The following is a 72,089-nucleotide window of genomic DNA, read 5'->3' on the forward strand; positions in this document are numbered from 1 at the left end:
ACTCAAAGTTGTCTCCTTCTCACTTAAGACCGCAAACAGTGGAGCTGTTAAGCAATCTCAGGTTTTCATAAGGACAGTAGCAACTTATTTACCTCAACGTTAAAATCATGTTATCCTCCTAGAACACTTACATGATACGAGTCAGTAATGTTGAGTTGTAAGCCACCCCAGAGTCATTTGCTGAGGTGGGAAGTTAAATAAATAAATAAATAAATAAACAAACAAACAAACAAATAAATAAATAAATCAGTTTTATCTTAACTCCAAAGAACAGGTCCACCCCATATAATGTTGTTTCCTAAGGTGTGGATTTAGAGCAATCATTTAAGTAACATTGAAAACATGACACATTTTTTTTCTGCTCATTTCAGTGGGATATAAATTGTTCTTAATTGCACCTGTTTTACATAATTTACATGGATGTTCCAGTTTATCTCATGACACTAAGTCACAATGTTAATGTAAACAAGACTCTGTTTTTGCCTTTTCCAACACACACACACACACACACACACACACACACACAAACAGGTTGGATCAAAGAAGGTTGATGATAATAGGCAAGGTATATACAGGCAACGTGTATACACATGCATTCAGTGGTCCATATTTAAAGCATGGTTGCTTTCCAGATGTTTGATCCTAAGGCAGAATAGCATTGTCTTATTTCTTAGCTATGTGACTTTGCCTCACACCTATTATAAATTCATGAAAGGCTTTAGGAGTATTCGTCCGCTGATGTATATGGAGAATTGATGTAACTTGACACTGCTGAACTAGCTTTGGAACTCCTGCATGAACACCCATTTGCGTTGGCTTCTTGTGCTCCTTTCTTGCGCATAGACTTGCTGTTTTCACCATCACCGGATTCAAACACTACTGACATGCTGGATTCCATTCTGGTAACTGTGTATAGGCTGCTTTGCCTGGTAGGATGGAATCTAGTTGTCTTAAGCTCCAGTTCATCGTAACTAGATACTTCAATGAAAGGACACCATTGAAAAGCTCTCTTGAAACCAGCTCGGAACCTGAAAAACACATGCATGTACCATAGCGTATGTACTTGATATTTGACACATCTCATAGAAAACATTTTTTAAAGAAAAGAGTTAATCAAATATACATTTCTAGATATCTGAGTTTAGTTCTGGGCTTCACATTTTCAGAACTGTATACATACTGAAGTATGTCCAGAATAAGAAATAAATATTATAGAGATTGTCAATTCCAGTTCTACTAGGAATGGTTTAGAGATATTAAGCCTAGAGAAGAAAAAATAAATAAAAGAGGAACATGTTAGCGACCTTTAAACATCAGAAGTCCTACAGGAGATGGAAGCAACTCGCTCTTGATTACTCCAGAGGGTAGAATTAGAGCTAATGGATAAAAATTGTAATGAATTTGGCTCAACGATAGAAGATACTTTCTAATTGTAACAGATGCGTAGAGACTTCTTAATAGCAGGGTTGGAAAAAGGACTGGATTTCCATCTGTTGAGACTAGAAAAACCTAATAAAACAGAATGCAAATTCAGCTGCATCTCTGCATCTAATTTCAAAGAGAGTGTCAGACTGTGCTGCCCAGCTATCAGGGACCGATTCACAATTTCTTTAATGCACAATGCACGTCATCAGAAGAGTGGAATTAATCGTCTGAAAAGTTATGGATTAAATGTTTTAGCAGCCCCCTCCTCCCTTTCAGCTGGTTAATTTAGAGCTGGTTTACATACACAGTATATTAGATGTGATCTAAGAATAATATTGTTCTTAGATGATGCTTCGCAGGTGGTCCTAATGATTACATTTGTAAGAGGCAACCTGGTTGTGAGTGACAGGGTCACTAAATGAAACCACAACTGTGCTTACGATCTTCAGTTTTTCCTTGCTTTACATACCTGTCAAGTTTGTAAATATAAGGACTGATTGAAACATTTTTAAAATCATCATTGTCACTGTAAACAGTTGCTAAACGTGGCAGTCTCTAAACAAGGACCACCTGTATTTTCTGTGGGTTAGGATTAAACTCCTTTCATATAGAAAAAATGGGTCAAGACTACTTGGAATTGTACAGACATGTACTTTCTTATACTTTTGTATGTGTGCAGAATTCCAAAAGGCCATTGCTCCATCCAAAAAAAGCAGTACAGTTGAAGAAAACATGTTTATAACTTGTAGCATTGCCATCATTATAAAAAAAACTACCACTTATTTAAAATATGATAAAGCATCCCTGATAAACTGGATCCCTCCTGTCCTTTCTTTTAGCAGGGCTAATTTGTGCCCTAAATATCTACCTTGAAATACCAAGTGAGAGACTGCATAATTCTGACTACAATTTGTTTTTAAAAAAACATAATTTGCAGTTCCCGACTAATATGTGGATCAGGTGGGTGTTATATAAGATTAATAAATAAATAAAAAGTGTGGATGAGAAGGCATTTCAAACTGAATGCTTTGTCGAATTTTGCTGTGGTAATTATAAAAGTGCCTATCTTGAAGAGGAATATGTAGAACATGTAATGTTTTAGCAGTAATTGTAAAAAAAAAAGATACTTATATAAGGAAGTATTTAAAATACATGCAGACCTACAGTAGATGACAATATAGCAAGTTGAGTAAATCAAAATAAAACTTCATGCATATAGTTTGAAAGCAAATATTGAGTGGTTGAAGTTTGTTAAATGAAAATTATGAGAATGTTTATGGAATGAACTTAGACTTGAACACAACAAACATTGACTCATCCATTTCAATTACCGCTGAGCTACAGCTCAGTTGATTCAACTCATGCCTAATTATAGCTTGAATGTGCAAAGCAATATTACAAATAACACTGCGGAACACAAAAACGCAAGGAAATGAAGCTCTCTTGAGATAAATTACTTGTAATATAAATTCATTTTGAACTTTGGGGATAAATAATAAATATTTCATACATTTTCAATTTGGATCAGAAGACAAAAAGAACAACACAGCAGCATTTCTGTGCCCGATACAAATCCTGATGGGATTATGTGGGTGTTAAATAAGATTGCAACAGGCAGGTGTTTGAGCAAGATGCTGAAAGGTTGTGCTTGTTGTGTTTCTCCTATCATCTGAAAATGTTTGTATATATATATATATATATATATATATATATATATATATATATATATATATATATATATATATATATATATGGCAGGAATTAATGTCCCCTTTGAAATGCTTATCAAAATGGAATTTGGTTCTGATTTTTGTTTGTGTATATTGCACAGACAAGTAGCCTATTCCCATCTGTATTTCTGAATTTTGCTGGCTCTCGGATAAGGTATCATGTAATATTAGACAGATTCTCTCAGCATCTTCTGCTTAAACGTCTGACCAAAAGAATCACAAGATTGATGAGAGGTCGTATATCTCTTAAATATGTGAATTATTTTTCATTTATATTTTATTTATATCACATATAAATTTAATGCAATTGTTTTGTACTTTCTTAGTTATAAGAGTTTACAGAAAAGTAAAACCAGCCTTTCCAACTTCACGAGATCTTACTTTTTTCTTGTGAGAAATTTGAAGGTCTGATTTTACTCTTTTTTTTTAGCTCCATGAACTTTTTGGGTTTCCCTACATGCTTCTTTCATTTGCAACCCAGCTTTCCCATTTCCCCAGTGAAATAAGACTTATATACCACTTCACAGTGCTTTACACCCCTCTCTAAGTGGTTTACAGAGCCAGTATATTGCCCCAACCATCTGGGTCCTCATTTTATCCACCTTGGAAGGATGGCTGAGTCAACCTTGAGCCTGGTGGGATTTGAACTGCCAAATTGCTGGCAGCAGATAGTCAGCAGAAGTGGCCTGCAGTACAGCACTCTAACCACTGCAGCATCAAAGTTCCTTTACTGCATGGGCAGTGCAGGGCTGTCAGGCATGGCACCAAAGGAATATGTTGCAGCATCTCTGCCATCATTCATAAGTGCGAACAACTGCTATGATGCTGCAAAATATGTAACTTCGGGACCTGGTCATAAGTACTTTTGGCAGGGATTTGTAACTTTGAATGATTACTAAGTGAACTGTTGTAACCTGAGGATTACCTGTAAATGGTGACAAAAAGGATAGGGGAGGAAATGAATACAGATTGGAGAATGTCAACAGAAATATATATTTCTAAACAACTGTACTGAGCGTTTGAATAAATAAACTTTTTTACAATGCAGAAGGAGATCTATGGTACCCCCTTTTCTTCTCTCTTAATTTCCCGGATGAACAATGAATAAATGAAATTCATTTAATACAGAAGAATGAAAAAAGAAATGTTCAGGCTCCCAACGGTAGATAGATTATTCTTAAATTAAAACCTTACCTTTTATTGAGACAGCAGTAGATAATGGGATTATACATAGTAGAACTCATAGCGAGCCAAAACGTTGCTAGATAGATCTGCTGAATGTATTTCCATCGATTCCAATTTTCATAGATTCCAGTAAGAATGAAATAAATGTGATATGGCAACCAGCAGATGGCAAATGTCAATACAACCACAATCATCATTTTTACAACCTGGAAGCAAACAGATGGGGGCGGGGGGAGAGGAGGTTTTTTTTTACAACTTTGTAGCCTGTAGCCTATTTTTTACAACTTTGTAGCCTGTAAGTGCCTTTTAATATTATCAACACTAGATATTAGGCTGCTATGGCTGGAGTGTTAAATTTATATAGATATTTAATAATTTGGAAAAAAAAACAGAATGCTATAAAAGGAATTTATCTATTTTGACATTTTCCCCTTTCCTTTGCTCAGATAACAGAGAGTGTTTTGATATGGATTTGAGCCTCCTGCACTTTACTTATGGCCCGAATGATTAAGTCTGACATATGGGTAGATAGCTGTTGTGCTTTACAGGATAGCTGAATCAAATAACCATTGGTATACAGTGAATAAATAAAATAGCAGCTTAACATGTGGCACCACAGATGACATCTCTTGGGAATATTCAGATAGATGGGGAATTCCAACAAAGGAAATAATGTTGCTTAGAGTTGAACTATGGAATTATTCGTGTTATCTGAGCTTGGTTGTTTGCAGACATTTCATTATCCAACTAGGTAATATCATAAGGGGCTTGCTCCATTTATACGCAGTAGCTTGCCCTACCAGTTTGGGTAGGGGTGTGGTTTTCTTCTTGGTAGTTCCTTGATTAGAATATTGTTTTCTGCTTGATTGTTTGTCTGGTGCTAATCTTTGCTTATCTGAATGTTGGCTGCTGAAAAGGATGAATTCTGGTCTTTTTGTTTCTTAGCTTTTTATTGTTTCTTTTGAATGGTATATAAATATGCTTTATCTCCATGTGTCTATTGACATCTGATTTGTCAGAAAGCCAAATTTCCAAAAATTCCCTGCTGTTTTTGGATTTAGCTTTGTCTAGAATCAGTCTCCAAAAATTGAACCCAACTGAAAAGAAGGAGGAGGAGGAGGAGAAGGAGGAGGAGGAGGAGCATAAGCAGAAGAAGCAGAAGCAGAAGAAGAAGAAGAAGCAGCTAATCATTTTCCAGCTGAAATTGTGGCTGCTCATATGTTGTTATTGTGTTTTAGGACTGCTAGTTGATGTTCAGGGATATGTTCATGGATGTACTAGTTGGTGTTCAGGGATGTTTTCTGCCGATATAGTGGTTGTTATGGTCTTTCCACTGTATATTGTAGATTACTCCTTTTTTTAAAAGAAAAATTGGACTACTAGTTTTTTCATTTGCTTAGGATGGTTTGGAAGATGTTACTGTGTGTGTTACAGTGACTTGTGGTTATAATTATTGAATGTTTCTTAAATGTTTTTGATGTATGTGAGTGTTATGATTCTCATAGTATGTGTTGCTTGTGCCATAAAAAAATAATCCCTAAAATAATTTTTTCATAATTGAAAAACAAAGACAATGTCTCCAGTCCCAGATCCACCCATTCGGCTATCGAAATAGCAAACATTTAGTAATCAGTGTGTAAACTTTGAAAGAAGGCCTTTTCTATCCCTGGCATGTTTCTTTGGTTGATACCTGATGGACTTGTGGCTTCTTTGCTATACTGCACAATATTGAAGTTGATTTTTGCTGCCATATAGTTTCTCCATTTGCGTTGCCTATCAGTTCCATATAGAACTGTAGAATGCAAGGTTTCCATAGCTCTAGTTTTGTATCTGTTTTTTTCTCTGACAGATATCCAGACTGCTTTGCACTACTACAGAATCAGCCATTTGCTCCTGTCACACTGGTTCTGTGCATTCACTACAATCATTTTTAAGGTGTAGGAGTTGGAGCCCAACAAACCTGAAGACCCCTGAGTTGGGAGGGACAGGTTACATTATATGTGTGTTTTGCATCCTGTTGCACTTCATTGGCTAAACCAGTACTTATTTATTTAGTATAAATATTTATTTATTCATTTACATTTAGAGACCATTCAATTACAACCACCACAAGGCAGCTTACATTATAAAATTAAATAAAAAATGGATAAAAATCATAAATATTTGAAATGTTTCCCAAAATGCCTCGAAGAAAAATAGACGGGATACCCTATTTCCAGAACTGGGAGCTAGACCAAGTTTTCTGTGATTTTCAGGATATCATCAAAATGGAAATTGTTCAGATTTTTTGGTGTGTGTGTGTGTTGTATTCCAGAAGGCAGGAACCTCAACAAAGAAGACATACTTTCTACATCCTAACTGTACACCTACTGAAGGGGCTTGGAGATAATTAAAGAGACTTGGAGGTATCCATTCTTCTAGCTCTTACTGGGTGAAAATATACAATTGAAAAGAGATGGCTCCCAGATACCCAGAGCTAATTTTATAAAGGGCTTCATAAGTCATGACCAGCATCTTTAATAGTACCCAGAAGCCAACAAGCATAATTTGTAAACAAGTGTAGATTGCAAGGCATGGATAACAAATGGGCATAATGTGATCCACTCGTTATTTCCTAATCTGCTGTATTTTGGATCACCTATAACTCTGAGAGGTCTTCAATGGCAGCCTTTATGGATGTCTTGTAGTAGCCCAGTTCTGAGATGAGTAGCTTAAGTGACAGAAGGATTATGTTCTAGGAATGGGTGTAAGATGGATCTTGTAAAGGCCTTCCTGGCCACAGCTGCTGACTACTTTGAGCTGATAATTCACGATGACACTTTAATTGCATATCAATTTCAAATTGGGGTGTACAATCCCATCCAAGACCAAAGATTAAAAATTCCCAGATCTGGGAGGCCGAAATACCTACAGCTACTTGATCTTGGCACAATTGACCCTGAGCTTGTTCCTCCCATCCAAATCCAAGTAGCCTTCAAACACTGGTTCATGAATTGAAAGCATCACTTGAACAGCTTGGGATCAAGAAGTATTGTGGTATCATGGTGTACTCTGTTAGACTCTAAACCAATGGATGACTTACTCATTGTTTTTATCTAAATGTTAAATGTGTGAGTAGAGACCATTGAGCTCCAAGGCAGCCCACTAGTGCAACCTCTATCCCCATCAATGTTTACTGCAACTGGCTCCAGAAGAAAAGTGGAAAACCACTGTAAGAAGTGTCTCCAACCCTGCAAATTGTGGTCAGTGGTATTGAAAGCCATTGAGAGATCAAGGAGCACGAGGATAGATGCACCATTCCCATCCATATTCCAAAATGATAATCAAAGCAGGATCAATGCCATTTTGACACTACATTCTGGCCTAAAACCCAACTGAAGTGTGTCCAAATCATAATATATAAGTAATACGTAAAAGTAACATGTCATCTATTTTTAAAAGAAGCCTTTAAACCTCTATGTTGATTACTATTGTTTAAAATATTCAGAAGTAGAGAAATAATATCGATATATATAATTTACCAAATGCCAAATTTATGCAAAGGTGAATCCTCTGTGGTCCTCTTTATGGTGAAATAGAAATATTAATCTTAGAATCAACTTTTTTTTGTTAGTGTTCCACTTCAAAGCACTAGTTCATTCATCTTTAAACTTCATGGCATTCCAGGTCCATGCCTAGATGGCCCTTAGAGTAACGTTTTCTTATAAAGACCTACTGGGCAATCATTTAAATATGAGCCAGCAGTGTATTGCATCTGCCAAAAAAGCCAACATGGTTGTAGGCTGCATAAACAGAGGGATAGAATCAAGATAGAATCTAGATCATGTGAAGTGTTAATACCACTTGATAATGCTTTGGTAAGGCCACACTTGGAATACTGCATCCAGTTTTGGTCACCACAATGTAAAAAAGATGTTGAGACTCTAGAGTGCAGAGAAGAGCAACAAAGATGATTAGGGGGTTGGAGGCTAAAACATATGAAGAACGGTTGCTGGAACTGAGTATATCTAGTCTGATGAAAAGTAGGACTAGGGGTGACATGATAGCAGTATTCTAATATCTCAAGAGAAACTCAACTTATTCTCCAAAGCACCTGAAGGCAGGACAAGAAGTAATGGTCGGAAACTAATCAAGGAGAGAAGCAACCTAGAACTAAGAAAAAATTTCCTGACAGAACAATTAATCAGTGGAACAACTTGCCTCCAGAAGTTGTAAATGCTCCAACATTGGAAGTTTTAAAGAAGAGTTTGGATAAGCATTTGTCTGAAGTGGTGTAGGGTTTGCTGCCTAAGCAAGGAGTTGGACTAGAAGACCTCCAAGGGTCTTCAATGAGCATTTATTCTATTCTATAAAATTTTCATCTTTCTTAATTTTCAGAAGTGTTTATTTTTCTGACTATCTTTATTGAGCAGAATAGTGCTGAAAATGATTTTTGAGCATAAATTATAGCAAAATTTCCAAGGTAAATTACATCTCTACACTCCATTACTCCTTGTCCCAAGAGGAAACATCATTCTGTGCATATAACTGGAAGAATTACAGCTTCATTCATCAAAATGAGAAAGCCTTTGGTGATCAGTCAAATTGATTCAATGGCTCTCCAAAATACTTCTTCAGCTTTATTTTGTAAAAAAGCAGGCATTAACTGAACATTCAGATATTTCAATTTAAAGCACAAAGTATGTAAATATATATTTCTCTAAGCATACATTTGTTTTTTGGACAAGATTGTTCAAATCACCACTCAGTCTTCAAGGTCACAGAGCAACAGTGTTGGGCCAATCACTATGTCATTCCCTAATCTTTTTGTGAAGCTGTGGTTATGACAGTTATTGCAAGATTAAATTGATGAGAACACAGAAAGTGAAGTAGGAATGAAAGCTGTTCCAAAGATAACATTTCCCCTATGGTGGCATTCTGTACACCGCATTAAAAATATGCTTTATTCTTTTTCTAAAGAATAAGCAAAGAATGTTAGGGGACTCACGATTTGCCCCACATAAACTTGATGAGAATGATTACCGCAAAGAATAAAATCTGAAGCAAACTTGAATAATAGTCCTCATTGCAAGCACATGCAAGCGAATGGATTTGGCACAGCAGGCTCTGGCTCAAAGCCAGCTAGGGCTATAGAGAACTGTGAACAGCAGCCCTTACATGAAAAGAGTTTGCATGGAATCCCACTTAACTCAGTATCTCTGCTCATATTTAGGAACTTATGCACATATTTTATAATGTGCATAATGCACATTTTTCACTGTTGTCTGCCGTATGGCCTACAGCTCCCTCATACAACCTTTATTCCTCAAACCCATACTTTTATTGGGTCAGCAACCATATGTTGGGAAAGGCCTGTTGCAAAACGGATCACGAAACCTAAAAGGTTAAAACAAATGAATATAAAATGAATGAATGATGAGTAATTCAATATTGTAATGACTTTATTTGTGAAGGTTTTTATTTACTTTTCCACTCACAACGCTTATTCTTTCATACATGTAGTCTCCCATAGATATGCAAATGTGCTTCATGAATGGAAGAGATAACAAAGAGAAAAATAATGTGATGGGTTTGCTACTAGTTGGGGAAAGAAATCTGGGGGAAGATAAGGATGTTGGGCAGACTGCAAGCTGTGCACATAAACAATAGTCTGCAGAACTTTTTATGTCTTCTAGGGAAGACACATCCATAAAATGGAATTCTCTCTCATTTAGCTCAATCTCTGGCCAAAGATACAAAACTAGCAAGCGAATAGTAAGAGAGTTATTACGGTATTAAAGCAGCTTCTTCTTCAAGAAAGTTGTCAAAATAGAGTAAAAGTTTCATTTCCCCATCCAATCATTTCAGGAAAAAAAAAAAGCTTCTGTGATCTTTGCACAGTCTTTGACTTTTGAGCTTCAATAAAATTAGTGCCACGATCAGAACTGATGGGCTGAATAAGTCATCAAAAAGTTTGGGGAAGGTAAAAACTAAAACAATGAAGCTGCAAAACATGTATCATTTGAACTGGAAACGATGCTGATGCAGTAGTGCTAGAGAGCAGACTTTCTCTTTGGCACATATGTTATACTGTCAATCCATTGGATCTCAATCTTTTCTTCACTATGGATCCCTCTAAATACCTTTTGTGGGCACAGACCATGGCCTCGGACTACCAATACTTAACTCAAGATTTAAATCATAACATTTCTTCAAGCTGTAACAACAATGCCCCCCCTCCGGGGTCTAACCAATCACAGATTGAAAACTGTGTATTACTAAAACTGAACCTAAAAAAAAAATGGTGTGCTTAAAACATGAAAAATAATTTTAAAAAATAGAAATAAAAACCTGCAATAGGAAAAATGCTAGAGTTCTGATTATCTTGGCAAGAAAAGAGGTTCACTGAAATTTGATTTACAAATGTTGATTGAATAAGCACACAGACATCTTGGGAAGGATTGGGCTAAGCGATGAAAATACAGTTTTTCCAGTGATTGATGGCCAGAAGGAATTTTGGCTCAGTCACAAATGCTTTTGGTATTCACCTTTGTCACAAGCATATAATCCCTCAGATCAAAGGCTTAGTTTATGTGTTTATATGGCATGTCTATTAAAAGAGCTGTTTAATTAATAAAAAAGAATAGGCTTATTTCTATCCTATGATCTCTGGGTCAGAAAGTCAGTAGGAGCTGTACCAGTTTCTGGTAGGTTTCTATATACAATTTAATGAGTCAATTGCTGTCTATAGAGAACTATAGAGATGGCGCCCAAGCTATCTTATCATGGCCTTTCCCTAGTAGAATCTCTCTATATATTTGGGATAATTAGGAAACACTCCCTAATGCCTTTATCTAGCTAGCTATTACTACCAGAGGTGGTATTCAGCAGGTTCTGACCAGTTTTGGAGAACCAGTAATGGAAATTTTGAGTAGTTCGGAGAACTGGCAAATACCACCTCTGACTGGAGATTTTACAGTATCCTTCCCCTGCCATGCCCACCAAGCCACGCCCACAGAACCGGTAGTAAAAAAATTTGAATCCCACCACTGACTACTACTATGATAGTGAATGAGCATTCTCTGTAACAGTTCCCTACTTTTGGAAAGATCTTGCTCTGTGAAGGTTCTTATTGTCATGGCTTTTGATTAGCCATTGAATACTTGGCTTTCCTAGAAGCCTTTGGTGATTAATTATAACCTACCAAACAAATTGTACATATTGTATAATCACTCTCTGGAGAAATCTATAATGCTGGGAAAGGTAGAAGGAAAGAGCAGATGAGAATAATAAGCAGCAAAGTGGATGGGTTCAGTTTCATGGGCACTTTTGGAAAATCCAAAGGACCAACTTGGAGAAAATTTGCCTGTGATATTGACACCAATTTGCTGCTCATAATCAATAGCAAGTTTTAACTCATTAATGTCAGTGCTTAACTTGGGAAATTACATTTTAGATTCTGCTTTCTTAAAATTACTTTGTACTGTGTTTATTTGTAAGTTCTCTAAGCTGCTTAAAATCTTTTAGTCATCTGGTAATGGGCAACTTTACATAATAACAATAATAAACAAACAAGAGAGAAACCCAAGGATGTTACTCTACTAATATTTTCATCTCAAGCAGATGTTTCCATGTTTAAAGAAGGAAATCTCCTGTTGGATTCCCTCTCTACCCAGCAGGGCTGGCATCCATGGTTGGCTGTTTCTGATAGCAAAAATGTCATTGCTGCACTGGTATTAAAAAAGACACTGTAAAGTTGGCATAATGCAGTACTTAAAAAATTTATTTTCAACTCCCATACATTTTGTCAAGCCACAGGGATGCAATAGTTAATAGGGCCATGGGAGGTGGGTAATTTTTGCCTTGACAAGAATTCTGGGTGCCATGGAGGCAATCTTTCTCTCCAGGGGAAAAACAAAAGTGTTTGCCTCAAATTCTCAAATGAAGACCCCCTGCATTATTGTGTCCTCAATGTCATTTATTTTCCTTTGGAAACCTCCTGTACAAAGACTGGAGAGGTTTCCAGAGGTCTAGAACATGGAGAAAGCCACGGAGGAAGAAGATATTGCAGAATGAAGGAAATATATTTCATTTCACTCCAAGAAGCAAAAAATATACCATATTTCATATTTAATAAAAGTAGTTTGTTTCCAAATGTGCTTTCCTGAAACCTTTGTTGAAACACCACCTTGAAAATTTATTAAGTCTTGATAATTAGTCTAACTTTATTTCCTCTAATTGATTGGACTAAAAAAGTAACTATTCCTCCTACATTTCTAACCTGCTAATCTGCAGGTAATAATTGGCATACTTGGGCAAGCTGACCAAGTTTTTACTGAAAGATGTGGCAGTGGATTAAAAAACTTTTCAGTCAGGGATTCCTGAAAGATGAGTTAGTCAGAAATTAAGGACAAAATTATATATTTATATATGGAACTCTCTAGGTAGAAACATTATTAAGATATTATCAGAGGTTCTCCTTCCCTGAACAAACGCATCTCCTTATCAACTTTTACTTCTTAACAATATCTGTTTATGGGAAATATAGTATTGCCTCAATGTGGGATTTTATCTATTTTGTATGTTGATTAGGAATTTTTTACAATGAGAAACAATAGGCAGGAGAGGATATTCTACTTTTTATTCATCAGCATTTATCTCTTATAAATAATCACCTCCAGAGGTGGTATTCAGCAGGTTCTGACCCGTTCTGGAGAACTGGTAGCGGAAATTTTGAGTAGTTTGGAGAACCAGCAAATACCACCTCTGACTGGAGATTTTACATTATCCTTCCCCTGCCACACCTACCAAGCCATGCCCACAGAACCGGTAGTAATTTTTTTTTGAATCCCCCCACTGATCACCACCCATCGGTCTTAATTTTTCTTTCCCATGTAAAGTCAGATTAGATGGCCTGAAAGAGTCAGTGAGTGTACCTGGAGGACAGCAGTGATAATCAGATATTTGTTTGTATTCTTCTGTGCCATGATAAGGTACATCTGTACCATCTTTTGTCTTATTTTTTGATGACATTTATTTGGCAATGTGGAACTGCCCACCCTGAGGCATGTATCAGTTTGCCAAAGAATACTGTATAATGCTGCTCCCTATTAGAAACATTGCCAGTATGGATTCTACAAGGTTGATTCATTTTTTCCCTTGCAGACATGATTCATCACTGAAAACTGTGCTGATCTGACACATGTCCATCATTTATTTGTAATATTAGTTGGAAGTTAAGATTGAATGGATAAAGCATATTCTCTTCCATTGACATTAGGGAATGTTAATGTGTGGAAACATATCTGCATTGTCATGCCTGAAAACAATTCAGTACCAAGTTACAATGGCAAATTGCCTCATTAAGTGTATAAATCATAAATTAAATGCTGGAAATTTAATACATTGTTATTTTTTTTTGCAGTTACAGATATCGGCATAATACAAGGAAATGATGTGCAAGGAGCGTGTAAGTTCAGAAATAAAGGAATTAACAAGCTTAATTTGAATTAGAGATGAGAATGACAATGCAGACAATGATTCTCTAGTAGATTCTCTTGCCTTTCTAATACTTGGGATGAGAAATATAGAGGGTAGCTAATTAATATATAGAACTGAGTCCTGATCTTGGGGCAAGATAAGAGCAAAATCAATCCTTCCCAGGCATCTCCTCCACTGAGAGCACAAAAGTCTGATGGAAATAAAAGCAGCACAAATAACTAACCATATTGCATCTGGAAGGATGAGCTTTCACAATTAGGTGGAAAACAACAACAACTCCTGGCTATAGACTAAATACAGCTAGTATTACTGAAACAGAATGAATGTGCTTATAGATAGAAGCTGAAGTTTCCCTTGTTATTCCAAAGATAATGAGCATTATTGGATTTGTTATTACTCAATCAACCATCTCCATTGTGCTGTTCCCCCACTGGGGCAGAACCATGTTGCTAGGCCCATACAAAAAGGTAGGATGGTTGGGACCATCGTTATATCGGGGTGAGGGGGAGAAAGATGTTCCAGAGGGCAGGAGCCACAGCAGAGAAGATCCTCCTCCTGGACTCTGCCAGCTGGAATAATCAAGACTGACGGGACCCACAGAACGTCTCCTCGACCAGTACAAGTGATACAAGCCAATACCAGTGGCGTGAGATGGTCAAGTAATCTGGACTCATGCCATGAAGGCTTTAAAAGTGATCACCAACACCTTGAATTGCACCCAGAAGATTAATTGTTTGTCTCCCACTGAAACAACTGAAAATCCAGTTTTATACTCTTCTAGGAATACTATACTATACTCTCCCCTCTTGGGTGGCTCTAGGGAAAAAGAGGTCTTGGAGCCATAAATCCAAAGCTTCTGCCTAACAGTGTTGTTCCATGTTGTTCTCCTAGCTAATTACCATCAACAGACCTGACCTCCTTCAATCTATCTATGCCCCATTTATAACCATCTAGGTGCACAGTGCCAACATTCATGAAATATTTGCTAGTCAGAAGCCCAGCTTGAGAGATTCATTCATAATTTTGTTAATATATTTATGTTTTGTTAATATATTAATATATTTTTGTTAATATATTGTATGTTGTATGTAGGGCTGATCTTCCTATGCAACTATTTACTCAGATATTTAAGAAGATGAGGCAAAGCTTTTTTTGTTGGTCTCTCTCACACTTTCATTAACCTGATCAGATTTAGCTGTATAAGTCTTCCTAAACTACTCATAGAGCTGCATAATGACTATTATCGGTAGCAGTAGTCAACAGAAGTGTTTCAGTGAGAAAACTTGCCCTAAATCTCAAATATGTCATGTCTAAGTTAAATTATAATTCTATATTAGCTTCATGTTCCTGTTTTGGTAAACTCTACTAGAATTAAGAACTGAAGAAAGCTTCACAATAACATGTCTTCTATAAGAATTGTGGGTGCTATTTCCTTGGTCAAATTGCTTCTGCCTGAAAAAGAAAGATCTCACACAAATGGTTCATGCACTTCTGGTGCTATGAACACATAGAGGAGAATATGAACGCAGTTATGAACACAGTTCCAGCTTCTCAGTTATAGCCACTGCTTAAATTGCTTCTAATCCAACGCACAATCTCATCATCTCCTTTCTGGGGTTGGCTAATTTTAAGCAAAATGACATCCAAACAAAACCTATTGATGATTCAGAAAAAGGATTGTGACCAGAAAATTTTGAAAACAATATAGATGATCAGAACCCCCCCCCCCAAAAAAATACAAAGATAGCCCTTCTTTCAGAGAATGACCCCGCCAAAAAGACCATCTATTGTTAATAAGGGAACAGGAAATAGGGTAGCCGAACTTAATCTTGTCATCTCCAGATTCTTGGACTTCAATTTCCTCAACTTCCAGCCAGAATGATAATTAAAAATGCCCACTCTGGGATTCTGCCAATTGAAATATGACAGATTTGGTGAACACCAGGCTTGGAAGTTGAAATACAAGAGAAGTACAAATGAAATTCATAAATAATGTGGCAAAGGAACGTCCTGGTTTTCCTAATATCATTTAGTATTAGTTATTGTATCTCTTAAAATTTTGGACATTTCTAGGTTGCCATTTAAAGTTTTTGACAATCATCACTATAGAATTATACAAGGGTTAAGTCTGCTAAACAAATTGTGCATGGGAGAGTGAAGAATAGTGCATTAGCTCTGCTGTCTTCAATGTCTTTTTTCATTATCTCTGGAAATTAGCCAATAATTATTCAGAGAGAGAATCCTGCTCTCATATAATCTCCGGAAAAAAATCTGTGTCCAAATATATGCAGTGATATCTTATGACTAGAGTAAGGCTGTTGTTGTATGGTCACCTTTCAAATTACTCCATTGTTTAAGCAAAAGTGAAACAGCAAACTGCACTGTAGTATAAACATGATGCGTTTTTGATAACATGTTTTAAGAGTTAGATAGATTTAATTAATTCCTTGTCTTGTAGGACTACCAAACTTAGACTGAAAAAATCTGGATGACTAGGAGGTGGCCCCACAGAATTAGACTTTTCTGCCTCTCTCTGTTCTATGTAATTGTTCTTCATATTTGGCAGCTCAGAGATAGCCCAAGGGTCTTATTCTTGTGAGGACCCATGGTGAACGTTGAAATCTTGATTCATAATATATTTTCCTTTCATTCTTTGGCAATTAATGCAGAGGCTAAGCAAAGACTTAATAGCAGAGTAAGATTCACCAGCAAGAAAGGGGTCTTATATATATAGGGCTTTAGTCAGACTCCATTTGGAATACTTCATCTAGTTCTGGAAACCTCACTTTAAAAAGGATATTGATAAGATTGAGCGAGTCCAGAGATGGGCAACAAATATGGTGCAAGGTCTGAGGGACAAATTATGCAGGAAAGATTGGAGGAACTGAATACATGCAGCTTGGAGGATAGAAGGGAAAGGAATAACATGATTGAAATATTGAAATATATACAGGAAATGAATAAGGTTCTAGAAGGCAGAATTTTCAATATTAAGAAAAAGGATGGGACTTTGAGAAGATTTCAGTAACTCTATTTAGCTCCATAATTGGGCATCTCAAGGAGATGGGGAATGATGACAAATGACATCATTTGACATGGCATGACATCATTGTGTAAACAACATGCTTTACATACTTGCATCAAACATCATGATGTAATTACTTCACTTGTCTGATGTCGTAATGCATGCATCATCATTTTGTAATGAATGCCTTTGTATGATAACTAAACTGTACTAATGATATTCAGTTAATTTTATTACTTCCTATATATTTACTTAGTAAAGAATAAATTCTCCCATAGTAAAAATTGCACTTTTCTAGCAAAGTTTAGAAGGGCTTTAGGGACTACATCCAAACTCTGAAGCATCATAGTTGGTGCTCAAATGTAATGTCTCTTAATTTGATTGGTAAGAACCTCAGAATAAGATATGATGAGTGATCATATTTTTGTTACCCTTGGGTGTACATTTATGGTATATGGAATTTGTAAAATATTCATTTTGCTATCAAATATGGCCCTAACCTTTTCTTAAATCAAGAATAAGATACTTCTTGAATTCAAAAACCACTGTTCCTTCACAAACATAATCTGTCACACTAAGTGCTCTTTTCATTTTATCTTCATAGTCAGCCCCTGGTAATTCCTAAGAATGGAAGGACTTTTGTACAAGAAAATAAGCTGATGGCAACAATCCAGAAAACTCTATTAAAAAAATTAGTTGTGACGTTTATTATATTGCATGTCATTTTATAATCTGAAAAGGGTGGCATGATTTGTAGGGAAAGTAGGAGAAGGAATAAATATTAGAATATTAGGTATGTTTGCAACCTTGAGTTTTTTTTTTCTAAAAATAATGTAGGCAGGATAAGAATAAATAAAACATAAAATTTCAGTGTAGCACTGTTGATTGGCAGATTCAGCATATATGTGAGATAACATGGATGTTCAAGTATGGTATTAAACAAAATGGTCAGACTTTCAGAAATTATTTTCTCATGAGCAATATTTATATATATATTTATGTGTATGTATGTATGTATGTATGTATGTATGTATGTATGTATTTCATTAGAACATGAGCAGTAGAAACTGGATTTTCATCCCAAAATGCATTTCAAATGTTTATAATAGAATTTGAATCAGGGTGAAGTTTTCAGAGAGCCCTCATCTTTTTCTAATCAGTACAGCCCTGCTGTTTCTGTATCTAAGTTATTAAACTAGCTGCTCATCTTCTAAATGTCAAATTTGTCAACTAAGGTCTTGCCTTAAGTTAAATGTTACTAAAATCATTTTTAGCAACATATCCGTGAAAATTTCAGTGTGAAAAAAAGAGAGATAGACTTTGTATCAGGTGCACCATATATCAATGACCCGCTAATATTTATTTTACAGGAAAAAAAGAATGATCAATTTGCATCTGGTGTTCATCAAGCTGCTGTATGCTACAAGATAAGAACCCTTGGTCATCCTCCACAAACCTGGTCTCTTCTGATTGTGCTGAATTAGCTGTGAATACTATATGGGGCCAGAGAGATATTTGGAAACAGAAAAAATGTTTACTTTCATCAATTCTATCTAGCCGGGTATCACTCTCTGTCTGATATATTAAATATGGACTATATGTCTGAGTTTGTTTTGGATCTTTCAAATGAGTGTTGATTCATGCTAATTGCCTGTGGAAGCCCCTGAAATTTTCCTGGAAAGATTGTAAACTACAATCCATTGCCTCCTTCATACTGTAGGGCTAAGAGACAGACTGGCCCAAGGCCATCCAGCCAATTTTGTGCCTAAGTGAGGACATGAACTCACAGCCTCTTTAGCCTGATGGCTTAACACAACATCAGCCTGACTCTGAATGTGTAACTCTGTTTAGTTTTGTTAGTTATTCCCAAGTAGAAAAGTTAATCTAGATAATAAATAAATAGTCAAGGTAATGCTACATGAAAAGCATTAACAAAAATATATATCCTCCTTAATTTTCTCCAGTTGAAGATTCTACTATGCGTACTCTTCTTGAGTTCCCCATATTAAGCGATTTTCCTGAGTCCACTATCTTCAGCAGTACCAATTCTCTTATACCAGTGTTTCTCAACCATGGCAACTTGAAGATGGGTGGCCTTCAACTCCCAGATTTGCTGGCTGGGGAATTTTGGGAGTTGAAGGTTGAGAAACACCACCTTAGACTGTTTCACCACATTGACAAAATGGAGGGAGGGCCTTTTCCTATTACAAACCATTCACCAACCTCCCAAAACCTCACTGGGCCATCATTCCTTTCTAGAAAATCAAAAGTTTTCAAAGTGATTTTTTTGGTATTTTGATAAAGCTCAAATCCAGATAAATTGTAGGAACTGTACATTTATTGCTTCTCTCCAAAATTGTTCTGCAATCAGTCACCAAATGCATGTTGAGACAGAAAAGTGCTAGCTGTGCTTCTGAAATTGACAATGTTTCATTAATGAAAATGGGGAAACCTATTACCCAAATCATCCCACACATTATGCAAAAGGCCATATCAGGGGCTTCCACAGGCAGTCAGCATGAATCAACACTCATTTGAAATATCCAAAACAAACCCAGACATATATCCCTTCAAGAAAAAACAAGATGAACTTTAAGCCATGGAAAAAAAACAAATTGATAAATGGGACCTGAGTTGATTTGCTTATTTTGTTGACAGCATTTAAAAATCTCTCGCTGAGCCACAGTCAGAACAGTGAAGAGGGCTGTGGACCAAGATCCTACATTATTAAAGTAGTAACTGAATATGAGTTCATTTTAAGCATAATTCGGACATTTTTTAAAAAACATCTCTTTATCATAGAGACAAAAAGAAACAAAGAAATTTAATGGACAAATGGAAAAAATATAACATAGTAAAATATTTTAGTTCTTTGCTCTTTATTCATATGATTATTTGGAATAATTCAGATAATTACATATTGCTTTAAAATCATGCATATTTTGGGGAATTCGCACTTTACAACTCTTCCTTACTGATCAAATGTTTAACGCATTTAAACATTTGCAGTAGAAGTTTGAATTGCCTGCAACAGTGTAATGGCAGAATATTTTATTAGCATTAGGGACATCTAAAACTCTTGAGTTGTCCTCAATATTGAAATGCATTTTTAAAACAGAATATTAAAGACTATTTAATAATAGATAATAAACCATAAGATTATTATCAGCTACTTGCAATGTTTCAAATAAATAAGATTTTACAATGGAAAGACAGTGCGATCCTGGATTTACAATTTTAGATTGATTAAACGTGTTAGCTCTCTCTGTATAAACTTGTTCTTTATTGACAAAATGAAAAAACCAATCAATATTACTCTGCATGGTTAAGGTTTAATGCTGTCTGTATTGGAAAATAGTGACTTGGAGTGGAACCAGATGCTTTAGGGCAAAGGTTGGCAACTTTAAGACTTGTGGACTTCAACTCAAGGAATTCTCCAGGCAGCTATTGGCTGGAGAATTCCGGGAGCTGAAATTCACAAGTCTCAAAGTTGCCAAGTTTGGAGACCTCTGCTTTAGGGGATGATTTAATGTCAGTGTATTCAGGCATCTTCCTTTACAAAGGACAGGCTCTATTGGCAGATTCACTAGAGAAGAATCGTTCATTTGCAGAACCTTGTTTTGAAGGGTAGGGAAACTGGCACCCTCCAGATATTGAACTATGATCCATATTAACTCCACCTAGCATGGTCAATGGTAAGGCTCTGATAGCTGCAATTCAGCATCACCGCAAAGGTTATGAGTGTCCCCATCCACCTTGACTATTTATTCCAAACACAATTGAATGATAAAGAGATTCTAAAATTGTCTACTAATAATAAGTGTTGGTGTTTCTGAATGTTGAAGTTGGAGAGGACTCTTGTGAATGCCATGGACAGCCAAGAAAACAAGCTAATGGATCACAGAAGAAATCTACCTAGAGTTGTCAATCAAGGCTCACATTACCCTACTTCTGACATATTATACAAGGACCTAGCTTTCAGGAATAGGTTCTCAAACTGGGAAAGTTGGAAGAAAGGAAGGAGAAGAAGATAACAGCTGGCATCAAGGTGGACAAACTCAGTTATACTGTTGGAAAACGTAAAGACTAGGGACAGATTTTCATGAAGAAAATTTACTTAAGTGATCACTAGGAATAGAAAATGACTTGATGGCACATAATCAATCACTGACCAGATAGGCAAGTCTTCTCCTCTGTTGCAAGACACAAAGTGTTTTAAATGAATAGTAATTTTTAAATTTATGCATGGATACAATCTACATATGCACATTTCAGGTGCCTAAATTATTACTTCCTATAAAACATAAAGTTGCTGCTAAATATTTAAAAACCAGTTTTGCCACCTGTATTTCAATCACTGATTAGTGTACCTCAGATTACTCTTCCTGCCCATTCTGATCACTGAGAGGACTTGCTGAACATCCCAACTTTCCCACAACATCCCTAAATGAAGTAAGGAGTGTGTGGATCAGATGTCTTTTCTGCAGCTGCTCCTACATTGTGGAAAATGTTCCCATTGGAGAACTACATGGTACCCATCCTTCTGACATTGCAGAAGATGCTGTAAGACCATTAGGTTGCAGGTCTATGATAATTCACCATGGTCAACTCTCCATGGCCAACTCTCCATGGTCAACTTGCCATGGCCAACTCACCACAGCCAATTCGCTGCAAGACAACTCACAGTGGGACAAGAGTTATACTAATATCAAAGAAATGGTGGAATACAATGTAAAAGGAATATGATGTAAAAGGAGAGACAGAATAAAAATGTGAATGGCAAAAATTAAAATATTTTTTTATTTATTTTAAATAATTAAATGGAATTGTCCTGCAGCAAGTTGTCCTGCAGTGAATTGTATGTCTTGAGTTGGGTATGGTAAGTTGCTGCGAAGAGTTGGCCATGTCATCTTGGCCACATCAAGTTGGTTATAGCGAGTTGTCCCATTTCCTATTTTTTCAATGAGTTTTTGACCAGGAATGAAAATTTGAGCAGCCATCCCTTATCTTATGCCCTTGCTTTTAATGATTTCCTAATACTTTGTACACCACTTACAGCCTGAAGATAGGGTAGCTTGTAAATATTGTAAAATCCTTTAATAATTGCTAAATAAAAAAGCTGAAGTTTTACAGTACCTTTCTCTTAGCTTTCAGCTGCTCATGGTATTTGTCAGAAGTATCACCTGGGATTTCTCCACCCCACAGCGTAATTCCAACAATCGTATAAGTGATGCCCATGACAAGCAGGGGGAAACAATAGACCAATGCAATTACAATGATATGATACCTAGAAGAGAAGAACATGAGCCTGACACCAAAAACATTTCTTTAAAAAATGTTGTCGTTTGTGCTCTTAAAAGCAACCAGCATTCTTCATGAATATAATATCAGAACTTGTATACTTCAAAATCATTATGAAATGATTCAAATTGTATTTATTTCAACATAGCTTTCATTGAATAAAATTTACAAAGATTGATTTTGTTACAAAAGAGTGGAATTAAGAATTTCAGAGATATAATGTCTCATGAATTCACACAAAGACCCTGATTTGTTATAATATGCAAACCAGCTCACCAATTTAAGCATGTCTGTATCATATTTACTAATTTGTTAATACTTACAATCTATTCTATACTCGGCACCATACTCCTTTTCCTTCACATATCCCATTCATATACACAAATACAGTCACCTCTATAGCACAATATTCTATGCATCTGATGAATTGTAATATGCTACATTATTAGTTATACAGTAACAGACTAACTCCTATTTAAAGTGATAAATAATTCTATATGATTTTTCACAGATGGAAAAACAAAGCAATGTTCCTCTTCTTTAAGATCTTATTTGGAAAGATCTTGTTCCACAACATCCGAGATTTGCAATCTACTTCTTCATCTGTCATCTTTAGTTTGAACCACTATGTCAGGTATCATATTTCTATGCTTTTGTAGGGCAAAAGAAGCATGCAAAAATACACAACTATTTAAAGTATTGACTTACGTAAAACGTTGTTTCATACCACCTGGCCAGAAAACATAGCACAGAATCCGTCCTGGCACCACTTGAGTCTTAGCAAAGAGACACTGAGGAAATGCAAGGAGGAATGCTAGAATCCATATACTTGCAATCACTATTTTTGTAGCAGTGGCAGACAGCCTGGGCTTCAAAGGATCAATAATGGCCATGTATCTGTTAAAACAAACAAGCAAGCAAGCAACAACCAGTGAACAGCAAGACATTATTGTAGAAGTGCAGATAGTAGGAAATTGTAACTTGAGAGCTGCTGTTTTGTGCTGAATCACAATAGGTTTCTTCAGTGTGACCCTTGCAAAATGCCACATTGCAATTCTCTGCATACCTGGTTCTGTGAGTTCAATTCCAACACATAGATGATTCTCTGATTATGTGTCTCATGATAATCTCTGACAATGTCACCAATTATCAGGCTTGGCTGAGGGCTGCCATTCTCAAGACAATACTTACTTTTTTGTATGAGTGAAGCCCATGAAAAGTCATTAATACTATATACAAATAAAAGAAATGTTCTTTTGAACTTTTTTGGTTCATCTGTTTTCTTTTTAGAATTCCCTTTCAAAACTTTACTTTTTTATTTAGAAGATTTATAGGGCTGCCCATCTTGTAAAACATAACTTTTATGGAGTATCTTAATTTTTCGTCATTCTGGATATATTTTATTATCCTCTTTAGCAGTTCTCTTTAGCAGATGGCGTAGGTCTGAGAAGGGAGAGGCATATATGACTACCATATTGGAAAAGAGACGTTTTAGTGATGGTATCCAACTTATGAAAATCATATCCCCAGAGCAACTTCCCTGATGTTCTTTTCATATACCTTTCATTACTATTTTTATTTTCCAAGGCTTGTAAACATATGCACAGTTTAACTAACTTAATTTTATATATACAATGTTGTATACCTTATTTATTGTTTTACTTTCTAAATCTAATCTTTGTTTAATGGTTGCTAGATAGATTTTTTTAAAAATAATAATTATAAATCTTTAAAGGGACACAGTATCTGCCCAGATGTTAATATCGTAAAACGTGAGTAAAAAAGAAACAACATTGTATTTTAAGCTGCCTTCATTATACTAATGTATGTGGAAGGCAGGAAACAAATGGATGAAAACATAAACAAATCTTGGTTCTAATTCTTTCTTCATTCTTTCCATGTTACATTGGATGACTTCATTATACATTAAAAAAACCTTGTTGTTCAAGGCTTGTAACATAAATCTATAAAAATTCAGGGGAATTCTACTTTGTCCATGACATATACATATGCATCTTCTCATTCACACTAAATGCCTATTCAAAGGCCTAGGCATATGTGGTCAGACTGGGGTTTTGCTCTCCTATACTGCTCCAATCTTTTCTGTTTGGGAATTTTAAACGCAGAACACTGTCAGAAAGGCCAGACAGCAAGAGTCTTCATAGTCAAGTGCATACTAACACCTAGGATTTATGCGGAATCTGTTCTAGACCATCCCAATTCCTTTTCCTGTTGCTCCATTTACAAAGGCATTCTAGTCAGTTCTTATAATCCAATAGTTCTTGGCAAGAGAGGACATAACACAACACTGAACATTCACATGTCTGATTATTCTTTATGAGCATTTAATTCAGATGCAGTGGCAAGAAAAGTGAAAGGCCTTAGAAGACTTCACACCTGAAACCTCCTCCTTCCCAAATCCTTCTTTAGTGCTGTTCCCAATGCCTCATGCAAGCCAGAAATAGAGTGCTAGTTGTATTAGTCCAGCTCTTCTTCCTGGTTAGAAGCTTTTTTCTCATCAATTGTGAATAAATAAACTTTATCTTTAAGATAATGTCAATGTCTTCTCATCCAAAAAAAACACATACTTCTAATTGTTAACCATTTTCTCTTTGAATTTACATATGATCATACAAGGAATGGTTAAAGAATTTGGCACACTTAGCATATAGAATAGAAAGCACAGGACAGGTGTGATAGCACCTTTCAAATATCTAAAAGACTGTCAAACAGAAGTTCACTTGTTATCTATTGCTGCAAAATGCAGGACCAGAACCATTGGATTAAAATTACAAGGAAACAGCTTTAGGTTGGACCTCAGAAAGAATTTTGCAACTATACAAGCTGTTAGTCTATTGAATAAGTGGAGTATGAGATGATGAGTTCTCCTTCACTAAAAATCTTCAGACAGAGACTGGATGGTCATAGTGTATCACACACTGAGCAGGTTCAATTCTGATGACCAGCATTGTCCTTTCCGGTTCTTATGTTTTCTATGAATAATAAAATACTTCCAGTGAATCAAATGTAACATCAGGGTTCATGAAAACAGCATTCATGAGCCCCAAGGCACTTCTATGTCTCCAAATTTAATGACGGTCTCAAGATCAAAATAGATGACAAGGCTATTTGGGATTTTTAAAATATCCAAATCTCAAATTGAGCAGCCTCATGATTAACTTTTGGAATGCTTATGTCATGGCCATTTTGTGACCAATTTGATGATGGCATTTGGGAACCCACAAAGTAGGTAACCTCTGACCTGGGAAATATATTATTTATAAGGACCTCCAGAAATGCTGAGAGCATTGAATGTGTTTAAAAGACAGACTTCCATCTGAATTGAAAAGTAAAAAAAATGAAAGATAATTTGGCTCAGAAAAGTAAATGTGTACAAAAGGGTAATTCTGAAAAAAAATTAAATTGCATGGCTCTTTTCTCAAAAGCAATATTTACTATATGAGTAAGTCCCCAGGTTACCTAAAGTATAGGATGTTTTTAGCCATTTTTGAAAGACACAATTGCTCAATATTAATTTTGTGAATTCAATGTTTCCCTGATCTAATTTGCTATGTCTGCTTTAAAAATATGACATCTGAGTTCATTCCTGAGCAATTGACTGGACAAACAAAATCTCAGAATGATTTTGAGAAATTATGTCCATTTTTTTTACTATTCTTTGAGTAACTTTCACAACTTTCTTCTTTCTCAGGAAAAGCTCTCCTCCTAAGATAGAAATGGCAATGTTAACACTCACAGTCCCCAGAATTTTCCTAATCCTTTTTGTTCTATCAAACATCTTTATTATATTCATAAAGATTTAATTTTTTTCTGCTTTAACTGCTGCCTGCATTTCTATGGGCAATAAAATTTGCCAATAAAAACTGAATCTATACTTTGATAATGTAATACTCTGTTAGTGACTGTTTTATATGGATAAGCTAAAGCTACCTTATAAATATACATGGGGGTGTGTGGGATAAAGAGAGTTCATAAAATGACAATCAATTATGTATTTTTGACAGCATCTGCTTGAGCATATAATGTAACAAACATTGCATAACTATGGTTAGGAATAAAGCAGGTGAAGCAGGAAACAATGGTTTCCAGGCTTGCGGAAACTAATCATGGCCATCACAACTCGTCTCCCATGGATATGAAGAGAATTGCCAAATATTCAGTGGCTTGGAAAGATGGGAGAAAAATACCTCAGAATCAAAAACCCTTTCTTCACATTCCTATATATGGGTTTTTGAGTGTGTACTGACCAGAGGTGGGATTCAATTTTTTTAACAACTGGTTCTGTGGGCATGGCTTAGTTGGTGGGCGTGGCTTGATGATCATGTGACTGGGTGGGTGTGGCCAACTTGATGTCACTCACATCAAGGGGCGCTTCTCCTCGCCTGGCCTCTCATGACAGTGGGGATGCTGCAATGTTTGTAAGTGTGAAAAATGGTCATAAGTCACTTTTTTCAGTGCCACTGTAACTTTGAATGGTCACCAGTTTTAGACCAAAACCCAAAAAGGGATGTAAACTCACGTTTGAATGTCAATCTTTCTAGCTAGCCAAGAAACCTTGCTGAATGTCACTCATCTTGGTTCCTTGTCATTAAAAGCTTTCTGGCAGCTCTGCTTCGTTATTCAATTATTTCTTCAAAGTGTTAACTCCAACAGGGGAGTATTTCCTCCCAACAGCAGTGTAAAAAAGCTTAAAACAACCCTTCCCCTTTAAGAAAGTACCAGCAAAGAAAAAAAAACCTCCTTTGGAGACAGTAAGTCTAGGCATACCACCAAGAATGCAAGAAGGGTAGAAAAAAACAGAAGGAGATTTCTTCCAACAACTGGTTCTCCAAACTGCTTAGAAAGTTAACAACCGGTTCTAGTGAATAGGTGAGAACCTTTAGAATCCCACCCCTGATATTGACATAAGCAGATCTTCTTTATGTATGGTACCTTCAGTTTAGCCTGCAAAAAAGAAACTAATCTAGCATATTCTTTAACTCTTTTCTTGAGAAACAGGTCTTTGAATATAGGGTTAAGTGTCTGGAATATGTACCCCATTAGGTACATGTAACTGCTAAACCATAGTTGTGGTTTAGAAGTTGGCCGAAGGGAACTAAAATAAACCTTATTGTGGCATAGTGTACTATATGAATCATATTAGTGTGAGATCTTTAAGATAAACTAGAACATACAGCCAACGTTAATAGAACCCATGACTTATGCGAATATATTTAATGTCTTGTTTATGCTCACACTACTATTCTGATTATACCAACTATCTACTGATGTGCAAAAACAATGTATTAAAGTTGAGAAGGGCCAGAAAAGTACATCTTTTTCAAATGCATCTTGCTTATATATGAAATTTATTATTTATTAATCACATTCCCATCTCACAAGAAGTAAAAGCTGGCTGGAATATCCCAATCAATAAAAGCAGACATATCAAAACAATCATAAAACCATAAAACATTAAAATATACAAGCATTTGCAAAGGATATGGTACCTGGAAATTTTGGGAGTTGTACTCTCAACTAGTCTACATGGAATCAGGAAAAGTCTGTGAATAAAGCATCTGTTTGAAGCTTACGCCAAAGGTTACTTACCTGAAGGCAACATTTTGCTTTTTCCAGGCAACTAAGCCATCAACAATGCAATAAACCTCTATTTTCTTCCCCAGAGGTACTTTAATACATATCAAAATGATTATGTGTGAAGCATTGTAGAACAGCAAAGTGGGCTGCAGATTTCTGCCTTGGTGAATTTTATTTGAAGAGAATTTGAGATAAATTATTGAACAAAGATTTCCTTTGATTAGACAATTCACAACTGGGACATGTCTTAACTGAAGAGATTCTCATTCCAATGTTCTATGCATGAAGCATCAAATAGACATTTCCCTTATCTGTTAAATTCCCCCCTTTTTGATTCTAGCAGTCAGGGGCTTATTCAGTTTTACTATTTGTAAAAAACAAATGTTACTCCTTCTCATTACTGTAAAGATCAGCAAAAGAGACATGATACGCACTGTGTACACTGGAGGGATATAAAACTAATTATGCATAAAACGATTTCTCATGAACAAAAACAATTGCAAAGATCTCAAGGGGGCATATTAAAAAAGAGAAAGAACCAATTTTCTTTAGCACCCATGTCTTTGAACATTTCATTTAAAAAAGTTTGAATATTCTTCTGTCCAAATTCAGGAGAAATCATGAACTTAGGCTTCCCACAGCTTTAGTAATGTAAACATCAGGGACTTTGGCAAATTTTATTCTTTCAAAATCTGTGCATAATTATCTATATACAACTTGCAAGGAAAAGAGGAAATATATATCACAGTTGGAAGGCTTGAATGTCATTTTAAAAATAATGCACATAAGCCAGATGTAGGAAAAAAGAATTCCACTCAAAAGAGCTTCCATACTCATCCAAACAGGATCTTATTTCTTTATATACAGTTTTTACTCTAGTGAGATTTATACTCCATGGTACCCAAAGCAGAAGAGTTCCATTCTCCTGATCTTTTCATTAAACAAATTGAAATATACAAACATGTATCCAAGAGGTAACAAAAATGGATTCTCACACCATCTTATATGTTAGCCAAGAATATCTGTATTTGGATCAAAGCCAGCAATGTTTCTTGGCCAACTGATGGTTTTGTGAAGAAAAGCAAGACAAAGGACTACAATTTCTTCATACAATAACTGCTAGCTATGGTAATTCAGACCCATGTTGATCTATATGACTAAAGGACTATCAAAATGAATAAACATCAATGGTCTTATTTTCCATTTTTTATTGTTTATAATTACCTCTTTAAAACTATGTTATACTTGGGCATTGCCACATATTGTTGCAGGGAAATACACTGCTCAAAAAAATAAAGGGAACAACACAATGTAACTCCAAGTCAATCACACTTCTGTGAAATCAAACTGTCCACTTAGGTAGCAACACTGATTGACAATCAATTTCACATGCTGTTGCACAAATGGAATAGACAACAGGTGGAAAGCAGAGGCAGTTAGCAAGACATCCCCAATAAAGGAGTGGTTCTGCAGGTGGTGACCACAGACCACTTCTCAGTTCCTATGCTTTCTGGCTGATGGGTTGGTCACTTTTGAATGCTGGTGGTGCTTTCACTCTAGTGGTAGCATGAGATGGAGTCTACAACCCACACAAGGGGCTCAGGTAGTGCAGCTCATCCAGGATGGTACATCAATGCGAGCTATGGCAAGAAGGTTCACTGTGTCTGTCAGCGTAGTGTCCAGAGCATGGAGGCACTACCAGGAGACAGGTCAGTACATCAGGAGATGTGGAGGAGGCCATAGGAGGGCAACAATCCAACATCAGGACGGCTATCTTCACCTTTGTGCAAGGAGGGACAGGAGGAGCACTGCCAGAGCCCTGCAAAATGACCTCCAGCGGGCCACAAATGTGCATGTGGCTGCTCAAATGGTCAGAAGCAGACTCCATGAGGGTGGTATGAGGGCCCGATGTCCACAGGTGGGGGTTGTGCTTACAGTCCAACACCATGCAGGACGTTTGGCATTTGCCAGAGAACACCAAGATTGGCAAATTTGCCACTGGCGCCCTGTGCTCTTCACAGATGAAAGCAGGTTTACACTGAGCACAGATGTGACAGGGCCTGGAGACGTCATGGAGAACAACATCCTCCAGCATGACCAGTTTGGCAGTGGGTCAGTAATGGTGTGGGGTGGCATTTCTTTAGGGGGCTGCACAGCCCTCCATGTGCTCGCCAGAGGTAGCCTGACTGCCATTAGGTACCGAGATGAGATCCTCAGACCCCTTGTGAGACCAAATGCTGGTGCAGCTGGCCCTGGGTTCCTCCTAATGCACGATAATGCTAGAACTTATCTCGCTGGAGTGTGTCAGCAGTTCCTGCAAGACAAAGGCATTAATGCTATGGACTGGCCCACCAGTTCCCCAGACCTGAATCCAATTGAGCACATCTGGGACATCATGTCTCACTCCATTCACCAACGCCACATTGCACTACAGACTGTCCAGGAGTTGGGGATGCTTTAGTCCAGGTGTGGGAGGAGATCCCTCAGGAGACCATCCGCCACCTCATCAGGAGCATGCCCAGGCATTGTAGGTAGGTCATATGGGTACGTGGAGGCCACACACACTACTGAGCCTCATTTTGACTTGTTTTAAGGACATTACATCAAAGTTGGATCAGCCTGTAGTGTTTTTTTCCACTTTAATTTTGAAGGTAACTCCAAATCCAGACCTCCATGGGTTGCTAAATTTGATTTCTATTGATAATTTTTGTGTGATTTTGTTGTCAGCACATTCAACTATGTAATGAACAAAGTATTTAATAAGAATATTTCATTCATTCAGATCTAGGATGTCTTATTTTTGTGTTCCCTTTATTTTTTTGAGCAGTGCATATTAATTATAACTACACAAGATGGTGACAAATCCATGTTTTGATGGTTTACTAGTGATGGCATACTAAAACAGTAATCTGATTGCAATTCTATCCCTCATAGCTACCTGTTAATTGCTGCTAAAATGAAAGATAAGTCAAATTTCTTTCTCTGCTATTGTCACAAGCTGAGCAATGTCACAGATTGATACCCTGGGCTTTGTCTTAGGAGATCAAGAGCAATGGCAGCTTGTCACATCATCAAGGAGCTTCAGTGGTGCATAAAATCATAGGAAATGCAGAGACACTAATGTGATGTTTCCCAAACCAACTTTCATGCATGTGCTTGAATCCTTAAACTGTGCCACTCCGATATGGATGCAATACTTCATGGAGCCTAGACAATCTAGAATTTTTCTTAGTAGAAATTGGAAGATTGAGCTGTATTTTCAGCAGTTGTCTCCTGACTTTACACTGATGTCAGCTCTGAAATGAATGCAGAAAGAGAAACATCTGATGGACAATGCTGAAAGTCAAAAGACTTCTGATGACATTAGCAAAATATTGTAATGCATATAGTGCACCACACTGAGGTTTTGAAGGTAGAAGTATGGTATAGAGCACCCATCAGAATGCATATAGCCTGTAAATTCTTCAGCCCAACAAATCTATTGCTGTTATTGTGGTGCAGTCAGTCGTGCAACTGCTTTAAAGAGTTGCATGTGGATGCTATGTGCATGACACTACACCTTCTGAAACTTATTTTCACCTCTAACTCTGAAGTCCTAATGTGATAATGGCAAACCTTGAGGATGATATTCATATAGCCATCAGGGGATGAGCTTCACCCTGATGTTGTTGTTTTTATATGAAAAATGATCCTCTTTAGTTAAAGCAGGGTTCTCCAAACTTGGCAACTTTAAGATTTATGGACTTCAATTCTCAGAATTCCTCAACTAGACATGCTGGCTGGGCAATTCTGAGAGTTGAAGTCCACAAGTCTTAAAGTTGCTAAGTTTGGAGATGCCTGAGTTAAAGAGAAGTACTCCTTATTACTTTATATGACATGTTGTAATGTGCTCTAAGAGTAACATTGAAGAATAGGAGAAAGAATCACAACCAAGACAATGGTCAGAAAAAACCACTTGAATCAGAGAGAAAAAAAGATAATTTGAGAAAGTGTCTCAGGTTTAACCCTTCCTAGTTCACTTAGAGATGAAGGGATGGAGGACAGAGTTCACTCAGACTTGCAGAGGTCCTTAACTTGTAACCCTATCATAAAACTACTGTTGGCATTCATAAATTTGGCTTCCTAGTCTGGTCTACCTCAAAGGCCTACAACAAACTTAACCAAAATGCAAAGATAGCCATAGGTATCCTGAATATTTATTTCAAAAATCATACTCTATCCTTTATTATATTAATGGCGGTGGTATTGGTTTCATTATGCCCATAATCTTTCAAGTGCCATTCTGTACTTAGATAACTATAACAGACATAACTATTTCCAAACTGTTACCAAACGTTTCAGAAATAAGATCATCAATCTCCTGCTGTGCGACACAAAGACTTGTCACACTCGTGACCTAAGTTCTAATAGGGCAACACAGTCCAAATCCAGGTTTTGCTCTGAATACCCTGCTGAGATTGAAATCCAAAGATTATCTCTTTGCATATCTACTTGCTGCTATGCTGGATTGATGCCATGGGTTTAAATTACAGTATGATTTTCCTGGGCAGCATCCTCACCTGATTGATTGTGTAGCATGTTTTCAAAGCCTCAAAGAAGACAGATTGCTGCAGACTTAAATATTTAAAGACTTTCACTTCATTATTTGGAACCACTTAGTTCCAGGAGAGGCTTGTCTGAACTGGAACTATGAGCCCTTCACACAGACATTCAATATGGTTTCAGTGAACGCCCTTCCCACTTTGTGTATGCACCGATATTGAAGTGGACTTATTTATCTAATGCTAACTGTTTAACAAATATCTTTTGAACACAGGAGACCTTTGCTCCTTGCCTCTTACAGCGTCCTGCCAACTTTTCTGGAGGACAAACCTTTCATAATATCCCTGTGCAAGACTGACTTTGTTCTTGTCTGTTGGAAGAAAGGGAGTTTCTTGTGAGCTCTTGTAATGCCCCTTGTGCACAGTTTAGCAAACTAAATTAATAATGCAGGGGTGTCAAACTGGATTTATGGATCAGCACTGGATCAGCATTGAATTTCTCCTCCACAGGCGGGGCGGGGGGACAGACAGGATGGATGCCTCCTGCAGCACCCTGCTGGCCAAAACGGTGTGCAAGAGGCTGTGGAGGCCAAAAACAGGCTGTGTGTATATGGGTCACACACGGCTACCCTGCAGCCCATTTTGGCTGGCAGAGGCACCGCAGGCCAGTCCTTTGATATTTCTAGGCTGGCCCCATGGGCCAGATCTAAGCATCCTGTGGACCATATCCAGCCCATAGGTGTTGAGTTTGACACCCTGTAATAATGCACCTCCATCTACAACCATGTTAGTTCAGGTGAGGAGATTATTAGCTTCCTCTTCACTGACAAATCATCAGGTATTTCCAAAGGGATCATACAATGTGTTGTAATTGCTGCAGCTGTTAGACATTTAACTGTCTAGCAATTTTGTTAATTTGCATGCTCTTTTTAAAAAAAAATGATTTGCCCGTCTACGTACATTTTTATTTATTATTCTTTAGCTATGTTAATATGAACATCTTTCTCTTTCTCTGGTTCATATGCTTTGTTCTTTTACCATAAATCAATTAAAAGAAAGTTTCTAGAAAATTAGTATTCTTGCTACAACCTTCAGCAGTGGTCTTTCCTGTTCACTTTCATGCATTACAACTCAAGAAAAGCAATAATTTGGAAGAACTGCTGTGTTTTACATTGACTAGCAATATTTATTCTCTTTATCCTCTTGAAATGAACTCTCTAAATCTCTGTCTCCTTACTATTGGAAACAGTATAATGCTATTCAGACTTTTATCTTCCTTCTCCGTGAAATACACTATTATTATAGAAATATTTTATCCTGCCCTGTCACATGAAAAATAAAAATAAAAACAGCATTTGTGATGGACATGGTTGAAAATAAATCCCATTATTTTTAAAGCAAGCAATAAAAGAGGGCAGCTAAGAAAACCAATTACAATATCAAGACTTGGCTTTAAAAACTTATCTGAATTTGAAAAATTTCTTAGCTATGCAGCTGAAAGAGATTGAGGGGCAAAGAAGTAAGAGTTTCATAACTTAAAAGCTGAAAGTATACTGAGATATTCTACTGTAACCAGCCTTGGAGAGTTTAACAGAAATCATTAGCACATTGAATTATAAAGATAAAGGTTTTCCCCGTCCATTCATGTCCAATTCTAGGGATTGGTGCTCATCTCTATTTCTTAACCGAGGGAGTCCGTATTGTCTGAAGACACTTCTGCGATGATGGTGCCAGCATGACTTGAATTATATCCTAAAAGAAATTGGTAACCAGTACAATTGTTTTCATCATATCCTCCCATATGGGAGCATAAGCTAACTTTCTATTCAGTCTGGACCAACTAAATGCAGCTTGTTAGGGAATGTATAACAATAACTCAGTCTAAAAGAAATGTACTAAATAAAAGCAGATTCTGTTAGTTGGCACATTGGCCAAAACAGGATAAAACCTATCTGCAAACCCTGTGATAAATTAACAATGATTAAGGATCAATAAGCTATGATGTTTGATTCTAAAGTTAAATGCTATCTCGTCCAAAAATCTTCATATCCTGGAAAACCTGTCTTGCCTAGATTAAGCTAGAATTTGTTTGAAATAAGCTTCAATTTGCCCTCATTAAGCTGTAATTACAACCAGCAATAATTCAGAATAGAACAGACTCTCTAGAATGTGATGGAAAGAAGAGAGTGTGCTGTAGCTTGCATGCCAGTTAAAGCTCAATCCAGATCTCCAGCTGATGTCTCCAAGTAATTTTGTGTAGTTTTAAGAACTGCTGTGAAGGGAGTTCTCTTATCAGCCGGTGTGTTTTGTGTGGTGTGGCAGAATGAATTTTACAGTTTTGGTGCTGAAGAAAACAGGTAATAAAAGTGGGCATCTCTCACTTAACATCTGCCTTGTTTAGCAAGACATTCTGGTCCCAATTATAATCATAAGGCAAGGACTACTTGTATTGGCAATAGCTAAGATGCTAAGACTTTTTCAGGATTTTAAGACTTTATTAAGGAATTTTGTTGCAGGCAATCAAAGGTGGCCTTGGCAAAGGTCCTTCATTCAAAACAAAGGAATTATCTTAGCAGAATAACAGATGTTGGAAGGGACCTTAGAGGTTTTCTAGTCTAACCCCTGCTCAGGAAATCCTATACTATTTCAGACAAATGGTTGTCCAATATCTTCTTAAAAATCTTCAGTGACAGAGCACCTACAACTTCTGGAGGGAAATTGTTCCACTAATTAATTGTTCTGTGTCAGGAAATTCTCCTTAGTTTTCAGTTGCTTCTCTCCTTGATTAGTTTCCACCCATTGCTTCTTGTCCTCCCCTCAGGTGCTTTGGAGAATAGCGTGACTCCCTCTTCTTTGTGGCAGCCCCTGAGATATTGGAACGCTGCTATTGTATCACCCGCAGTCCTTCTTTTCATTAAACTAGGCATGCCCAATTCTTGCAACTCTTCTTCTTCCTCCAATCTCCTAATCATCTTTGATGCTCTTCTCTGCACTCTTTCTAGAGTCTCAACATCTTTTTTCATATGAACATCTATATGAAAATACCTATAAGAACATTTGCAAGAAAACAACCAAGCTCACACAGCACCAAGAACCCACAGAATACTTTTTCTGAGATCACTATCCAGAGCCAGCAATAAAACTGATGCAAAAGACTTACTACACTCTCGTTGGACAGCTTCACTGTACTTACAATAAAAGAAATTTTTTTTTCATGTATAATGCATAATCCTGACCATGCCAAAAATCAATCTTTTTGAAAAATATCAAAAGGAAGTAAGTATATGTTACAATGAGAAAGACTGGGAGACAAATGCGTTGTCAGATGGCAACATTTACACTGAAACTTACACTGCTGTTATTTTAAACCTTTAAGAATTACTCCTGGAGGTTGGGGATAGTCTTCCATAATTTCTTATTTTCTTGCCTGAGCCTGGAAATTGTTCTCAGTATTTTGGCTTACAGAATATGCAGAATTTTAACTAGGGCTTCCCCTCCCTAATGGCTGGGAGGACGAGGAAAAAAAGAGATACACAATCAATAAAAATGTATTGTTGGAGACAACAATCATATTAATGCTAAAGTTGAGCACTGTAGAAATATAAATTTTTCCCCCTCCTTCCTTACTCTGCACACAATTGGAATAAATAATTTCAAGAGGCTATATACCTTTCCAAATGTATTACAAAAATATATAAATTTTAATATCAACAAAATGAGAGAAGGCTCAAACACTATTATTCTCTACCAATACTTCAAGTCAATTCAATATAGATTAATTGGATACTTTCTTTTATGTTTTTAAGATATTTTATTTTTATGAGCTTCTATGAACTTGGGGGAAATTGAGGGCTCTTTGGTACAGATAAATCAAGCTACCAAGGAATGAATGAATATATGAGGAATGAATATATGAGGATTTAGTGCTGACTTATAGATGTGCAGATCTTAAACATCATCTATCATTAACAATAGCTGATTTTCTCGCTACAAATATAAGGGAATAAAAAAGAGGAAATATCATTAAAAAAGACGTCAGCTTGGTTTTATCAGCAAGCAGTATGCTGAGTTCTGAGAATATTGTTTTGATCCATTAAAAACACTCCCTATTTTAACCTACCAATCAGTGGCAATGTAGCAGAACAAATTGGTCTGTTTGTAGGCTTAATGGTCCATATGACATTGCATCTGCATCTAGAAAAGAAAATTATTCCTGGATAAACAACATATCTCTCAGCATGATTGCAGAATAATTAACTTGATGAACTTCATACTTCATAATCCTTTCCTTTATATTGATGTACTAAGCTGTGCAAGATTACAGAAATATAGCAGAATCAGCTAAATATTTGAAAGACACGGCAACATTCATCTTAGTGTCAAACAAGGATCTACATTCAGCTTTCTTTGTTGGCAGTTATTGCCAATAAGGTGACTGAAGGGAATGAACTGCTCAACTGTTTTTTCTCTGGTGGGACCGGTCTATCAGGGCAACCTGATCTACTCAATTATGGAGCATACTGCTTCCATTTTTGCCTTTCAGTCCCAATCCTGCTGAATTGACTTACAGAGAGTCATAATTTAGACCCCACAGCTGGGACCTGCAACTTGTCATTAAGTGAAGTAGTCACCAAGTGAAACTGTGATTGTGGCTTATGATTTTACTTCAGCTTTCCTTTGTTTTACAGACTCATGAAGGTCCTACAGTAAATGCAAAGATTGGCCCGGTATTATTACATCACTGTCATAACTGTCATCAGTCACTAAATGAGGCAGTTGCTAAACACGGGCCTCCTGTATTTGTTCATCATTCATTCACCATTTATGACATAGGAGAAAGTGATGCAATTAATATTTTTCCTTCAGCTATAGTGATGATACAGAGCACATTTTTGCATAAAGAAAATTCCTAATTCTGTTTCTGCCATCACCAATATAAAGTGGCTCAGAGGGAAGGAATGGGAAAGACCATTCCATGAAAACATGAAAGAGTAGTTACTGCTAACAAATGTACTGAATTCCTTACGTGTTCAAATCTGACTGCTTTACCTAAAGCATTTACTGTATTTTAATAACAAGCAACAAAAACTGTAGTTTTAGCTGTATATCTCCAAGACACTATCCAACCACAAGTAAAACTAATGAACGAACATTAATACCGGTATCAAAATGGCCCCAAACCCTGATACACACACACGCACACATAAAAATAAACCTTATACTCTCAATCTATACTCATAATTTTCCCTGACAGCTAGAAATACTTATAACAAACGAGCCCCATCACCTTACTTTACTAACTACCATTCTCAACACCTGCTCATAATCAGTCTGTCTTATTAAATAAATTTAGAAATCTTTCTCAACTGCATCAAGCAGTTTGAAGCCAGAATGGGTCAGGAAGAGAATGCCATTGATCTAAAATTGGCCCTACCCAATGCCTTAAGCAGCAACTGCTATAAAGAGGGATATGGCAATAACGTTAAAGAACAGAAGAATATATGCAACAGAAAAGCTAACCTGCACCTTCTACAAACTCTCAACCAGAAGTCATTTTAGCTCCTTTCTGGATGTAGAATCATGGCGGACAGCAATTGCTTTGTGCTTGGCTTCAAAATCTCTTGGGTTGATTGAGTTACTGACTATTACAAAGTATTTGTTATATTTGCTTTCAACTTTCCTTCAAACCAAAAACAAGAAGGTGGGTGTGACATTTGCAAGTTATTTAGCATCCTGGCATAGACTGCAGCTATTTTGCTCGACTTCATCAAGGCAGTGTATGCATATCTTGTGCTTTTAATCCAGAATCTTAAATTATGCAGCTATTGTTATTGCATAAGTATTTAAAAAGTGAGCAATTGGTTAAGGCTCTTCTCTGACACACTTCTTTCATCCTGGAACTCAAAGTGGCATAAAAGAGATAGGAATATGTCTTGGTATAAAAATCTGGGACAGCTCAAGAACACCATTTTAATATATTTTATTATAATGTGTTTTTGTTCCATTTCTCAGCTCAATGAAATCTTCATGTCTTGTGGGTGAACATTAGACAAACTTATTCTACTACTTTTAAAAACTGAATAACAGAGTATACTTAATACTGGATCTTCTAATCATTTCTCATTTTCTGCAATTGTGTAGTCAAAATTGTGTTTGTTGCCTTGTCACTTCATCTGCAATGTTCTTTAGGACTTCAGCATTAAATTCCAGCTACACTTTATTATTTAAAAACAGAAAAAGGAACACTCCACAACATGAAATGAATCTGGATACACACACACACACAATGTTACAATCGACACTTACTTGTAAATTAATGTGTTAATTTTATATTACATTTTAAGGGAATTAAAAGTGAATTTTTGGTTATTTCTCCCCTTTTCCAGTCACCAAACTGATACAAATGATTCATTCAGAACAGTATCAGCAGGCAGTGAGGTTAGCAATCACCATGTGTTCATTTGAAAGGAAAACATATGCCTATTCATAAGAAATTCATTATTTCCATTGATCCACTAGTTAGAAATTAGGCTGAGTTAGATACGCAGATGCCCTTGAATGTCCTCCATTTCCATCTATAAGACTGAGTTATAGTAGTGTTCTCCTTATGTAATAAAACTTCACAGAGCAAACCACTTTTAGAAAAACTATATTTGAGAGTGTGGAATAAGGTGGACTTTTATCTGATCTGACATTTTCATTTTCAGCACTTTTTTTTTAAGTGGGAGAGGGGAGGAAGAGTCCAAGATCCAGCAACCCACAGAATTGCTAGATATTATTTCAGGTCCCCAAAAGGGTTTCAGAAGATACAGGCATGCAAATGTACTATGTCTTTGCTCTCCCAAAGGACACGAGTCATTCATGGGACATCTTCTAGACTGCTGTACGGAGTTCCAAAGAGGGGCTAATTTTCAGCATTTCAAAGTATTTTTCAAAATCAAATCCAAAGCACTGCCGAATCCTTATCATTATTTCCAAGTGAAGAAAAACAAAACTAAGATACTTTTGAGAACCTGAGTGGAAAACCCAGTCATAAATATCAAAGCCTGTCTAACTTCTCCAGCAATAAACATGTACAAAACAGATTATTCATCAGTTAGTAGTACATTTTAGAAATAGAAATATTTCTTCGTATCAGAGATAACAGAACTTTCTGAATCATGATGTTTACTGCCTTTAGTTTTAAAAGGAAATAATAGGCACAGGTGTAAAATATGTAATATATGAGTGGCTACCATGAACCACAAATCTCCTTCAGCCCTCCCTCAACTCCCCAAACCAGGATCCAGGCTTACTTCCTTTTACCAGCACAACACTCCCGAGAGGTAGTTTTAGGCAGTGAGATTTCTCATTTCCAAGAGAAACCCATTGGCATTGTTGTACAGTAGTTCTAACCTGATTTGCAATCCTGATTTATGCATTTGCACGATAACAATGCTTACCCCTTGGTCTATAAAGAATTCCTCTCCTTTATTACCTAGCTATAATTACAATATGTTTAACTTCAATTAAAACAAGGGAAGCTATTATTCTGTTTGCAATTTGCATAAACACCAGGATGGTATTACAATCCATATAATTGTAAGCGGTTATGGAGGGGAAGGGAGGAACCACTAATTCAGCAGATCTCCAAGTGGGGTAAATGGGACCAAGACAGAAATTAGAACAATTACAGTAGAAAAACGAACATAGAAAACTATGTTGGTGAAGCTTTTCAAGATCAGTTTAAATCAACAATTCCCGCTCCCTATAGTTTCAAGGGGGTGGATTCTAGCTCTGTTAAGAAATGTGACATTGACAAGAGGGAAATCTGAATGTCTTGGACCTTTAGAACTGATCGGTGTTGGTCCATCAGATCCAGATCTTCTTCAAGCTATGCAGAATGTTCAGCCTCTTCTCCTTCCACACGAAGCCTTTTTCAGCACCTTTTCTCCGGACTGACTGAAGCACCCACAATCAGTCCGGAGAAAAGGTGCTGAAAGGGCTTCGGGTGGAAGAAGAAGAGGCTGAACATACTACAGAGCTTGAAGAGGGTCTGGATCTGATGTATCAACTGTCCCGGCGGTTAAATAGAGCCTCCTGGGACGGTGGAGGGGGGCGGGGGGGAAGCCTCCTAAGAGGGGAGACGGAGGTTCGACTCCTCGCACCTCTTCGAGGTCCCACGTGCTCAACCGCCAAAACGCCGGTTAAAAAAAGAGCTGCCCTCCCGACGAACGCACCTAGGTTTTTCTAAGCTCTGGGACGCCCAGGTGATGCAAACTCAGGGCACGTATAAAAAGAAAGGGAGGGAAGGCGGCGTGATGCCAGCAAACACGCTGACGGACCGGGATCGATCGGGTCCGTCTGCCCTCCCGCCTCCTTCCCAAGTGGGTCACCCCGACCCTTCCCGCCGCCCCGCTCTCACCTGTCCACCGCGATGACCGTCATGGAGTAGATGCTGGCGAAGACGGCGGTGATGGGGAAGAAGTTCTGGAAGCGGCAGTAAGCCTCCCCGAAGTACCAGTCGCCGTGGAGCGCGTAGATAAAGTTGACCAGGGTGTTGAAGGCAGCCACCGAGGCGTCGGAGAAGGCCAGGTTGACCAGAAAGGAGTTGGTCACGGTCCGCATGCGCTTGTGGGCCAGAATGATCCAGATCACCACCAGGTTGCCGAAGACGGCCACGGCCACCACCACGCCGTAAGCCAAGGACCAGAGCGCCAGGCACCAGGCCGGCTGCACGAACTGGTTAGAAAAGTTGGCCCTCGGCGACGACCAGTTACTCCCCGCTGGCGCGGACAGGCTCCCGTTCCAGCCGCCCAACTCGGCGCCGCTCCAGTTGACTGCGGGGATGGAAGTCATTCTGGCTCGGAGTCCGGCCAAGCTTGAGAAGTCAGAGGGTGCCTTCCCTCCGCTGCGGTTGCTCTTCGTCGGAATGCCGGTCGGAGAAAGGAGCGAGTGGCCGTCGAAGCCTCTTATATATCCCTGCGGAATCCGGAGTGGAGGAGGACTCCATAGGCTGCTGGGGCGGCTTCTCCCCTCCCTCCCTTTCTTCGGTCCCTCCCCTTGGCTGGCTTTGGCCAACGGCGGGCGCTTTGAGCGCGGACGCCGCTTTCGGTGGCCCTTTAACTGAAGCCCCTGCGGAAAGTCCCCCCCACCGCCCGAAAGTCTTTCCCACCGCCGGCGCAACGCAGCTTCTCACCTGTCTCTCACCTTCCTCCCATCTAATATCTCATGCGGCTCTTAAAAGCCACTTGCCCGGACTCCCGGGGCCAAGGATCCAGGAAGGAATGCGAACCGCCAAAGATGTTCCCGAATTCTACCTAAAAGATGCTCGAAACTTCACAGAGTGAACATGGATTCTGGTCAAATACACTGTCCACCTAGACATACCTGAACGGGAAATTTGGGCTCGAGGATGATTAAAAACTGCCCCTCTTTCCTTCAGAAGCCAATCCATGAATGGTCCAAGAGTCAGGTAGGACTTGAAGGGGATTTTATTTTAAAGAACTCTGATCATTCCAAGACACATTTTTTTCAAACATTCTCTCTTGTTCTTTTCAATGGAATTCATGCTCAAGTAAGTTTTCCATTTACACTTCCTCTGGTTTTCTTAAGCATATTGTTTAATTCTCCTGAATAACAGCTTCTTCTTCTTCTTTTGTTGTTCATGATCCTTCTAAAATGTGTCCTATAAAAACCAATAGGGGAACCTCATACTGTACTCTATTAAAATGCCTTTAAATTCAAGGTAGAAGTCATCACTGTGATAGAGATAAAACAGCAGCTGTAATATTCCACTGGGACAGGCAGAAGCTAAGTTCCGAATTTAAGCAGAATTTCTTAAGGAGCAAGCAAAGCTCCAAGCCTTCGCCACCTGAGTTCTGGCTTATTAGATGTTTAATGGATCATACAAGTCACCTTTCTCACCCTCAGTTCCTCAGCTAATCATTGTAAAATCAAACTTAGTGAATATTTGCTTCGGTGTCTAAGGTTAGCTCTTATTTCTCATCAAAATATTATAAAGAGTGACAAGAGCTGCTTTATATGTTTAAATGTGTATGTAAGTATCCACCAGGGAAGCTTTTCAGAGCAAACAATAATATGATCATTAATAGAACAAGTTCTCTATAGCCATCTGACATTTAGGAAATTCTAGAATCTCACCAAAATTCAAAACCCAGGCTGGTTTGTTTCTGGGAAGAGCAGGATGATCCAGCTGCCCAGGAAATTTTGTTCCCTAAAGCAGGAAGGTGGATTGGTGGCTCTCCAGATATTGCTAAACAAAACTCCAGGATCTGTTTAAAAACGGTCATGTTGGCTTAGGCAAATTGGAAATGTACTGTAGTTCAACAATATCTGGAAGGTCACTGATTTTTGCCATGCTCTACAACAGAATACTGTAAATCTATATCATTGTCTACTCAGGGGTGTCAAAATCATGCGCTGGCAGATTTAGCGAAGGGGGGGAAGGCACAATTTGCCATGTGATGATGAACACCCATGTTCTACTTGATCACTTTTAAAGATAGTCATGCCTCACTTTAATCTTTATATTAAATGTAGTCTGTTCTTTTACATCTTACTTCTAGGGCAGGAAAGCAAGCTTGAGTCCTACAATATTTTCTCATCACCTTCACATCTACTGTGTTCACATAACACACACACACACACACACACACACACGTATTCATATTATTTAACTAAATCAATAGTCTGCATTCACAGTCAGCCATAAACAAATTGCATTTGCTGGGTTTGTGTAGCACATTGACATACAAACTAGTCCACTGTAGGTTAGCTTAGCATATTATGGAAATAGGTTAGCATATTATGGAGATTAGAGAAATAGCACCAGCTGAGCTTCTGCTCCTTGACTATCATACCTTTTAAGGATCTCTGCCTTTTTGAAAAAACAAAACAAAACTTTTTAGTTGTTCTCTTTTGATTTTTCTCATATTGTCACGAGTTGTTTTTGAGACTACTCAACAAGCAGAAAGGCATTATATAAATATTTAAATAATTGGCAAATGGCATCTGAAGACAGAATTTTTTCAAAAGTTGGCTGTCTCAGTTGGCATCTGAAATATTCCCTCAAGAAATAAGGGAAATAGCATTTTTCAAGCTGAAGCGTTAATTTGAGCAGTAATGAAAGAAAGGTGGCTACCAATTATAAGGCAAATAGTAATTAGAAGGCATTTCAAACTAATCGGTAATTAATTAATCAAGATGAACAGAATGGTTGGTTTTCTGTGACTGGGATGGCTGAATGTACTTCACTATCATATCACTCAATTAATTTATAGAATGGGTTGGGCCTCGATATGGTTCTATTCTGTTAAAGCAAATTATAATAATTCATTACAATCATCAATATTATAGTGATATAGTAAATAGATATGCAGTTATTAAATATCAATAAAACTCAAGCAGCTACTTAGACAATAGTACAGAGGTTCAATAATCTAATGTGGTTATTTAAGAACAGCAAGGAAAAAGAACATGAAACAAATCACAGCAGCACAACGTTTTCTTTCTTTCTCAGCTACTACCCTTACAACTCTTTAAATTATTGTCACTTTCTGGGACTGTGCGTGGTTGTGCAATGAATGTCTACAATTAACCTACAAATCTTAACTGACTGATACATGTTTCACCATTCTTGGCAAGCTTTCCATCCAGCTCTCATTAGTTCTTTCCTCTCCATCCATTTTAGAAGTCTGGAGCAAATCCAAAGGAGAAGCAAAGTAATTTAAGGCAATTTGCTTGGTATCCCAGGGCAAAAATAAAGCCAAGCCAATATGGGCTGTCAGAGATATCTGGTCTAGATTTACATCTCTGCAGCTTTAGGAAAACTCCTGTCTTGAACAACTAAGATAGACTGCAACAATGAACACAATATTGGATTTCAATAAGTGGCAAATGCTTTTTCAAGCTGTGGTGTCCTTGGCAATCAGCGAAATGGGGCTAAATCATTGCCAGCATTGTAGGGATGGATTGTGCTACAGACCGCTGCAAAGTCTGTGCTCATTCTGACTTAGCATAGTTTCACAAATGATTCTTCTGGAAGTTAGATTTTTTAGCTTGCTGTGCTAATTCTTTTCTTTTGTCCTTTCTTTTTCCCTCGTTCTGTACCTCTGCTAGTATCCTTACAACTCTTTTGCTGGTTATGAGTTGTGATGTTTACTTTTATATAATTCTATACTACTTTTGCCTTTTATAGTTATAGTTGCTAATTGTCCCAGATAAGTCATCAATTTTATATTCTTACGTGATGGATATTCATAATTTCAAGTCCCAACAATGACAAATCAGGAAGATAGATAGTTTTTCCTTCCAAAATAATCTTCCTTTGGCTTCATCAGTTTAAAAGTGCCACAAAAGTTCTTCAAAGGCAAGTCTGAAAATGAATCAAAATGAGAGAGACAGGGAGAGAGAGGGGGGAGGGAGGGAGGGAAAGGGAGAGGGAGAGAGAGTGAGGGAGGGAGAGAGAGAGAGAGAGAGAGGAGGGAGGGAGAGGGAGAGAGAGAGAGGGAGGGAGGGAGAAAGAGAGAGAGGGAGGGAGAGAGAGTGAGGGAGGGAGAGAGAGGGGGGAGGGAGAGAGAGAGGGAGGGAGGGAGGGTGGGGAGGGAGGGAGAGAAAGAGAGAGAGAGAAGCATATATCTCAAAAGCCACTGATTTTGATTTATACTGATTAGTAGGTGGCAACATGAGGTTGGATTCATCCTGTTTGGGGTTCATTATACAGACAAATCTTTCTATGGATTTTCAACCCTTTACCAGAAATCAAACCCAAGGGTCATTTTATACTTATGGCTCCTTTATCAGATTTGATTTTAACATTAAAAAGTGCCTGCAAATTTCATCCCTTGGTTCAGTCTAGGATGACTTGGATCACTTCCTAAACTCTATGTCAGGTTCCTAAGGGAATCTTATCAATGTAATAACCATGTTTTAAAATCCCAGGCCTCATTTATAGAGCTATGAGCTTCTAGTTGCCCTTGAGGTGGTGTTTGCCTTTTTTATACCAATTGTACATTGCCAAATTCCAAGGCAGAGTCAAAAAACAAAAAAATAGCAAAAGGCTGGTTAAATAAAAACCTCCAGACTCTTAGTTTAACCTCACAGTTTCCCTGGCTCAGAAGCAGAATGGTTTAGTGCAGAGGTGTCAAACTCAATTTCATTGAGGACCGCATCAAGGTTGTGTTTGAACTTGGTGGGCCAGGATGGGCACGGCCAGCTTGACATGACACTTGTCAGGGGTGCCTCTGATGGCCCGAGTGCTCTGCCAGCAAAAACGGCCTACCAAGGTCCATTTTGGCTGGGATGGCCTCCTACAAATCTCTGCCAATGAAAATAGCGCTTTCTGAGCCCTTCTGAGCTCTGTTTTCAATGGCAGAGGCACCGTGGGCTGGTCCTTCACTGTTTCCAGGACAGCCCTGCAGGTCAGATCTAAGCATCCCATGGGCCGGATCCAGCACATGGGTCTTGGGTTTGACACTCCTGATTTAGTGGATTGAGAATGATTTGGATTCCAATTTAATCTCAGAGCTCACTGAATGACTGGGGGCCTGTCATTATCTCTCAGTCACTATCAATTTTGTAGGATTGTCACTGAGTGTCTAAAAAAGGGGTAGTCCCAGAAGGGAAATCATTATAAGAATGTAACTTAGTATCAATTTGGGCAAGATGATTTATAATTAAGACCTAATTATTCCCATGAAATGACTAAATCCATGTAAGTGCAGTTAATTCTCCTTAGGTGCATTATTCAAATGAATATGTTGCATGGAAAAGTAACCTGCCAACTTTCCACTCTCTTCATAGCAAAGGATAAGGGCAAAATGTTAAATGAATGAATAGTAAGTCAAAACAGATAAATGACTGGAAGGATCCATTCCTAATTTAAACCACCCACTATCTGACTTGCCATTTTGGACTGGCATGTCTTTGACAATATTCCAAGCTTTTGCACTGCCAAATTATCTATTTATGGTTCAGTTTTTCTCCTTTAAGCTGCATTAAATCCCTTGTCTTCTGTCCTCTGCCAAATGACAGGTTAGGGAATTTGAAATACAATCTCTCTCTTGGCAGGAGAACTGATTGATGAAAAAATTCTCACACTTTTGGAGATGTTTTCACCCTGCTTCACTTTCAGAATTGACTTATCTACTTTGTTCACAAACGTTCCCACAAGACCTTATTTGCTATGGCACCTTATTTGTGTGAAATCATTCTCTTGAGCTTGTAAGCTCCACTTCCTTCCCACTGTGGAACTGTGAGACAACAAGATATCATGGATGCTATTTTTCCTAAGGTTTCCCCCCGCTCTTGCATATGTATTTTTTTAATTAAAGTTTTATTTGGGTTTTCACACATACAAAATACAAGTAAAACATCTTTTTTGAAAATAGCATGGTCCTAGATTGAACTTCTTTATACAGACACAAAACTCAATTTTATGCTCCTTTTTGTATTCTATTCCATATCTTATACTATTTTACATTTTCTATATAGTTTTTCCCCTCTTTTAATTTTCTCCATTTTATTTTGATTATCTCATCTCAATTCAAATCATTATATTTATACTTTTTGTCTGTTCTGTTTCAATTTCATATTATCTTTTCTCATTAAACAAATTTTCTCCTGTAGTTACTAATTGGAGTATGACACCTTTGTATCTTTTAATTACATCCATTCAACTCTTATTTAAACTTCAATATATACCTTAAGTTTATGACCTTCAATATAATACATAACTTCCAATCGAATTCTTCTTGGTACATTCTGATAATACGCACTATATTCTTTTTTAAAAAAGAAAGATTGTAAATATATGTAATTATAAACCCTCATTCCATTCCAGTTCAGTTCTATCATTAATAATCATTAAAATCTTAATATCTTTAACACTTCTTTTCAATTAAATATCATACTTCCTTAACAACACATATAATCTCCATAATTAATTTTTCCTTTATTTCTCTTCACATATGCTTTACAAATCATTAAATATACCTTTTGTTACATTTATTTATTGATAAGCATTCCACTGAATTACGATAGCTATTGTATCAAACATTTTAATCATACATTGTTTCATATTTTCTAAAATTATTTCTATTTCTAATATATCAATACTATCTTATGTACCTTTGCAGAATCCCCTTTTCCATTAAATTTTCACCCCTTATCTCTAAATAGGCCCTGTTTCTCTATATTTTGCTTCTGTCCTTTATAACTTATTTTCCTTTCTTTCTTCCCTCTCATCTTCTCCCTCCCCTTTTTACCCCTTTGTCTCTCTAGTTCTAATTCTCTCTTCTGCATTTCCCTCTTCTGTTGCTTTCTGATTTTATACTTACTTTTCATTCTATTTTTTTCGGGAGTTGTTTTTTCCAATCTTAAACTTTCCATTCTCTTTCCCCCCTTTCCTTTTTTTCCTCCATCTAAGATTACTTGTTCATAAAGATGGCTTCTTCTTTGTCGCAATCTTCTTGTTCTGCAGGCATTTCCTGTTGTTTCTCATAACTCCAAATCTCCATTTCTAAAAACTGAAATACGAAGCCAAAAAAAATCTCTCCCTTCTTGTGCATCTTCTTTGTACTTTTTAAGTTCCATTTTCAGTTCTTCTAAAAGTGGAGCCATTTTAAACAGTTTTAAACAACCAAACGATTGATTTTAGTCATTCAAAACAATAACCAAGAATCCAGAAATCATCAAGTAATCCAGATAGTCCCGAGTTATATCTTCTTATTTCTTTTTCAACTTTCTCTTCCTGGGATTTTTGTTGTGATATTTCAGTTAGAATGTATCTTTTGGAAGTCTTGTTGAGATTTTGCTGTAAGTTCTTTTTTAATTCCAGGCAGTCTCCTCCCTTCCAGATCCTACCCTTTTATTCCTTTTCTCTCCTTTCCTGTTTTCAAAAGCTTTTAATTATCTAGAAATCTTTATTATCACTTTGACTTTTTATTTTCAGCATTAAATGCCTATTGATGTCAAAGTGGATTTTTTTCCAATTTCTTGCTTAAGTCTCTTAGCTGTCAGTATAGGAAAAGGAGAAAACCAAATCTTTTCCCTTTTCTCTCTCCTTCGCAGCTTAAAAATCTTTTTAGGGAACAATGTTATTGTTTTTTAACAGTTTCAATTCTAGGGTACCTTATTTGTTGCTTTTGCTATTTGACCCGGTCAACCAAAACTTTCTCTTCTTATCTTCCTCCTGGACATTCTTTTCCGGTCGAGTTCTTCTTTGTGGTGGCCATTTCTGACCACCGCTGAAACCGCCTTCAGGAAAGGGAGTAATGGCCAGCTGGGGAGGAGAGATGTGGCTCTGCTCAACCCTGCTGGCAGTCTCCTTTCTCTTCACCATCTCTACGGGGTGGCTTAGCCCTGAAACCAGCTGGCTGGGGGCGCTCCAGCGGCGAGCACGGATTGAAGCCTTGAAGAGATGAGGTTTCGGTCTGTCGCTGAAGAAGCTCCAAACAGAAGTCCTATGTATTTTTTAAAGCCCTTCTCATAATGCTTAAATAACTGTGATGCATGTGAAACAAGCTGATGAAAAGAAAAGAGAAAAGAAAGGTATTCATTATAATTACAGCCATCTGTACAATTAATCTGAGAAATGAATTAATCAGTTCCATTGTAGCTTGTTTTCCTTTGCTCTTGCATTGGAATAAGGTAAACAGCCTGGGCTAAAAGGAAGCCACCATGAATTCTGAAAACTGACGGGAAAGATTCTTATCATTCTGTGCTGGAAAATATGTGAACACAATACTAACTTTTAAAATACTCATGTCCCATTAATCAGCAAAGAAAAAAAAATCCTACCCAGAACATTCTGCCCTGCCATTTGTGACTGACAGACCCCAAGGGCATCCTGAAAGGAAATCAAAATGGTGGGTATGATCGAGTAGCTGAAACCCCACCTCTTAACATGCATCACAAATGTAGCATAAAAAGGAGCAGGACTTAATTGTCGGGTTGTACCTGCCATTTTGATCTTGTTTGACCACTCAATTCATGCCCCTGGAGGTCCCACTCAATTCTTGCCCCTCAACCCCTGCAAAGCCTCACACATGACCCCTGCCCAATAAAAGTTGCCCAGCTTTCCCATAGAGCAAAGGCAGTGAATATTTCTGCAGATAATCATTCAGGAACTGCTTTTCATTAGTAACTCAGCGAAACCCAGCATTGCTTGAGCCAAAGACTAAAGTATTCTCCATTTCTGTTATTTCTTTTTCTCTTTCATGTTCTGACATTGTCTTGCATCCTTTCCCCTTTTCCTCCTTTTCCTCCTTTTCCTCCTTTTCCTCCTGCCCAATGAGAAAATGAGAAAGGCATAAGTTGTTTTTGTAGGAAACCATAAGGGGCATCTACAGTGGGTTTGAGAAGGTAAGAGAACCACTTGCACTAATGAGTTACCTCTCATTGGAAACATGAGTTGTTGGGCAAGAAGGTCCAACAAAAGTCAATCTCAGGGTTCCAAGTAATAACTCCATAGAAAGCAGAACTCCAATGCAAGCAAGTTCCTCAAAGAACAATTTTATTGGAGATATCATATTGGCACAGACTGGTGAAAACCGACTCTGAAAGTTCCCATGGTTTTCACCTGATTAAAAAGTGAAAGTTCTCCCTTTCCCCAAACAATTAGTCACATTGTCCAATTAAGATGCTGGCTGCTCATTTGGTAACCAGACTCCTCCTCTCCCCAGCCACCTGTTGGAATGTCCTATTTTGTTTTGACTACAACCCCCCATCTAACTATGTCCCCCCTCCCTATCCCTTCTTTGCACTGTGGCAACCCTGAAGCCACCAAAATGGTCCCAGTCAGGTTCGCTTCAGAGTTGACATCAACCTTTATGCTGAGGGGAAAAAAATCCTTAGAGTGGAAAAGTTTATTAGAAAAGTTTGAGAGGTAAACGGACATTTGGCAAAGTCAAAAACAATGCAAAAGAATTTGGTTGGTGGAGCCTCAGTTACAATTTTATCTAGTAGCAGGGAAAAAAGATTTTACAGACTCTTGTTGAATATAAGAAACTGTTATGAAATCTACTTACAAATTATAGCACTTTGCTTCTTCTTTGGATACTCTTAATAAGACTTCAGCTATAGTAGTAAGTAGTCAATATTTGGTAATTGTTTATATTTATACTATTTATACAATCAATATTTTATGTCATCAAAGGTGCACAGAGAGTCCTTTGTTCCAGGATGGGAAATTGCATGCACCTGGAACTTCTTTTCATTCAATCTACTTATCAGGATTAGTAAACCCTTTGTAATTTCTCTTTCTTCTGTCACAGTTTAAGGAAAAGATGTCTTGCCAACTTTAGCCCTATTTTTTTGTTTCTCCAGAATTGTGTCCAGTTTTCCATGGCTGCCATTTTTTCCCTTAAAAATTCCTCTCTTCTAGATCATTACTAGGGTTACAAATTGTGCACTTTTATTTTATGACTCTTTCATCATAACATAAAAATCTAATAATAACTGTTATTAAAACATTTTTGATTAGAACTGAAGCTGTGAATTTATTACAGGAAATGGAAGAGACCAGAGGGTTCTGAACTAAAATGGAATTTGATCTACATTCTAGGCTATATAAGGAGAAACATTGTACTTTATACAAAAAAGAAATATTGAGGATCAGATAAGTCATCCCACTGCAATACTCTATAGTATGTCACCAGTATGTCACTGTTTAGAAACAGTGCTGTTCATGCCATCCGTTTTAATCCCACAATAAGCCATTCTTTGTTTATTGACTACTGTCTAACAGGAGACACTCAACAACACCCTTCAAAATGGATCAGCACCTTACACCTTCCAAATTTGCTGAAGCCAAGAACTATTGGATTTGTCTTCCTCAATCCACTGTCCTTGATGGATTACAGTGCATTTCAACTTGACCTGTCACAGTGATGTTACCTGGAGCAGGGGTCTCCAACCTTGGCCACTTTATGACTTATGGAGTTCAACTCCCAGAATTCCTCAGCCAGTGTTGGCTGAGGAATTCTGGGAGTTGAAGTCCACAAGTCATAAAGTGGTCAAGGTTGGAGACCCCTGATTTGGAGGATAATAGGGAATGGTCATCAGACTTCTCAGATTGAGGAAGACAGCAATGAGCTGTTGCACTGACTATGATATGCCAAACATATTGATGAGCATACATAAAGAAGTTAAGTTTTATGTAAAATCTGTATTCTATTGTATATTTTATGTTCGGTCTATATAGGCCTTTTTATTTTTAGATACATTTTAATTATTTCTCCCACTGATTATGTGTTTAACTGTTTTAATAATTTGTATTAGTTTAATTGCATTTCGTTAGTATGATTTTGCTTAATTTTTTGTAAATTTTGGGAATCAGAGTTATACGGGTGAAATGGGTGGCTATTTAAATTGAATAGATGAATGAATGAATGAATGAATGAATGAATGAATGAATGAATGAAATATAAGACATCTTCTAAAAGCAAAATATATTCTTCCTGATTGTTGAATTAAAAGAAACACTCTAACTGTCAGTTATCAATAATACATGATGGATGGAGAACAATTCATTCATTATGTTTAGCCTGAAGTTGGCTAACAGTTTTATTGGACTGAATTAAAGTATTTGCTTGTAGACCACAAATGGAAATAATAAAATGTATCATTATTATTATTTCTGTAACCTTCTGAGTATGCATGGTATGTTACAAAATAAAAGGAGTCAGATCCTTCCCTCAGTAAGATTATGCACTAAAACTTGATTTGATTGAACAACAGAGAAAAATAAGGCAGGAAAAGAATGTGTGATTATTACTCATATTTTTAGGTTAATTTGTACAGAGACATTTTGACATTATTAAAAAAATCAAGGGATCCAATCAAAATTCTAAAGGGAATAAATTCATAGTTAGGAATAAAAGCTACCTTGAATTGAAAGCTGTCTCATTCTGCAACAGCTCTCCATCTATTCTGTTCAAGAACTGAGCCAATTCATTTCTAGCCTTGCCCTAATATATTTGAAAGTGCAGTTGATTCTTTTTGAAAATTGCAGCTGTGTTGTGCTTGTGGATGTTGTTGTTGTTAGTTGCAAAGTCATGTCCGACCCATCATGACCCCATGGATAATGTTCCTACAAGCCTTCCTGTCCTCTACCACCCCCCTTGCTCATATTGACTGCTTCTGTGACTCCATCCAACTACCTCATTCTCTACCATCCCCTTTTGCCCTCAACTGTTCCCAGCATTTCTCATTCTCTTCTCCAGTGATTTCTTCCTTCTCATTAGGTGGCCAAAGTATTCAAGTTTCATCTTCAGGATCTGGCCTTCTAAAGAGCAGACAGGGTTGATCTCCTCTAGGACTGACTGGTTTGATCACCTTGCAGTCCAAGGGACTCGCAGGAGTCTTCTCCAGCACCTTAGTTCAAAGGCCTCCATTCTTTGGCACTCAGACTTTCTTATGGTCCAACTTTCACAGCCATACATTGCGACTGGGAAAACGTAGCCTTGACTATGCATACTTTTGTTGGCAGAGTGATGTCTCTGCTTTTTAGTATGCTGTCTAGGTTTGCCATAGTTTTCTTCCCCAGGAGCAAGCATCTTTTAATTTCTTGGCTGCAGTCCCCATCTGCAGTGATCTTGGAGCCCAGGAAAATAAAATCTGTCACTATGCCCATTTCTTCCCCATCTATTTGCCAGGAATTGAGAGGTCTGGATGCCATGATCTTAGTATTCTTAATGTTGAATTTCAAACCAACTTTTGCACTATCTTCCTTTACCCGCATCAAGAGGCACTTTAGTTCCTCTTCACTTTCTGCCATTAGAATGGTATCATCTGCATAACTGAGGTTGTTGATATTTCTCCTGGCAATCTTAATTCCAACTTGTGATTCATCTAGCCTCGCCTTTCTCATGATGTGCTCTGCATATAAGATAAATAGGCAGGGTGACAGTATACAGCCTTGCCAAACCCCTTTCCCGGTTTTGAACCAATCAGTGGTTCCGTGTCCAGTTCTCACTGTTGCTTCTTGACCCATATATAAGTTTCTCAAGAGACAAATAAGATGGTCTGGTACTCCCATCTCTTTAAGAACGTGCCACAATTTGTTGTGATTCACATAATCATCCACATAATCATCCACTATCCACATAGTATGCTAAAGTCAATGAAGCATAGTCAATTAGCATAGTCAATGAAGCAGAAGTAGATGTTTTTCTGGAACTCCCTAGGTTTCTTCATGATCCAATGTATGTTGGCAATTTGATCTCTAAAGGTAACTGGACTTTGTTTTTCCTTGAAGATGTTTCACATCTCATCCAAGAAGCTTCATTATTTCAGACTGAAAAAGCACCATTGGACAACCATGACCCTGATTAGTGGTGGGATTCAATTTTTTTTACTACCAGTTCTGTGGGCGTGGCTTGGTGGGTGTGGCAGGGGAAAGATACTGTAAAATCTCCAGTCAGAGGTGGTATTTGCTGGTTCTCCAAACTACTCAAAATTTCTACTACCGGTTCTCCAGAACTGGCTAGATCCTACTGAATACCACCTTTGCCCTGGATGACTGAGAACCTCCATAAACATTGTGCATAGTTCAAGTACACATTGAAAAGAATTCTTGCTTTCCTCATGAAAATATTGACACTCAGTGAATTTGGCTGGTGAAAAGATTAATTTGCACTAAAAATGGCAGGTGTTTTCAGGATTGTATAAATTTTAGCAGGGGTGGGATTCTACCAGTTCGGACCAGTTCTATAGAACCCGTTGTTACGATTCTGCACAGTTCAGAGAACTGGCAAATCACACCACTGGCTGGCCCCTTCCCTCCCCATCCACCCCACCCATGAGGCTTCCCTGAGGCCCAGTCAAGAGTGGTATTTAGGGGATTGGGGGAGGGAGAAGTGGCCTGAGAGCAGAGCTGAATCTTCCTAAGGACTGAAGCTTCTATTTTTCAGTGCAGACTCAGGCAGCAGATTGTAGAAAGGTAGATCAGGGAGTGGAACTGTGATTCTGCAAGCAGCTCAATCTGCCTGCCTGCTTTGCCTGATTTTGGGTAGAAGTTGCTCTTTTTTTAAATAAAAAAGTCAAGCTTTACATATATATTTACAATACTTCCGTACAAGCCATGCCCAGCCAGTCACATGATCACCAAGCCACACTCACAAATTAGGCCATGCCAACAGAATCCTACCCCTGAGTGTTAGTCTAGGCAAATAAAATTCTACAAAGCAGTTATGCGTAGCACAAACCTCTACCTTGTTTTCTTATTATGCTTCATTTATTCTATTACTGTCAATTACAGGAAAAGGGTAAGTGGCAGTCCAGTATATTGAAGATCTTCTAATAGTTATAAAACTTACTCAGTGACCTATCTGTATTTTGCAGTTGTAGCTGGTCTTTCTAACACTTTCAAGTGCAAATTCACTTGAAGGATTAGAAACTTTTTTTAATCAGTGAAGATTCTCAAGAAACCAAATTATGCTGCTATCACTGCCACTAAAAAAATAGGCTGTTTGTGTAAACACAGCACATATACCCAGGCTAGGCTGTGTTTATCTTATCATGCCATATTTCCAATCTGTATCTTTTTTATATGAAATAGACTTCACTCTACAAAAGAGAAATATCTAATTATACAGATGCTATAACCAGCATGATGGTTTCATGGTGAGTACACCAGATAAAGAAGAGGAAGACTGGGTTTATTAGTTCCAAATCTGGCAAATAAAATGAAAAAGAAACATCAAGAGGCATCAGCACTTACTGGTGCTGAAAAACTAATAGTGTGTATTTATTTTATGCATTCCACAAGCCTGAGGTTCCTTTTGCTTCTAAACAATGTAACATCAGCTTTGTTGTATGGTTAGCAGTCTGAAAATGGCCAAGCTATTGAAATTCTCTGGCTGTCCCCACATGGCAAGATGTTCTCAGCAGAGAGTGATAAGTCATCAACATCAGTTGTTCAAACTTGCGTTGCCATCTGCACAAGTAATCATTTTCTAGTTGCCAGTTACTTTAACACTTCTTAATCAGGTATCTTAAATTCCACTCAAATCAATAGCCCAGATCAGCACATGAAATCTGAACAGCCTCATCAGCCTCTAGGACTGATCCTTTCATTCAATAGTGGCTGGTTCCCACTGAGCTAATCTGGGCAGGCCCAAACCCAAAGGTGGGTTGAGTAATCCATACTCCTTCACTTTTAATTTCATCATTTCTCTCTTAGACATCTCATTCTCTTTATTTCCTTTTGATAATGTCTTTCATTATCAAAAGTATTTTTTTCTACTGAAGGAAAAGCGAAATAGAGTTGCATTTTTTCTTGTCTCTTGGATTAGTTTTTGTTTATTTGTTCAATAGCTGTCTCCCTCATTGCATATACCAATGTCTGTATCTCAAACGATCCATCTGTTAAAATATTGAAGTTTGCAGGTGATATAACAGTGATTGGTCTCATTCAAGACAACGATGAGTCTGCATACAGACAGGAGGTTGTACAACTTGCCATGTGATATGACGGGAACAATCTGGAACTGAACACACTCAAAACCGTAGAAATAGTGGTAGACTTTAGGAGAAACCCTCCCATACTACCACCTTTTACAATACTAGACAACATAGTATCAACAGTAGAGACCTTCAAATTTCTAGGTTCTATCATATCATAAGACCTAAAATGGACACCTAACATCAAAAACATCATAAAAAAAACACAACAAAGAATGTTCTTTCTGCACCAACTCAGAAAGCTCAAACTGCCCAAGGAGCTGCTTATACAGTTCTATAGGGGAATTATTGAGTTTGTCATCTTCACCTCTATAACTGTCTGGTTTGGTTCTGCAACCCAACAAGACAGACACAAACTCCAGAGAGCAATTAGGACTGCAGAAAAAAACATTACTATCAACCTGCCTTCAATCAAGTACCTGTATACTGCACGAGTCAAAAAGAGGGCTGTGAAAATATTTAGACATCCCAGACATAAACTGTTTCAACTTCTACCCTCAAAACGATGCTATAGAGCACTGCACACCAGAACATCTAGACACAAGGACAGTTTTTTCCCGAAAGCCATCACACTGTTAAACAAATAATTCCCTCAACACTGTTCAACTATTTACAAAGTCTGCACTACTATTACTATTAATCTTCTCATCACTCCTTATCCACCGATCCCTTCCCACTTATGACTGTATGACTGTAACTTTGTCACTTGTATCCTTACGATTTATATTGATTGTTTCCTAGTATGATTTGATTGCCTATTGTACCCTATGACTATTATTAAGTGTTGTGTCTTATGATTCTTGACTCTTGATGAATGTATCTTTTCTTTTATGTACACTGAGAGCATTTGCACCAAGACAAATTCCTTGTGTGTCCAATCACACTTGGCCAAGAAAGAATTCTGTTCTATTCTATCTGTGATGTGTCTTGGGGAGAAGGCTAATTGGGATTAAAATATTATTAAAAGGCTCCAGAACATCGGAAATGAAAGCACAGTGAAACCAATCTCATTCAAATCCACTAATTCCTAAAGGTAGGCTACTCCAGTTTCTAGCCAATGCCCAAGGGAAAAACAAAATTTTCAATGTCTTATGAAAGATTGGCAGGATTGGGACCATTCTGATATCAGGGGTTATGTTGTTTCCGAGGCCAGGTAATGACAGAAAGGGCAAGTCTCTTGGGTCTCAATAAAATAAACACAGAGACGCCCACAACATGCTTATTCTATTGGATTTTGTGGTTCCCAGGCAGAAATATTCAGAGAGAGACAGTCCCATTATTAACCTTGTGCCATGGGGACTGGTTTATGCGATGGTTTTGCATGGGCATATTAAGATGCATCCATAAGCATCTGCATCACTGTATTCTGGACCAGTTATAGTTCTAAGTTGTCTTCAGGACAGATGACCAAAGCATGAATGCCTGTGAACTGGGCCATTCCTGGATCTAAGAACTGGTATGAAGGCTTGCAAAGGATTTTCTGATCACAGTTGCCACCTATTCCTTGTCAAGAGTTCTGGATCCAAGAGTTCAGAGGAACTCCCAATTGTGTATTAGTTCTATCTGGAGGACTGCTACCCACATCCAGAACTAATAAGGGAATCTCCTCTGATTTTAGGGAATCCTAAAACTCACAATCATTTAATCTTGTTAGCATTAAGCTGAAGCCTGTTCTTTTCCATCCAGTCCTTCACAGCTTTAGACGATAAAAGAGAATCTTGGTAGCATTACTTGATCAGCCAGAGGTAAAGATATATAGCCGAGCATCATCAATATCTTGATTAATCTCATGCCAATGAATGGCCTTACCCAGTTGTTTCTTGTAGAGGTTCAATAATACTGAGGAGAAAGTAAATCCCGAAGAACTCCACAAAAATTATTTTAAGACTAAGGCTCTGTCTCCACCAACACTATTTTTATTTATTTTTATTTTATTTATTCATTTATTTGTCAAAAGCTTACAATATAACAGAAACAAGAATAAACATACGTTTAAATACAAGAAATAGGAAATAATAATTGGGGACAATAGGACAGGGATGGTAGGCATGATTATGCGCTTATGCACACCCCTTAAAAACTACCTGGAATGACCTTGGAGAAAGGAGGAAAATCAGAGTCCCAGAAAATGGTAATATCAAACCCATTCCAAGATTTTCTCAAGAGAATATCTTTTTAATGTCTAGAGCAGTGTTTCTCAACCTTGACAACTTTAAGATGTGTGGACTTCAACTGCCATAATTCCACATTGCCAAGTTGAGAAACATATTTCTAGAGTAGGCAGCATACTTGACATGATGGCTACAGTTCTTGCTCTAGTGATATCGTTTTAAAGATGATAGATTAGACCAGAACCAAACCACCTTTTGCAGGTCATGTAATTTAATTATTAGTGACCTTTGAGAGGGATTTTGACAAGATGCAGACAGAGATTAATCAAGAATTCATAACTGAACCTTTTTAGGGATGAAAAATGCTTTCATTTTATCATTTTATTTCATTTTATTTGTAAATTAGAACAAATGGACAGCAACATAAAAAAGAGGTTTCTTCATAAATTCAAATGTGTCAATTAAATGCTTAGCTCTTCTGTTGAATGATAAGTTTTTGTTAGCGTGTTGCAAATGACATATAATCTACTACTACTATCAGGGAATATAACAGTACTGTGGGCAAATTGCAGGCTAATCTTTGGCTTGGTTTTATTAATATCTATTCAGCATGCTTGGTGAAAACAAAAGCTTCATGCTCCTTTTAGTAAAGGAGCTAGATTGGCCCATTCACATATAGATTTACAAAGGCTTTTGTCTAACATCTGAATCCTATTATATACACATGCACATGTACATACAAATACACATACATTTATGTTTACTTCCTCTGATGGATAGCTGTTGTAATATTTTAAATTTCTTGAACCTACAGTTTCCAACATCTTTCATAAGTGCAAATGCTTTTTAGGGGCATTGGAAGATTTAGTACACCAAGATTAGGTTGCCTAATCTTCTCTATGAATAGCATGCAAATTAGTGCTTCAAAAGCTAACTTTACTTATGTAGGGAGCCTGCCCAAAAGAAAAATCAACTGGGGAACAGTCTTTCCAACATAGGAAGAAGGATCCCCTGAAATAAAAGCCAGCTCTCATCCTCTCGCTAACAGGGAAATTGGCCGAAGAAGTTTTCACAATAAACTGAGGGCCCATGAATGAAATATTATGTTTCCATTCATAAAAGCAAAGCATGCCCTCTGAATGGATACTCAGTATCTGGACAGCCTTTCATAAACAAAATGCTGCTAGTTTCAGCTCATTCATAAGCAAAGAACTACCAAATGCTTTCACAAGAAGTTGAAACTGAACAGATTAAGGATACAAAAACAATAACACTTAAATCTACACTTGTCTACTCAACCTCAAGGACAGGGCATGACTTCCCAACCACAATAGGAACCAACTTACTACAGTTAGAATATTAAAAGGTAGACATTCAAGTCTATTGTACAACAAACCCAGCTATCTCAATCACGAAGCCCAAAAATCATATAAAAATCCATCTACTTACCAAACCTGGTTGTCAGCTGTCCCAGAACCAATTGCTGTATGTTACTTCATTTCTGTTACAATAATGAGACCTCCTTTCCAGCAGCTGACTTTGTGTCCTCATCTCATTGCAGTGACACTCTCTCTCTCGCATTCCTTTTCCCAGATGGACAAGCAAGCCCTTTTCTTCCAACACTTGAAACTGTTTACATCTAACCACAATACCTTTAACACCATTAAACAACAATATCTACTTATCCAGTTCCTTGAGAAGGACTCAATTGGTGGTTAAAAAATGACAAGTCCAGTTTAAACATCTGGTTGACAGTGCGACCAACCATAATAAATTTATAAATGAAAAATTGATATGTGATTTGTTCAGAGAACAACAGAGCTTAAAGGAGGGGGAAGATTAAAGCCTGTATTTCAGTTAGGTGAACTAGTCTCCAGAGAATGTAACATTAATGCATTAGAAGTAGATGTAGAAAGAGGATGCTACTAACACCTAAAATGTTTACATGGAACAATTTAACACACTTGCTTCCCATATTAGCATTCCATTAAAATAAATGTAGGTAGGTAGAGATCTTCAACTAAACTATCTGTGAAAATGAAGATCTGGGTAATGATGCAGAAGTAGTATCTCTTCTGCAGTAGTAGCATCATTCGTAGTTGGAAGCAGAAGCAGAATTGTAAATCAAGTGTTGAAATTTGCAATTCCTGATCAAGTGCTTATTTCAAATCTGCCTACTCCTTAAATGTTGAACAACCTTAGCCTTTTAAGTGGGTTACCTATTATAGAAGTGTGTTGGATCTAGTCTTGAATCTATTACTGCCAAAGACTTGGATTATATACTCTATAGCTGAGGTTGAATAATAGGGTTATCATTCAGAGGCAGTGGGATTCAAAACAAAAAAATAACATATAACATGGTAAGATGGTAGCTGGATTCCCATCAGTGCTAGTTATAGATTTTATTTTCTTTGTTGAATTTTTTTAAAACTAAAGTTACCAGTGTGAAATGGGCAGTCATATACATTGAATACAATAAATAAATATATGAACCACAAACTCTCCAAATCATTTTAGCTAATGTGCTTCACAGATTCCACTAAAAAGAGAAGAAGGTGAAGGAATATGTGGAATCCTTTAGTATAAGGAGACTTCCAGAGAGTACAAGATTTCAATCTAAATACTCATGAATTATATTGTTGCACATTTTCTGCTGGTAGATACTGCTTTCAAAAACAATGGATTTAACAGTCTGACATAATAGCTTAACTTTAAGACTCCATAGATTAACTGGCTCATTCAAGCCCATAGGTTAAACTTGAAGCAGGCAACTAGAACAAGCTAATTGAGAGAAATAGGTGTGCATTGGCGGTATATTTTGGTGAAAAGCTATAATTGTTAAATTTCCAGTACAGTGATGTTTAAGTGAAGAAAGTTTTACTCTATGACATTCTTCAACTAAAGGGAGGTGATAAGAAAATATGGGACAACCAGCCTTGATAAGTCCCATCATGGTTGGTTGTTCCATATATCAAGAAAGGGAAGGAGCCTTGATTAAGACTTCATAAACTAGATTATGTTCAAAGGCATTAAGTTCTCCATTCCTAAATTAAATTAAATGGCAGTCAGGTTTATCTCAGACAAAACCTGGTACAACCAAGGTGATCTGAGTTTCAGTTCAGCCAAGCCACAGTTCACATGTCAGGCTGTATTTTCAAACCACAATTTGTTCTAAAGAAAACCCATTTCTCATTGAACACCTTACAGTATAGAGGTAACACTGATGGAAACCATGAAAGAAAATTCTTAATGGAATAATACAGTGAAAGAAAGTGCTAATGAGAAAAAAAATGATTTACAAGAATGGTTGCTGCAAAAAATGAAAATCAGAGAAAGACATTGCCCAACGTATAAAGAAACAAATCAATAATTGTGCAACATGGTGCCAAAGAGAGAAAAGAATAGCTTAGACAGCATCCTGGAGAAATTGTATAATATGGACATTATTTGTTTATGTTGTGGCCATAAACTTGTTTGTATATGAAGATTGCATCTGTTCCTGATGTCTGGAAGAATGCTGCAATTGTCCATGAATAAATACAAAGGGTAAAATAATATATGAACGCAACTTGCATGGTGGAATTTATTTTCTAGATGTGCCTGAGATAGTGTTGAGCAGAATTCTGATTGAAAGGCTGTGAAAGATGGCAGTGAATAAAAATTGAGAAGTTTCATGCAGCTTTATGTCAGACTGATCTGATTTTGGCTTGTGAGTAGATCACTGAGAAATGGATAGATGCAAGAAAGAGATTGATTATTCAGCTCTTGATATGGGCAAAGCATGCATAATCAAGTAAATATATTTGAATGATGGGACATTTTACAGGAATATGTGGATATGGTTACCATCCAGGTTCTAACCAGGAGCAACCATGTTTAATTTCCAAGCTTGGTTAGGTGCTCTAGCAGATGAGACAGAACAAAACATTAGAGGAGAAGCCATGCTTCCAGCATTTTACACAAGCTGTTCTAGTACTTCTCCTCCAACAGAGCTAACAAGTAGATAAATTAAAGGTACTGCTAATTGAAGGGTCATACTGCGTAGCTTTTATTACAGAACATGCACACACTGTGCAACCTTTAATAATAATGCTATTGATTTTCCCTTTGTCTCTGATTGAATCACAAAGTCCAGGAGTTTAGTTATTGCAAGATTCTGCAGGAGAATTTATAATTTGAAACCTTCTGCTTTCCAATTACAGAAGTCCAGCAATAAATCTCCTTTTTCTGTCTGTCTCTCTTTCTCCTCTCCTCCTCTCTCTCCTTCTGTTTCATATATTCCTGAGGCCTAGTACCAGACCTAGGACACATTACATGCTATTTTACAAGATCAGCAGCACTGTTTACTCTGGTTCCTTGAAGACTTTCAGGTGGTGGTTGTGAGGCTGTAGCAATATATTTATTTTGAACTTCAGTATGTTCTAGCACATGATTTTATGATATGCCTCTTTGCCTACTCTCTAAATATTGGTTCAAGCATCTATATTTATTTATCTGAGACCTCCATGGTGAAGGCAGATGCAAATCACTCATTAGTTTATTCACTATCTCCACATCCTATATGAACTGTCCTTTCATTCACTTATCACTTCCTGGACCAGCAATTCAGTTTTCTGCTTTTAATGTAGCTGAATTATAGTTGGCTTTTATATTTCTAGCCAAGTGCTCTTCAAACTCTTTTTTTGTTCTTCCTTATTACTGTCTTACATATACTAATTTAGCCTGTGCTTATGTTTACTTCAAAGTTTGGGACTTTAGATTCACTGAAAGAGTTCTTATGTTTTTACAACCTGTTTGATAGTATTTGTCAGCCACATGTTCTCCTCTGGTATCCCTCCCTTTTCTGCACTGAGATATACCTTCTGCCTAGACTTCCAGGGCTGAGGTTTTAAATAGCTTTCATGCAGGTAGAAGTGATTGGATGTTGTTAATTTCCCCCTAAACTTCCTCTTTTTAAAAAATTAATGTCCTAATTTGTGGAAGATTTCCTTTCCTGAAATCTAGGATTTCAATACTAGACTTCCTTGGCCACTGATTCATTTACATTTTTCAAAATTATTATACAATTGATATCAGAGGTTTATCTTTCAGGATTGATGGACAAACAGTTGGGAAAAAGTTACAGAACTTTGTTTTTGTGCCTGATAACTGCATCAAGATTGTTGTCTTTTGCTGTCTTTTGGTTTAGTATAATAAACCCAGCCATAAACTACATACATACGCGCATGCGCACACACACATATAATTTTTTTTTTACAATCAATGGCCCATAGTTTAGCAAGAAAGGTTCATAAAACTGAAGAGGAAAAAGAAAGCCAGATATTAATATTTATGTGCCAATATCTTGGGATATTACCTGAATAAACCATCTAAAATAAAAACATATCATGAACTTTTAAGAATGTGAATGACCTGCACAATATCATCAAGAAGAAATAAACAATGTGATGTGAAAATGAAATTCAGCACCAACCTTGTGGAAATAGTAAATATTTTGTATTGGTGCTTGGTAATAAAAAGAAAATATTGACAAAGGGCATTTTGCTACTTCCTCTGACAATTGATCTGATTAAATCTATGCAATCTTTTCTGTATTTTGTGTCAGAAACTCATTGGCTTTTGACTTCTCTAGTTGATGAAATCTATGAACTCTATAAGATCCAGGATTTGATGAGTTGCCAATGAACATAGATCCTGAATAAATGAATGGATGGATGAGTGAGTGAGTGAGTGAATGGATGTGGGGACTCATTGTCTCCTAATAACTCTGGGTGGATTACAGTTTAAAAAGCAACTCAGTGAAATGAAGAATTAGATGACATGCATCCAGAAAGAAAGGAAGAGCCATTTAGAACAAACAGAAAAGCTTACAAGGACTTGCCAATCCTTACTGTAAGGCCTGGGAGAATAGTCAACATTTCAATATCTTTGAAATGTCATTAGGGTGGAAACCATGCAGATCTTGAGTGGTATGCTGTTCTGGAAAGAAGATGCCTTGTGAAAGGGAAGATGCACATCTGAGGTCCCAATAGGTGACACTGATTAATTGAGGGTACCTGAAGCACATCCACTTTGCCGGAATTTATCTGATGGGCAGAAAATGTTGGAGATAAGCATCCCCAGAAATAAACTAGCTCTATGCCATGAAGTCCTTTATAGAGGAAAAACAGCGATTACAGAATCAATGGACTCAAGTTCTGGCTAATGTTTTGTCTGGGCTTTTGACTTCAGATCCCCTGCTTCAAATGCGCACCCAAATTTGCTCAGCTGTCTCATGTGAACAAGTACTCCTTCTGCAACAGTCAATTATTGTTAATCTTCAAGTCTCCCTGACAAGATTTTCAACAGCCAGGAGTGTTTATACACATAAAAGCTCCAAACGGTGGTATGATGAAGATTGTATCAAGGCCAAAAAGGCTCTCTTAAAAGGAATAAACTCCTTTTGTCAGGAAAATTCTTTGAGTGCTTCTCAATTACCTTAGACTCAGAAATTTTTTTAAAAGACCATTTGAAGATAAAGAAAAGACAGGTGATAAGAGAAAATTGGAGGAATTTAATTTCAGCAAAAAAACCTGAAGAACTCCTTATGCACCTCCAAATTTAAGGTGTCATATCCAATATTTATTTTATTTTTCCAAAAGGGTTCACTCTTCCTATTTATTAGCCATTAGGATTCAGAAATTTTGCAAGGCTTACATTTTGGTGAAGCTGGATGCCCATTCCCTTTTTGGACATTATAAAGGTACTGCTTTCTGATACGTTCATGTGGTGATGATTCAATAGAAACTCTCAGCTATATGCTACATGCTGCCCTCCCCCTCTCTCTAAGAACTCTTAGATATTTCTACATTTATATCATCTTCAAAAATTTTCATGGTAGGGTGTTTGGTTTCCATTTAATGTTAGTTCTGTCAGACAAGGACTCCAAAATGTTTTCCCAAGTCAACCACTTTTTTGCCACCAAAAAAGCAAAATATAAGCCACCAAAAAGCACCATATAATATGCACACCAACAATTAAATTCTGCACTTCTTATAATACTATTTTAATCTGTTTTATATCACTATCTGTTTTTAATTATTTTTAGATTCTATTACAGTTAACTAGTTTTCTGTATTATACATAGATGTATGTAACAGTTCTACTATTATTTTATTGTGTCTAGCCTTAGGTCTGCAATAAAATGATTTGATTTTGGGCACCTTGAAGCAAACTGGAAGCTAGTTGCCAACCAGTGCAGTTTGCAGAGCAGTAACATCATTCTGCACCAGCTGTAACTTCTGAGGGCAGCTCCATGTAGAAAGCAGTAGTGAGGGACTGTCTGGAGGTCTCCCCAATTCTGGATCTGGTGCAATTGGTTCACAAGATGGATCTGTGTGAAAACCTTCTTAGTTATAGTTGCTACCTATTCTTCAAGCAGGAGCTGTTGTGGTTCACCGGCAGCAGGTGTGGATGGCAGAGGTCTCTGATAGCAAGGACTCAGACGAGGGGACTGCATGTGATGCAGGGATGGGGCCAGGACTATCGGAGAGTGGGTTACTGCCTTCGGAGCTTGTGGAGTCTGGCAGCAGTGATGCAGAGGACCCCGGGGAGCCTATGCCCAGTGTGCCTGTGTGCAGGGCTGCTCAAAGGAAAGAACAGCTGAAGCAGCAAGGGTAACTCGGGTAAGGTTGGAAGGTGATGCCCCCACCATAAGGGATAAAAACCAGCTCTTGGGGATGTGTTCTTTGCAGGAAGCAAGGAAGTTCTTTAGACTCACAGTCCTTGTTGAAGCCCTGCTTACTCCGGTTTGTTTTTGAAACTTCTGTCGGTGGATATTTAATCAGTAATTAGTCTTCTGTTCTTGGCAGCCTTTTGCAACCTTGAAAGGGTTTGCTTTTGATATCGGACAATTAGGTTTAAATGTTTCTTGACTGGGAATGCATTGAATTCCCAGTGCCACATTAAAAAAGGTTTGCTTTTATACACAGTTTGTGTTTGTTTAATTTGAACAAGGCTTGGGTCAGAACAGGAGCTGTGAACTGATGAAGACTCCACGATTGGTCTCAAATGGGGAAGCACTGCCCCATCCAAGACTAAATGTGGAGAAACCCCAGGACCTAGGGATTCTAAATAATCCTAGTCACTTGGTCTTCTCCAGATTGATCCTGAGTCTGTTCCTTTGTGGTCAGACCCACACTTGGATTGCCTGTAATCAATATACACTATTGGGTATTTTAAGTATACAGATAGCGGAAGACCCAAACTGACGGATGACTTCAACTAGTGGTTTCATATAAATGTTAAACATTAGAATAGAGAACAAATGGAGGGCCAGGGGTTCAACCTTTCCTCTTCTTCAACACCAGGTGAAACCAACCACAAAGAATGGAAAAGAACTAGTGTTGGATGGTGCTCCTTTCTGCACCCATCTGGAAAATAGAAATTGGCCTATCAGATGACAATTTTTAAAAGAGTATATTTCAATGTTATTTGTAAAAAAGGTAAATTGTATGAACTAAAGGTAAGTAGATATATTTATCAGTATCAGAGGAGACATGAAACAGAATTTAATAATTTTCTGTGACCTCAGGAAAATGTCTTCCACAGAGCCGATTGTTTTCTGGGGGAAAATCCACCTGGTTCCTAGCCAAGGCAACTACAGAGGATGCCTGTTTCTTCCTCAGACAAAAGTTCTAATATCCTCTGAAGAAGGAATTATATTGTCCAGAGATGGCTGTCAAAATGTATATCAGCTATTATTAAATTCTAGCATGTTACAAGTAAGACCTAACAGTGTGATTAGGTCTAGTATTCTAGGAAAAATAATAGTAATACAATTAATTGGAACAAATGTATAGCTTTGAATTATCAGTAACAGCAGAAGAACTTTTTGATAAATAATGGCTAGCCTTAAGTCATAATGTTTGCTCAGGGGTTTCTGAAAGATAAGTTTTTCCTGCTAGCAATCTGATTCAGGAATTCTGTTCGCAAGTCTGATAGTGTTTTGAACAGCTGCTCTGTGATTAGACCTTCTGTCTGATTATTATTTCTGTGGGAAAATCATCTGAGGGGGTCTGAATAAATCTTCAGAAAGGTCCTTGAGGTTATCTTATAGGCAAACTTTTTAGAAGCTCAACATTTAGGGAAAAAGTATATATGTACAAGATATAATATAGGAGAAAAGTTTAACGTGAAGAAAGTAACACCTTATCAGGTATGCCTTATTAACTCAAGAACTGTTTCCACCTAGACCAACAGAGAATTAGTAACAATTAGTAACAAATGTACACTTGTGTTCTTAATAGTGCCGATAAACTATAAAAGAAGTTATGTGCTGTATCTATTAGGTCTTGCAAGGTAATTGACACAAAAAACACCACAATGAATACTAACTCTATTTTTATTGTAAGGTTACATTAACAGATCTTGCAAGATTGAATGTATTTCTACCCTTGTTTCCTTTCACTCTCCTGAAAACTAGAGGTGGTTTCTGAGATTTATTATCTTGGTCATAAATCAGTGAATAAAATAGTGGGGAAAGAAATAATGCTCGAACTGAGGGATATAAATTAGGCAGAGGTGTGTATGTAGTTAAAGTCAGTGTTCTTGCCTGGAGTCTTAGTACAGCATCATAATAAATCTTTTTGATGAGAATTGCCAAACAATTACAAGAAAAGTTGTTATTGTTCAGCTGGTGAGTTCCAAAAGACCCCTTCTGGAGCATCTTCAGCAAGACTGGGTAAACCTGTAGGAATGGGAGGGGTGAGACACAGATAGCTGGGGATGTGTAGCCAGAATAAAATTATTTCTCCTGGGAACCAAGGTTGTTCTCACCAGGTGCTGTTAAGGTGTGAACTGAAACCAACTGGAATTGGGCCTGTGACCTGATTGGATCATGTGATGGACATGTGACCTGGGGGCAAGGACTTTGGGTTTTAGTTTGGGTTGGGAAAACTTTGGATCTTTCAGAGTTGGGTTTTCACCATCTGTTCCAATATGACATTCCTAATAAATTCATATTTTGAGAAAACTCCAGCCCTCAGAGTTTTGATTGCTTTGGGTCTGTTACTTGGAACCCTGACATATAGATCAAATAGAGAGAGAGTTATATCCAACAAGAATGGAAACTTGAGGGAATGTTGATTTATGACCAGAGTAATTAAAGGAATTAACATCCTTTCTTCACAGTATCTAATTATCTCAGCTCTTTTAAATAGACCACATGTTCTTGGATTTGACACTTGCCCAAGTCAAAGTCAGAATCCTTATCAAAGTCAGCACTCATCCATTTTGAGTCTGAGTTATTAATTTTAGGAATGGCTTAAGGACTGACCATTAGTGTCCCAATTTTAAGCTGACAATGCACCAGGTTCTCCCTATTTTTCTCTCCAGCCTCACAGTCTGAAATGGCTATAATAGCTTTGCAATTCATGTCTCTGAATTGAATCACTAGCATTAAAAAAAAAATTCCAGGTAGCTTCTGGGGGCTGAAATTCCTATAGTCCAGGGGTCCCCAAGCTATGCTGGCTGGAGAATTCTGGGAGTTGAAGTCCACAAGTCTTAAAGTTGCCAAGTTTGGAGACCTCTGCTATAGTCTTATAACAATCTTTGCTTTGCCTTGGATCTCTATAACATGGCCCTTGTACTGTTTCAGCCGAGTTGAATCCATGGGTTATCTGCAGAAAAAGCCTGCTAGTGATCTTTAAGAAATCTGCAATTTGATTTTATGACTATTGGATTATGATCATAAGATTTTCTGGGAAGCTGTTCTTTGGTTTTTCAGAAGGACATAATGAACTTAATTGCACACCTAAAAGTCAACACAGGGATATGCTTTAAAGATATATTTGCCATTTTTTTAGAAATTATCCCCCCGCTTTTTTGAAGGTTTTGTTTTATTCAGCATATAATTTTAGCATAAATATCACCTATATTTTTAATATATATTAAAAAATAAATAAAAGGGAGAAAGTTAAATGAAGAGTTAGCAAGGATGAGGAGCATCAATGCCATTATTATTTTGGGTATTTCTATTTAACATTTTCAAGACATAGATTTCCAGATATTCTTGCTTTTCCTTATCTACCTCATCTTTGCTGCCTTATCTTATCATCTTTTATTTTGTGAACTTCTTTTCCATCTGAATGGTTTCACCATTAAATATCTATGGCTTTGCCAGGCACATGCAGTATATAAAGATTTATTATTTATGGGTACTGTAACTTGCTCCAGTTTCTAAATGGAGAAAAAAACATCAAATGTCCCCCTCCCCTAAAAAGATATTAATAACTCCCCTCTGCCTCCCAATGATATTATTAAACAATTGCTACATATTAACAACCTAGTCATGAAGGGCTGGCTGTTTTAAGGGATTTATGCAATGCTAATTGGAGATGGAAAGGTCATATAAGAGCAGAGTTACAATGCAGGAGGGCCTCAACAAAAAGGATATGCTAACTTGTCAATATTTTCCTATTTGCATGGAAATATTACAATAAATCCATATGAAATCCTCCTGTCTTTAGAAGAAATATTCTCATGGTTAAGAATTCATGGCAATATATAATTCTATAGCATGGGTAGTAGGCTTTATATTCTGCCCTTTTGCTTAGTTGATGGAATTAAGCACTAATTAGGTCCTGTTTCCTCTTTATTCTAATTCATCCATGCTTATATGAGTTGCTTATATACATTGTATGTAATGAGTTGCTTATATACATTGTGTGTGCTTGGCTGCCAAAGAAATGGATGTACACTTGAAAAGCAACTTATTAAGATGGTCGCACATTAACTTGAATTGATTGAGAAATGAAGTAAAGGAGGTTACATTGCTGTTACCTATCTTGGGCTAAATTAACAATCACAAACATATAATTTAAATTTTAAATATTGTCTACCATCCCTTAGAATTTGCTTTAAAATAATATCCAGGACATCTTTAGTTCTTTATGGAACAAATTACATTCTTTGCATATTCAAAAACAATTGTTTCCAATTTTGAGTTAATTAATATTTTCTTGCTGTTGCTTTTAATGTGCATTTGTTTTGGAAACAAATTAAAAGCAAAGCAGAAGAATAAATGGAAAGAGAACATATATAAAAATGAAATAGTTACAATATACATAAATCAGCAGTCATTCATTGTAGTTCTACTTATTTGCAATTTATGATGAAAAAAATGGAACCTAAGATAATAAAAGTGTTCAGACCGGAATCCTTCCTATTAGGAATCATTAAAGAAAGACTATCAAAAGAAGTAAAATACCTAGTGTTACATATTATAACAGCCGCCAGAATAGCCTTTGCGCAGGTATGGAAAACACCAAATACCCCTAATGAAGAACTAATAATACACAAAGTAACAGAAAGTGCTGAGATGAATATGCTAACAATGAAATTGAAAGAAAAAGATGACTCTGAATTCTTTACAATTTGGAACAATTGGTATAAATGGCTAACAAACAGAACCAAGAAGTGAGACAAAAATGTTAATTGAAACAACCCTTAAGAAAGTAAAATAAAATTTTGTAAACTATATAAAGATATAAGAATAGTAATTATAGCTAAAGATATTAGCTAAAGATAATAGTGGATAAACGCAATATAATGCAATATATTTAAATCAAAATCTTGTTTAGATGCCAAGAATGTTGTTGATACCATGATGTCTTATGATGTAAAAAAAAAAGAAAATTAAAAAAAATTATTTAAAAAAACCCAATACAATTTCTGGATGTGGCTGAAAGGATGATGACTCTGAATTTATGACCCAACCCTAGAGTACACATAAACATTATAAACACAGACCCCAATTCTATGCAATGAAAACTTCTATATCTTCTTAATCTATGTTGATATTCCCAAATGAAACCAACCCTTTCTCATAAATATGTAAATGTGGTACAATTCTAGGCACATAGACAGTGTCATGCCCCTGGTGGAGACTGACTCTGAGGTAGAGGAGGAACAGCTGACAGGAAGTAGAAGTGTGGCTTCAGAGGTTGTGGAGGAGGCTGGGGAAAGGCAGAGGCCATCTGAGCAGTCAGAGGAGGACCCAGGCCCATCCCCTATCCTATTCAGGGAGGAGAGGATAAGGAAGAGACGTGATCTACTCTGGAGGAAAAAGCCTTGATCCTCTTCATGGGCTGCAAGTGTGAGAATTGAATAAGAGTTTGGACCTGCATTCTGGCAAACACTATTTTGGTTTGAGGTTATCTTGGTTGGCGTCCTTCCAACAGACTTGTTATCTTCTTGAATTTGGTAAATACTTCTCCTGCTCCGTTGTGGAAATTTCATCACTGTAGTTGGTTTAATTTTTATTTTCACTTCTATCTGCTCATTAAATTTGGACTGTATTGCTTTCTTTTGAAGACTATTTTTGAGTATGTTTTATCTCAAACTGAGAATTATTGAACAGTGGGGCCAAGTTGGAAGCATTAAAGGACATTTATTTATGTTTTGGATTTTATTACATTTGTGTTACACTCTGGGTCACCACAGACAGTATGCATGTGCCTATATGGATATAGGAAACTACACTCAAAAAAGAACAAGAGCAAAGGAAGAGCAATTGAGAAAGATTTCAAATGAATGAATTAAAATGAACAAATTAAAATTAATTGCATATAAAGCATTGCCCATTACAAAATTAATTGAACAACCATCTGTATATACCAGGGGTGGACAAACTTTTTGGCTCAGGGGCCTCATTGACTTTTAAAATTTGACAGATGGGCCGCCACCTGGTGTCGAAATGCCTGTCATTACAAGTCAAAATAAAATGAATGCAATCATTCAATCATTCACATCAAACCTTAATTCTGTACCAATCTTCGGTGGGCCGGATTAAAAAGACCAATGGGCCAGAGGTGGCCCCCGGGCCATAGTTTGCCCACCCCTGGTATATACCAATCAATTTCTCTTTCATGTACAAACCCACTCCTAATAATAACAAGTATGTGCATAGAAATACCCCCTTTTGTCCTCCAAGCAGAAACCATAAAAAAGTGCATAATGATAATAGCAATAATAATTTGGATTTATAACTTTATCACATCAAAAGACCTAGGCTGTTTTTATAAAAATACAAATACAAAATCAAATATACAGAGGTAATATATTAGAGATAATGTATAAATGTAGAGATGGGTTGGGGCAGGGAGGATGAAAAATGGAAACACGGGATCAGACAAGTAACTAGGCAGGGGGAAAAGGTAAAGAAATAGATTTTTGCTGCAATAAGGGT

The 72,089-nt window shown here is 37.3% G+C and overlaps 1 protein-coding gene across 1 annotated transcript; it reads right to left on the reverse strand.

Annotated features, from left to right (window-relative positions):
- Window positions 1-232: 232 nt before the first annotated feature.
- TACR3 (tachykinin receptor 3) lies at window positions 233-41,218 on the reverse strand. The gene is made up of 5 exons (XM_087935951.1): window positions 40,690-41,218; window positions 22,855-23,043; window positions 21,982-22,132; window positions 4,350-4,546; window positions 233-1,028 (listed from the first exon to the last, which is right to left on the reverse strand). Exons 1-5 carry the CDS (start codon window positions 41,121-41,123, stop codon window positions 719-721), a joined length of 1,281 nt encoding a protein of 426 aa, XP_087792077.1. The 5' UTR covers window positions 41,124-41,218; the 3' UTR covers window positions 233-718.
- Between the last annotated feature and the right edge of the window lie 30,871 nt (window positions 41,219-72,089).

The sequence above is a fragment of the Pseudonaja textilis genome, chromosome 6, assembly GCF_049901715.1.
Source record: "Pseudonaja textilis isolate UNSWEBS1 chromosome 6, rPseTex1.2, whole genome shotgun sequence".
Classification (NCBI taxonomy): domain Eukaryota; kingdom Metazoa; phylum Chordata; class Lepidosauria; order Squamata; family Elapidae; genus Pseudonaja; species Pseudonaja textilis.

Bases quoted from the DNA above. Each gene is read 5' to 3' on its own strand.
- TACR3 (XM_087935951.1), bottom strand. From the start codon at position 41,123: ATGACTTCCATCCCCGCAGTCAACTGGAGCGGCGCCGAGTTGGGCGGC. The intron at 23,044-40,689 runs GTGAGAGCGGGG...TTGTTTTAACAG, and splicing joins ACGGTCATCGCGGTGGACAG to ATACATGGCCATTATTGATC. The intron at 22,133-22,854 runs GTAAGTCAATAC...CTTCTCTTCTAG, and splicing joins GGTATGAAACAACGTTTTAC to GTATCATATCATTGTAATTG.